This window comes from Anastrepha ludens, chromosome 6 (assembly GCF_028408465.1).
Source record: "Anastrepha ludens isolate Willacy chromosome 6, idAnaLude1.1, whole genome shotgun sequence".
Lineage (NCBI taxonomy): Eukaryota > Metazoa > Arthropoda > Insecta > Diptera > Tephritidae > Anastrepha > Anastrepha ludens.
In genome coordinates this window covers 52,160,035-52,232,123 of record NC_071502.1, presented here as the reverse complement: position 1 = coordinate 52,232,123, position 72,089 = coordinate 52,160,035, and the positions used below count along the sequence as shown (strand labels likewise).

General features: G+C 35.7%; 2 protein-coding genes across 2 annotated transcripts; one reads left to right on the top strand and one right to left on the bottom strand.

Moving 5' to 3' along the window:
• Positions 1-51,592: 51,592 nt before the first annotated feature.
• Positions 51,593-63,366, bottom strand: LOC128867070 (40S ribosomal protein S7-like). Its single transcript, XM_054108164.1, has 3 exons — positions 63,223-63,366; positions 61,976-62,055; positions 51,593-51,890 (listed from the first exon to the last, which is right to left on the bottom strand). The coding sequence occupies exons 1-3, from the start codon at positions 63,364-63,366 to the stop codon at positions 51,653-51,655; spliced, it is 462 nt and encodes a 153-aa protein (XP_053964139.1). The 3' UTR covers positions 51,593-51,652.
• Positions 63,367-63,812: 446 nt separating this feature from the next.
• On the top strand, positions 63,813-67,187 carry LOC128866380 (membrane-bound alkaline phosphatase). The gene is made up of 3 exons (XM_054107071.1): positions 63,813-63,958; positions 65,574-66,739; positions 66,812-67,187. Exons 1-3 carry the CDS (start codon positions 63,886-63,888, stop codon positions 67,139-67,141), a joined length of 1,569 nt encoding a protein of 522 aa, XP_053963046.1. The 5' UTR covers positions 63,813-63,885; the 3' UTR covers positions 67,142-67,187.
• Positions 67,188-72,089: the final 4,902 nt, after the last annotated feature.

The following is a 72,089-nucleotide window of genomic DNA, read 5'->3' as shown; positions in this document are numbered from 1 at the left end:
CCAATGGACGACAGGTGGTTTTTCATGAGAAGCATTTTGTAAGTAATATGAAAAGAGGTAGGCAACGAACACGAGATCAACCGAGTGGTGTTCACCATAAATATCTACCGATATCTCTTTAATCGCAGTTTATTATCCACACGTCTTAAAAAATACACTTTAGTCACACTTTTCCAGTGAATACACCTACATATATAAGTATATGTCTCCATTACTTGTATTTATATAAATATTTTTGTGACTTATCGCAATTCCAGCTAAACAATTAAATATTTTATTGTTTCTTATTTATAAAGCTACTCCGCAGACTCATTAGCACTCGCTATATTTTCTGATAAATATTTAATTAGAATTGGAATTTATGGTATTAAATCTTATTAACCCTGAATGGCTAATTGATTTCCGTCTTATATGTACTTGTAGAAAAGCGTCAGCAGAATGTGAGTTATCTTCACCAGCTGTTTTCTCTTTTTGAGGAAATATTCAGAGATAATAATTTTGTTTATGTTTTTGTATTATACATAGATGTAGCGGTATGCATGCATCAACTGAAATTCTCTAGCTTAGAAATTAGTAAAAATCTATTGGAAATCGCTTTGTGAGAATCAAAATAGAAACCTAACGATTTTGTGTTTAAACTCGAGCGCACGCTTAATTTGTTTCCGAACTGGTGGGGACAAAATTTCATTCAAGATCCACATTTATTATTAGGATTCGTTTGATATTCGCGCAACATTTCTACCAGTTAAGCAGAATCAAAACGAAATTCGCCTCAAAAGTGAAAAGATGAGTTCCTAAATTTTTCGATTAATTCAAACTATCAAATTTTTAAGCATACAATACAATACACTATAATATACAAGACATTTCTGAATGTGAGGCAACGTTTGCGAAGAAGATTTATTTACATTTTTAACTGAGAGCTGTTGTCTGTTCTGTTGCTTGGAAAATTATACCCTTCGATTGTTGTTGTTGTTGTAGCAGTTTATCAAGCCCTGCCAGTGCGATGTAGTCGCCGATCGCCATCGTCTAACTCATCTAACGGCAAGACCCAAAAAACATTATGCTTCGCCAGATTGGGTTCAAGGGGACAGGGCTGTTAAGGGGGCCTGGTTTATAAGGTCAAAAACATCAATATTTTTTTTCGTTTTAAGCGATTCCTAATATATTTCAGAAAATTCACACAAAGTTACAGAGCCTAATTCCCAGTATTTCCGTTGATACAAAGCCAAAGGTAGGCGAGCGTTAGGTAGTTACGCTGTGACCGGGCAGCTATAGTACAAACTTTATCTTCTTTTCTCGACTTTTCATTTTTACGATTTCTTTGAATTGGCGTACATGAATGAAAAAAACTAATGAACCTTTTGAAATGAATCATAGGTTGTTCCCTAGTATAAGTATAAGTATAAAGTATTAAATTCTCTTCTATTTGAACTAACAAAATAGATAAAAAAGAATTTTTCAAGATTTTTATACCAAGTTGAAGTGAATTTTTTTTTTATAGAAAGGCATTTTTTTCTTTAAAACCTCCAAAAAGTTGAAATTTTGGAATTTCTCTCAGTTTTCTTAGTTCATCTAGAATAAAAAATCATGATAATTAGAAATCCATTTGAATTTTTTGCTTTAGATAATAATTACGAGGTGTATCTTGTACGCCAGTTGTAAACTCCAGCGTTGCAGCGCTCTACTAATTTCTATGTTACACATTTTTTTCAACTTATTTTAACCAGTACAAAAATTTTTTATACTTTTTAAATGTTCATTAAAAGATAGAAAAAACTTTGCAGTGCTAAATTAATTTTTTCCTTAAAAAAAGTCGCAAAGAGATGCAAATTTTAGATCTCATAAACCAGGATACCCCCTTAAGTTAGTGGGTTTACCGCGGCATGCGAATAGGTTGTTAGTATCGTGCAGGGTACCTTCACCTGTCTATTCTGGTTAGGTTTTTGTTTCACCCGCTACAATATCCATAACGTAATTGTGCCCAAATAATGAGGGTCTCTCTCTCCCAGTAAACTAGCCCTGTCTAGTACGCTGAACCTCAATGGCGTTCGATCTTCGATTGCGGTCGAAAGAGCTGATTTAACGATATCTCATTTGGTATTAGGGTGTTGATTCGGCGAAGAGTAGCGCTATTGTGATCATAATATATTATTTCTGTCAGCTGAAATGACAAATTTAAATAAAAGAAAAAGCGATTGCACCAAAATAAGTATGTTTAATGGTAGGTAGGTAAATTGGCAAGAGTGCCACAGGCACACTTCAACTAGCACTTACGTTTTGATACCATAATGTGAACCATTACCTCCACAAAGAAAAGTTATGGGAAGAGAAAACCTTCTAAAGCCATCCAGTGCTGTTGATGGAGTGGAGGAGAGAAAAGGGATCTAGGCTGGAGAATTCCTTCAAGTCATCCCCAAAGGGCACGCTAAGGAATCTCAAGCGCCTAGCCGCCAGAGCCGGACATTTGCGGAGAAAATATTCAACAGTCTCTTTCTCGGTAGGATCCCCACAGCTTCTGCAATAGGGGTTGTCTATTGTCTATTTAATATTATTTAAATAAAATAATAACGAAAGCGGGTTGTTAAAGAATTGGTGAAAATGAGTACATCAGAGTTGCGGTTCGACGATGATGACGATGATGGATTAGTGGAACTGGCCAGAAGTATGAAACGGTTGAGGCACGCTTCCAAACCCATAGAAATTGTTTCTGACGAGTAAAAAATATTGACAAATTTAAAATATATTGACAAACAAAGCATTCTGGAAGCTTCCTTATAGATTTGCAAAACACTTTCGCCAAAGAAGCGTTAGTGGATCTGCTACTGGCTTTCGACTTCAAGTCAGTCCATACCTGAAACGATAAAAACTGGAATATATTTATACAGAAATTTAAAACCACTATAATTCATCTTAGCCTACTTTGCTGTCGTTCTTATAGGTGATCCTAAACAATTAAATTCCTGCGTAAATACGTCCCGTTTTTCTGACGACTCAACCTTGGAACAAGCTCTGAATTGCAAATTGAGGATTTTCCTATCTCAGCGGCCCGAGCCGTGCCTACTGTTGTTCGGAACTAACAAATTTAGACCTGTGTGAAATTAATAAAAATTGCTTAAAATTAGGGGATTTTTGAAACAAAATTTCCTTGACAGTGTCGTGAATTTTTATCATATAACGCATAGACGCAATTTTTTTATATGGGAGAAAACCCACAACACCGTCAGCAAACAAAGAAATACCAAAAATAAGCGAACATTTTGAGCCACTTCAAGCTTGCGCTTTATTGTAGTAAAATTTTATGGCCTATAAAGCTACAAACTCGAAATTGTTCTAGAAATTCTGAAGAAAAAGTTTAAAAGTTCGATGAAAAATTTGCTGATTTTTTTTTATTAATATAGAATAAAGTTTGAAACTTGTATTAATATAGTATGCGTTATAGAATGAGCCATGTACTTATAAAAAATAATTGAAAGTGAAGAAATAAGTAAATAAATAGTCAATACTTGTCATTTATTTTCACATACTTCGAAAACATCTTAATTAATTCTTCCTACCGCGGGTTGGAACGTTTTACGCACTCGAAAGCATCTTTGTTTGGAACATTGAATGAGTTTAATCAGATTTCAAGTTCTTTGTCTTTTGATTTATCGCTATCTATTTAAGTATATTATAATTTCCAATTAGCACTAAATGAATTTCTTAAATTGTTGTTATAGGTAGTCTGTAAGAAATCTTGTATTTCTAGATTTACTTATTGTAATATTGTAAATAAATGAATATACTATATATGTAGTAATGAATATATATTCATCCAATATCTTTCGCTTAGATTAAAACTAAAGGCAGCCAATATTTTATTTATTAATTATGAATAAATCATAATAAAATTCTTAATCAAAAGCCCCCTTTTTGTATTTTGTGAGATTTTTTAGATCTTTCAGAAAAAAACAAAAATTAATAACGAATGAAAGCATTGCTTCAAATAGCAGCGACAGATTTGTAGATAGGCTTCTTCTGGTTATAATTCGAGTGCCTTACTTCAAAAGTATCATATATAATGTATGGGAGGTTATTAGGAGCTTTGGAGAGAAAAATTCTTCGCAAGATCTAAGGTCTAATTGTGATGAATGATGCATACCGAATAAGATAGAACCACGAGCTATACACAGACATCGATGTAGTGAGGCGCATTAAAATTCAGCGACTGCGCTGGCTTGAGCGAATGGACAACGAAATGGGAGCAGAGATCGCGGTGCACCAAAAAACGCTTGGTTGCGCGAACTAGCAATGGCCGACATCACATGGGATTGACTGCACAGAAGCGTGTACCCTGGAAGAGTCTTGTTGAAGTCCTATGCCCCCGAGAGGAATGAACAAGGGAAAAAATACTTACATACACACATACACATGCATGTGCTTATTAATACCCGCATATATATTTATGGAATTTCTGCCTTATCGTTATATAAATGCAATGCGCCTAAAGATCGTTAATTTATCAAGAAAATTATTTTTTGGAAAAAAATAATAAATCTTTTTTTTCAAAATTATATTCCATCCTAAAAAATAACGAAAAACGGAACGTATTTACGCAGGAATTTAATTGTTTAGTATCACCTATAAGAACGACAGCAAAGTAGGCTAAGATGAATTATAGTGGTTTTAAATTTCTGTATAAATAAATTCCAGTTTTTATCGTTTCAGGTATGGACTGACTTGAAGTCGAAAGCCAGTAGCAGATCGACTAACGCTTCTTTGGCGAACGTGTTTTGCAAATCTATAAGGAAGCTTCCAGAATGCTTTGTTTGTCAATATATTTTAAAAAGCTACACTTACTCGTCAGAAACAATTTCTATGGGTTTGGAAGCGTGCCTCAACCGTTTCATACTTCTGGCCTGTTCCACTAATCCATCATCGTCATCATCGTCGAACCGCAACTCTGACGTACTCATTTTCACCAATTCTTTAACAACCCGCTTTCGTTATTATTTTATTTAAATACTATTAAATAGACAATAGACAACCCCTATTACAGAAGCTGTGGGGATCCTACCGAGAAAGAGACTGTTGAATATTTTCTCCGCAAATGTCCGGCTCTGGCGGCTAGGCGCTTGAGATTCCTTAGCGTGCCCTTTGGGGATGACTTGAAGGAATTCTCCAGCCTAGATCCCTTTTCTCTCCTCCACTCCATCAACAGCACTGGATGGCTTTAGAAGGTTTTCTCTTCCCATAACTTTTCTTTGTGGAGGTAATGGTTCACATTATGGTATCAAAACGTAAGTGCTAGTTGAAGTGTGCCTGTGGCACTCTTGCCAATTTACCTACCTACCATTAAACATACTTATTTTGGTGCAATCGCTTTTTCTTTTATTTAAATTTGTCATTTCAGCTGACAGAAATAATATATTATGATCACAATAGCGATATTCTTCGCCGAATCAACACCCTAATACCAAATGAGATATCGTTAAATCAGCTCTTTCGACCACAATCGAAGATCGAACGCCATTGAGGTTCAGCGTACTAGACAGGGCTAGTTTACTGGGAGAGAGAGAACCTCGTTATTTTGGCACAATTACGTTATGGATATTGTAGCGGGTGAAACAAAAACCTAACCAGAATCGACAGGTGAAGGTACCCTGCACGATACTAACAACCTATTCGCATGCCGCGGTAAACCCACTAATTTAACATCCCTCTCCCTTTGAACCGAACCTGGCGAAGCATAATGATTTTGGGCCTTGCCGTTAGATGAGTTAGACGATGACGATCGGCGACTACATCGTACTGGCAGGGCTTGATAAACTGCTACAACAACAACAACAATCGAAGGGTATAATTTTCCAAGCAACAGAACAGACAACAGCTCTCAGTTAAAAATGTAAATAAATCTTCTTCGCAAACGTTGCCTCACATTCAGAAATGCCTTGTATATTATAGTGTATTGTATGTTATGCTTAAAAATTTGATAGTTTGAATTAATCGAAAAATTTAGGAACTCATCTTTTCACTTTTGAGGCGAATTTCGTTTTGATTCTGCTTAACTGGTAGAAATGGAAAAAAATTTATTTTATTTTTTAGGAAAAAAATGTATTTTTCTTGTTTGTGCAGACATAGTGCAGCGAATAAAGATCCCGCGGCTCCGCTAGATCATATCGTACGAATGGACCAAACGCTCTACCGCTGAAAGTACTCAATGCGGTACCTGCTGCTGGTAGAAAAGGAAGGGCTCCTTTGTGTTGGACAGGTCAGCTGGAGAAGAACTTGGGCTGACTTGGTGTGTCAAACTGGCGCCTGTTAGCACGAGAAAGAAACTACTGGCACGCTTTGTTAAATCGGTAAAAGTTGATTAAGCGGTTATTACGGCAATCAAGATGAAGCCGAAGGTAGCGGACCATATTTTTATACATATATTACAAAATTTCTTTATACTTTTTTTTACTCGGCTTCAATCGCTTAAGCCGTTGGAGTAAAGTCACACATATTTTTAAGCCCTACGCTTGAAGGGCATAGAGTTGCCTCTCTTTATTTGAAGTAAATAAGTAATCGTACATTCTCTCTTTATGCCATAGCAGCACTACGTGTCGTATGACTGAAATGAACTTTGCATTCTAATTGCCGATTTCAAGGCGAAATCCGCACCGTTCGCGGCGCACAAACTTAATTATTGCTGTTTAAACGATTGTGATTGGCGTTTTGGCATTTGCTTATGGTTGCAGTCATGCAACATATAGATGTACACAATACCTATACATACATACATATAAATACTGTCATTACACTAGGGAGTAGCTTCAAATCGCGCTTATAAACGTCCACAACAACAATAGTAACATAATCATAAAATATCAATAATAGCAAATGCATGCTGCTAAAGGCGGTCATAAAATCCCAAGTGAGCGTAACAAGCAACAACAAACGACAGCTGGTCGGTTAACCTTGACTAAGTGAAGCTGGTAGCTAAAGCTTAATGTCTATGCAATTGCATGAGTATACTTATGCACATACATAGGTACATATGTATTGCTAGTGTGTGCAATTTTATCTTACTTTGCAAAGCCTTAGACAATTATTGATTTAAACGCTATTTTGAAGTTGTATGGAGCAATTATTGAGAAAAGCTCGGCATACTCAAATATTTGACAGATGCTAGTCCATGGACAGCAGGAGATGCTTAAATTAATGTTGTAAGGCATTAATTGCTGCTTGCAAGGTTGTTAGACAAAATTAATATGTTTGCCTTGTGTGCTAGATTAAGCGCATATGTATGTATGTGTGCCTCAAAAGTTAGCATCTGCAGAACACAAAAACAATCAGAATACAATCATTTGTCCATATGAGTAATACGCATGCGCGGCCTTGGCGCTAAAATCGGTGGTTGAATGCTTAATTTTACAGTTAGAATAGCCGAAATTAGAATGCCTTAATTCGATTGTTAAAAATTATTTAAATTATAAAAAATCTGCACTCAAATCAAACAGGAAACCGCATTAAACAGGAAATCACACTCTGTACGATTCTCCCAGAGCTGCGCCAGACAGCGACAGAACCGGTCATACTATAAATTGAACAAATTAGCATTGACAGACATTAATGTGTCTCAAGAAAAATTATTACGGGAACAAGACTGGAGTATTCTGTATATGAAAAACTAATTAATTTTGGTGTCGGAATACTAAATATAAATAACATTTGGCAGTCTCCTTAAAATTTTTGGGCAACTTTTGCGGGTTATACGCGTTTTACTTTCATAAAGACGAAATCAATAGCTTTGTCTGAATTTTAGTCTCTTTGGGGAAAATAAATTATTTTTACGTAAAATCTATATACAAATGGTTTAAAACTGCTTTACTTTCGATTTTTAGGTCCTGGGCGTTGCTACGCCTACTAACAAGCCGGTTAACTTCGATTAATTCTGTGGTTTTATCGATATTATTGACATTTTCATTAACACCAAAAGTGTCTGAACGGAATCGAGGAAACCAAAATTGCACGTATTTAGCTGTTACAGTATCGGCACCATGAAAACTATTCACAATTTCAGTGGCCGGCTTACAATTTCACTTGTATCAAAGAAAAACTGTGAAATGTACCGAATTTCCTCTTCGTTGACTTCTATTGTTATCACCCTGTAACATAAAACTGAATGGAATAAACAAAAAACAGGAAACAATTTTTCTTAGTGTGAAATATCACCTTGACAACGAGCATAAACTTTAAATTGCTTGATCGATACTTTACAAGATCGATCACTACAGCTATCAATCGAGAAAATAATGGATTTCTTTTTCCCCAAACTAATTTTATGTCTATAGTTGTTTTTGAAACGGTTCCGAATTGATTTCTACTACTCAAATTTATTATTTTTTATTTAGTAAAAAAGTTACTAAAAACCAAATTAGAATGAATCATTTTGCGCCATCTTGTATTTGCATTTAAATCAATTTTAATTTTTCTAAATACTCCTCCACCAACTTCAAAATGATGCCAAAAACGCTTAAAACCGCCAACATGGAAAAACTGAGCAATTATTTTTGTATATGCAATACAAACTTTCAGAAAAATAAATCTTACTATTAAAGAGATCTTACCACAGACATAATGAGAACAAAGTAGCCAAGAATAAGTAGCAACATTTTGAGTATTTTTCGCAAACACCAGTCGGGTATGTAGAGATATCGTTGTTAGGGCATATGAAATATTAGAATCATGTCTGTGGGCTCCCTGTATACGTTTTTACTTCCCGGTCCGGATTTTTGATTTTATTTAGTTCTTTAGCGATTTTGCTCTTCTGCTTACTGACTACTGATCACATTACCCAGCTCTTTTCCTACGGAGTCACTATGCCTTGTCATTTTGATCAGCATTACTTTTTTTGATGTAGCGGATATTTGGCTTATCCTCCTATTTCTGCGTGCGTCTTGATGTTGTTCCACAAATGGGGGAACCTACAGTTTTAAGCCGACTCCAAACGGCAGTTATTTTTTATGAAGAACATTTTCATAGCATAAATACACTCGGAGACTTGACTCGGAGATTGCCTGCTGAGGGACGACCGCTATTAGCAAACACTTTTTCTAACATTTTGAGAAAAAGACTCGGAGACTCGAACCTACGCACTTCCGAAAGGTAAGCGCGCACCAACCAATCAGATACGGTGGCCGCCATTGACAGCGATAGGGATTGAAAATTTGAGGCAGTTCAAGCGTCATGAACAATGCGATCCCTTACTATTGGAGTGTTACAGAAAATACTCAACGATATATAAGACATTTATTATCAAATTTTCTGACAAAAAGTGGAACGAGTCTTTTACCGATCATTAAAATAAAAAACAATATTAGCCAAAAAATACAATATTTAGCTTGCTGATTGACGTTGAAAAGGTCACCAATATGGGGACCCTATAATTAAAATTGCGCCCAACAAAGTTTATTACCACTTTACTATGCCTTTGACGCACATCTGTTCACAAATATTTGATCTCAGCCGCCTACTCTAAATATAAATTGAAAATAAAAAAAACGCTTCTAAGGGGCTTCATTTTCCATCAAACAATTTTGTATTCGAAACACATTCGTATTTTATGTAGCTCGCGGATCAGCCATCTATAATAATTATGCGGCCACATAATCCTTTACAACAACATACTTAATTTAGTGCCACATCTGTTCGCTAGCCAGTGCGCATCACACTGGGATCGTTGGGGTACAGCGCTTCGCGTTTGGCATTTAGAAGAGCAGTTCACCTTGAAGTTTTTACGCCGATTGCAAGTTATTTACACAAATATATATTACATACATACGAGTATAGTAGTGATTTGGACATTTCATTTTAATAAATTGTACATTTTGTGCAGGTAGCGTACATACACACATACATATACATATACACTTACTTGTGCAATGAAAAGAACATTTGTGTCGACGGCGACGAATGGAGTATCTAAGCCACTTCGATGAATACCCGCAACTCAAAGTCATAAGCTTGAAATTAGTAAGAATCAAATAAACCCGTTTTTACCTGCATGCAGGTATATATGTACAGTATACAATTGTATTTATATATATAGATAGATATTTTCGTAGTTATACAATCACTTATACGCAAAGGGTATACGTAACCAGTGTGAATTGCCGTTTGTCTCTTTTTTGGCTTTTGTTTCGGGTCTTTAGCGTTGAATCGAAATTTATGTGCAAAAACCACACAAAAAAAATATAATAAATTAAACTCCCACGTTATAAACTTGAAAATTAACATTTGAATTGTTGTGGCCTATGTGGCTCGAAATATCTACTAAAGTCGTATAACCAGTCAATATATTTTAAGCAGATATGAAAGCATTCGTGAACAAATTTGCTTGAGTTTAGAAGAACGGGTGTTTATTCTAGCTCGAGCATTCGTTCAAATAGCAATAGAACTTACACTCGCTGCTAATTTGAATCTCAAAGGCGTCATACCTATGCAGAAAGAGTACGAAGCTGTTGGCATATATATGTATATATGTATAAAATTGGCGCGTACACCTTTTTTGGGTGTTTAGCCGAGCTCCTACTCCTATTTGTGGTGTGCGTCTTGATGTTGTTTCACAAATGGAGGGACCTACAGTTTTAAGCAGATTCCGAACGGCAGATATTTTTTATGAGGAGCTTTTTAATGGCAGAAATATACTCGGAGGTTTGCCATTGCCTGTCGAGAGGCGACCGCTATTAGAAACAACTTTTTCTTAATTTTGGTGTTTCATCGAGATTCGAACCTACGCGTGGCATACAGAGATTGAACCTACGTGTTGGCATACAAAGATGATATTTACAGCGTTGACTTCAACAACAGGGCAATTAGCGTGGCTATATCCAGCTTAGAGAAAGGCGCAAAAGGGAAAGAAGCAGCTTTAGCTATATCCAAAAATTTCCTTCGTACTGAAACACATGATACTTATGACAGTTATAACTCCGCTAGAATTGGAAAGAACATCTCAGAGCCATTTGATATCTAACGAGGTTTCAGACACGGTGGCTCTCTGTCGTAACTTCTTTAACCCTTGGGAACGGATTTATTTGAGAAAACTGATTTAATTTTTGGCTGCATGGAGTAATTTGTGAAAGCGGTACCTTTTACGTAAGAATTCATTTATTTCTAAAATATTAGAGACTTATGTAGTAATAAAATGACTTTAGCTAATTAGAATTGCAAAACAAAAATAAATTATTGTAATAAAAACAAAACACGTCATCCGCTCCTATGATAAACAAATCCATGAAGTGTCTCAGACGTCAAATGTACCTAAAGGGTTAACTTAAGGCTGAAAAAAATTGTGTGAGCCGCAAAACTTAATTGCCCAGGCAACATTTTTTATAAGAGCGAACAATTGTTGGCGTATGCCGATGATATTGACTCTATTGGCCTTAACGACCGCGCTGTTAGTTCCGCCTTTTTCAAACTGGAAAAAGAAGCAAAGCAAATGTGTGGTTAACGAGGACAAAACGAAGTACCTCCTACTATCAGTCGACGCACTAGCATATCAGCCCTTCGATAATTTTGACAGTTATAATTTTAAGGTAATAAGAGAATACACCTATTTAGGAACACCCCTGAAAGTATTCGTGGCGATAGCTGCTGATGGTAGCGAAAAACTAAGAAGAAAGACTGGCGTGCTTTGCTAAAATTAGCGAAAACTGCTTAAGCCGTTATCGTCCTAATCAAGAATAAGAAATAAAAGCTACTGAAAAGCAGAACCGTTCCTACGACAGACGATTCTACGTTACCTAAATGATCCGGATTTAAATCGAGCCAAGGAATGCTCCTTTAGCGACATTCCTGGAAAATTGTTGGGAAATGTTTTATTCAATTACAATGTAACAATAGAGCTCTGCCTTGACGCGCAAAAATCACACTATACAAATCTCTCATGATGCCCCTTCTTACAAGAGCATATAGTATGTCGCAAAAACACGAATTATCTCGAAAAAACATTAGAAGAACACTAGTATGTATAGAATAGACGCAACATCTACGTCCCTGTCCACGTGACAGGTGTCCAAGAAGATGGAATATGAATTCTATCAGTTTCATAATGACATGGAAATTATAAAACGCTAAAATAAACAAAAATACAACGACAGTTTCGACTTGGCGCCGTGTCGTATTTATAGACGATGATGGTACAATGAAAACGGATCTGCTTCAATTTATCACCAATAGTCGCACAATTGATCAGGTCGGTTGTAAAAGAAACAAACTTGCCTTCATTTTTAGAAAACTATCAACATATTACAAGGGAAGTACGGCCCAAGTAGCGGCATCATACGCCCTATATGGAACAGAACAATTTTTTAGTAAAGTATTACCACCGCCTAAAGTATAAAGCAGAGGGCGTACGCGCCAATTACCGCTATTTCGGTAGGTGTCACTTTTGAAGATGTCATTTTTTTGATATTTGAGAAGTAGGAACTACGCCATTAATAAAAATGTAACGATACACGCTTAAACAACGCATTGAAATTATAAAAATTCACTATAAAAATGGTAAACATTTGGCAGAGACGGTTCGTAAAACTCGAACATTTTTGGGTCATCGTGAATCCCCTTGTCGGACCGCAATACAGAAATTGGTGGAAAAAATTCGAGCTATTGGGGCAAGTTAGTGATGTGAAGAACAAAACCCGTGCACGTCGGTCAAGAACAGCCGAAAATATTGCTGTTGTATCCGAAAGTGTTGAAGAAACCCCAGGTGTGTCCATTCCTCGTCGTTCTTTGGAATGACACCGTATTTTGCATAAAGATTTGGGTATTAAGGCTTATAAAGTCCAGTTAACACAAGAACTGAAGGCGGCCGAACGAAACACGAAATGATAACACCTCTTATTGGAAACCCCTTTACTTAGAACGTTTTTACTGCGTTATATATTCAAATTTTTTCTAGATTTTTTACGCTTTTATCCACAAAATCAGAGAATAAAAAATGAATAAAAAAGCACGGATCGATAGAGGAGCTGTGGACTTACTATATTCATACCTCTTTTCCGTTAGTGAAAAGCAGTAACATGGAGCTTTAACAATTATATTATGAGTTATATCAGAATAGACAAAACGAATCGACAAACCTATCATCAACGACTGTGAGATATTTGTGCTCAAATACCAACAATTCCAATACCTCCATTAATACATACATGCATGTTTGTTACTTTAGAAGCTTGCAAAAAAAAAACCGAAGCATACAAATGCAAATGCAAATATGTATATAGCACTTTCTGTATTAATACCATATTATATTGTACAATATAAAAATGGTTAAGTACTTTTTGTATGTTTGTACGTGTGTGGGTACTGCAATTATCAGACTGTAATTAAAGTTCACATTTTCTGCTCATCTAATGAAGTTTTGTTGCTATTTAATTTGCTCGCAATTGGAGAGTTTCTAATTAATTGAACATCACCACCACCGCTGCCACACTTTGTGTACACAGTCACTCGCCCACAAAATGGTGGAAAGAAATGCTTTTGAATTATGAGCACTATGATGTAAACACTATTCTAAAAGGGGAAATTTCCCTTGCATACTAAATTAGACGAATACCCAACTTCATAAAGTGTTTGTAACGTTTTCATATATAGATATATTTATTATTTTTATACTCAGTTTTTAAGGTGTTAAGTGTGTTATCAAATAGTTAGTTTGTTCATAAGTTTGCGAAAAACTTGCAACTAAGTCGCTTTCACTGAATACTTTTGTTACGATTGGTATTAATTTCAGTCTATAGTATTTATTTGCTACTTTAATTAAAATTGTTAGCGTTTTTTGATTTGCCAATGTGCAAAAACTTAGCGGTTTGAAATTAATGTATGTCAGTATCACTTTTTTTCTTTCCTGCCGTTGGAAAAAAAGCATACAGTATTGACCCATTGAGATTTGTCTTTGCCACTGAGTTACCACTTGTTTTGCTCCCTACACCTTCTTCTAAAGTTAACCCAGTGATTAAGATTGACGAAGTGTGGAAAGCCTTGTGGCAGGCAGCAGTGAAAATAATGCATTAATCCGAACTTATTTGATGGAAAACCGTTTATCTTACCCTCACTTCCAGAAAAAAACCTTTTCTGCTGGGAATGCTTCTAATTTTGGTTAAATATTTACTACAAACTATTATTTCAGCAGCACTACTAAATCTCTTTTGATTTTTGCTTTAAGTATACACCAGCTTTTATTGCTTTTTTTACAAAAGCCATAAATTAAATGTCATTATCATCAGGTTTGTATGTTTTCCTTACTTTGTCGAAGCTCAACTCGGAAACAAGGCAACTTTTCCTGCCCATTTTACAGAAAACTTAGTCCTGCAAGTATTTGAGTAACAACCGCAATTTAATTGGCATTTGAAGGAAAAGCTTAGCTGTATTTAAATATATGCACATATAAACATACATGTATGTGTGTATACATATATAATATAAGTATAACAAAAAAAACCTCGGTTCCTTCACCCATTTCAAAGGCAATTTAAGATATGTCAAATTTCATTGGAGCTTTCGATGCACAGACAGCTATAGGGACCGAAATTAACAAGTTAATTGTATAAAAAATGAAACAAATTTGCAAATTTGATTACCGTGATTTCGTATTTTTTGCGCTTTTGAAAATTACCGTTACATCAACGATTGGTGCTCGGTTTGCACCATTTTTAAAATCAACTTGGCTTGAGCAAAATACAACTTACATATATAAGTATACCAAGAATTATAGAAAATAAGATCCCAGGCGGTGTCGTCAGCACAGAAGATAACATAACGAAAATAAGAGGAAGAATGAGCGACACCATGATAAAAACTGCATTTGTAGACTTTATTATCGTTCCCGTTTTCACAATTTGCACGCACAACTTAGTTTTTATTAATCTTAGCTTGCGGCCCTTTTTTTTTGTGTAGCGCCTGTATTTGGATTTGTCATATATCTGGAGGTTTTTATCTAGAAAGGATTTGCATATAAACGTGAAGTTTCATTTGTATGTAGAAGTACAGTAGGTTCTGTTTTTATGCGGTAGATACGTTCCGCAAGAAACAGCATAAAAAAAACAGCATAAAAAAAGCTACTAGTTATATAATATAGTAAAACTATAGATACGTTTCAAATGCTAAAACCGCATAAATCTGAAATAATGTAATAAAATCGCATAAAAAAGGGCACTAGTCCCATATTATTACTATAGATACGTTCCATAGACCGCATGAATCTGAAATAATTAAATAAAATCGCATAAACAAAATATTGTATTTTTGAAAATTATATCTTTATTTAAGAAACGTCAGAATCGAAAAATGAATTTAAGTCAGAAATAGAATCAGACAATACCCACATGTTGCGCGTTCGTTTAGGATTTGGCGTAAAATCACTTTCGTCACTTTAGGAAATGTACACGTCTGATCTAGATAGTTATGCAGGCGGTTCCATACTTGTAGGGTTAGCATTTCTGATGTAATCTGTGATGAGTTTTTGCTTAGCTGGTTTATAATCTTGTTTATATGTACAATTCCCGATAGGTCGACATGCATTTTGTAATTTAAAAAAAAACCGCACTATTTCAAAACCGCATAAAAAAAAGCCGCATAAAAACAGAACCTACTGTATATAAATTTGACGCTGGCGCTTCTTTTTTATGTAAAACAATACTCTAATATTAGTTTGAGCAAAAATAAATTCATTGTTTTTGCGTAAAATTTTTGCGCAATTGGCTTAAAACTCTTTTATGGTCGATCTTAACTAATAGGCGATACTGCGATTACTAACATGCAGGTCAACTTCTATTATTTCTGTGATTTTATCGACATATTCGATATGGATATTTTCCTTAGCATAAAAAATGCCTGAACGGAATCGATGAAACCAAAATTTCACGAAATTAACTATTACAATATCAGCACTATAAACACCATTCACAATTTCAGCGCTCTGGTTTGCATTTTCGCTTTTATCACAGAAAAACCGTGAGATGTACCGGATTTTCACTTTGTTGACTTCCATTGTTAACACCCTGTATCTTATTTATACAACTGAATTGAGCAAACAAAAAACGGCAAACGAATTTTTTTAGAGTGAAATGTCACCTTGACAACGAGCATAAACTTTAAATTGTTGGATCGGTACTTTACAAGATATCGAGAAAAAAGCTCCTCATAAAAATATCTGCCGTTCGGAGTCGGCTTGAAACTGTAGGTCCCTCCATTTGTAGAACAACATCAAGACGCACACAACAAATAGGAGGAGGAGCTCGGCCAAACACCCAAAAACGGGTGTATGCGCCAATTATATATATATATAAATATGATACATAAGCCAAATATTTAGCCACAATAAGTGATGTAAAATTGACCTGGATACACCTGCATATACTTCAAAAGAGAAATGAAGTAAAAAAACAGATTCAGACAACCCTACTGGCTACCACGAAACGACTCGCGACTTTCACTTGATAATAAATTAATAATATGCAAAATTAATATAACTCCCATCTCTAACTATGGGGGCAACAAATAAATCAAACCTTAAAATAATGCAACGACTACAATTGAAAATCTTAAGGACTATCACAAACGCAGGCTAGTACATAACCAATGAAGATGTACACAGGGACCTTAAAATTAAATTCATTGAAGACATCATTCGAGAATGTAGCACAAATCATATTTAAGACTACTAACACACATAAACGAAGAACTGCTGAAAATTCCACATTTGGAACTGTAAACACGAAGACTAAAACGAAAAAACGAATAACTCCGACAGCCCTAGCAGATACTACATCATTAAAAAGATATCAGCTATAATACTTATGTGAATCTATTTTCCGTTTTAAGTCATATAATTCCTATGTATTGGGTTGGGGAATAAATTCGTAGCGTTTTTACAATAAATTTTCCTTTATTTTACAACGATTTGTTTGGTGTTTGACAAGAGGTAAGTATTCATTCGATAAAACTCTTTCTGCTCTACAAAACTATGTTAATTGTACTTTTGAGTTATATAATTTTTTATTAGATTTGAGGCTTAGAAATGGAATACCCAGGAGGCAAAAATCAACATTTTCAGCACGAAAATCTTTTGCAAGGTTCAAAAATGGCGACTTTGATATCGATGATTCGTTACGCAGCGGAACGATTTCTGAATTCAAATCACTTTTGAAGGAGAACGGTCGCCAAACCAGTCGTGAATTGGCTAAAAAATAAACAGCGATCGTAAAACGATTCTCAATCACGTTTATTCAATGGGATTTACCGAAAAATTAGGAGCCTGGATGCCTCACGAGCTCAACGAAAACGCCAGAGCTCGAATGGGAGGTTCTTCAGCATCTGCCATATTCTCCGGACCTTGCACAGACCGATTACCATCTTTTCTGCTCCTTGTGTAACTATATTAACGGCGTTACCTGGCTCAACAACTTCTTTAACACCAGACCAGGCGATTTTGGTGGAACGGCATTAAAAAATTGGTCTAAAGGTGGGAAGAGGTTGTAAACCGCAACGGCGAATACTCGTATATAGTTGAGTAACTTATTAATATAATTATTGTGTTTTGTTTAAATAAAATTCTTTTTATGTCATATAATTCTTCCGTAATGTCGTAAAAAGAAATGTGCTTTAAATAATGATTTATTGTTACGCTTATGTTTCCATAAATGTTATAAAAATTACTAAGTGCCGAATTTTGACAGAGCTAATAAATTGACACACAAGAATAAAGTTGTGTGATACTGCAGTTTGGTCCATTATTGAATGAGAAATTAGTGAATTGGTTTTCGTTAATGACTTATAAACGGCTTAATATGAATATTGCGACCAAAACGCGGTATTGACAATTTTTGTTAAATTTCGGCGCCCGGGCTGTACACAGATAATTACCGCTATAAATTAAAGCCGCTGAATCAAAATAAAATGTATGAAAAGTTATCATGACTATGAAATTTATAGAACCTGATCACTTCACAGACAGCCGATTTCCTTGCCGGCTACTTTGTAACCCCTTGTGCGTACCTACATATGAATGTATGTATGTACTTCATAATACTGATATGTTTCGTTAAAGTTTCGTACGTGAGCGGAATTTCTAACTACAATATAGTGTAATATCGTTTAAACTTGTATACCTTAACTGCAGAATAGTTTCGAAACGTAGTTAAAACTTTTGTTATTGCTTTCCTTTCAGTGCATGATATTGCAGATATGCTCATATGAAGGCAAAAAACATACATACTGACGTAAAACGAACTTAGTCTAATACTGCAGAAAACTGAAAAATGTATGTATGTAAGAAACTCTTATGCATGTATGTGCCGTGTGGTTCAAATATATGCAGTTTTTTGAAAAAAAAAAAAAAATGAAAAGCAAAAAACTAAATTACTTTTGGTATACCAGGGTTTTACATATAAAATAACAAATAAAACAATAAAAAGAAAAAAAAAAAACAATTATTTAATTTATAGAATAGAATTTCATTTTAGTGACTACCTTAGAGTTTTCTAAGATTGTAACCATTTCCAGCTCTATCTCATGAATGACGCGCACAATCTTCGCCCTGAAGGTTCAGACAACTCACATAATATCCAACAAAAAAGGGATTTAGATGGAATTGGAGGCCAATTTACATCGCCAAGATGACTGGTAACACAATTACCAATTAGTGTGCCATCTGGCTGATAATAGCCATCTGGCTAAAATTCATATCATCAGTATCAGTCTACAAAAAGCCGGTAATCATGGCTCTCAAAACAATAGCATAGTAATTTACAGTAGTAAATATTTTCAAAAAAAAAAAAAGCAACTAATTAAAATTAGCCTGTAAAAACATCGGTGAATTGGTTTCTTAACTATCATGTGAGGATTTTCGATTCCCACAAAAAAACAAGATAAAATTAATTCATTAAAAAATTATGAGTTTGTATTTGGATCGCTCGGCTTTCCAAAATGGTAAGACGTAGGCTGTGTTAGGTGAGATTGTCCACTATGGGACACACTCAGATGCATATCCCATTTTGATGCCGCATTAGGGCACTTTTGCCCTTAAAAAATCAAGTAAATTTGTGATTAGAAGGCGAACATTTAAATTTACGCTGCTGAGAAAACCACAGGAATTGAAGTGGTTGCTTCTAAGAATCATAGACCCATGACGCCATAAGCGTATAACACTCCTTTTCTTTGTCATATAAAACACTATAACAATAAAACACAAATTTTCACGTCGTTGTTCTAGGAAATATGTCTTCATTGTCTGCAGCCCAATTTTTTCGGCAGTTCCGAACCACATTTTGGCAAATTTTTCAATTTTGACAAATTATACCTATGGGAAGCAGCTGTAATTTATCTGGGAAAACTTGGCATCACATAACGTCTGATTCTTCGAGCAGATAAACCACTATCAGTTTTTTTTTTATTTTGTTTTATTTCTTGTTTCTTAAATGGTGATACTTAAATTAGTAAAAATTAAAATATTTAAATTCATTAATATTCAAATGACGCACATTTGCACTATAGCAAGGGGCTGGCAAGTTTTGACAATTTCTGCGATTCTTATTTAATAATTTTCCAAGCAAAATATAGTTCATGCTATCATAAAAACCATATATGTAAATCCAAGTTTCTAACTTTGTGCAAATATCCGGTGATTTTTTAAGAGCTTAAGAAAAATTAAAATGATAATACAAAACAGAAATATTGTTGGAATGATTTTTTTTATTATAATCTGGTAGATACTTTCATGGCATTGTTTTTTTTCAATATGATATTCGGCATATGTCCACCGTGGCTGCGAGTTACATGGTTCATTCGATCAGTCCAATTTTTGACTACTTTTTCCCAAGCATCTGGTCGTATGGCGGGAATGGAGGATTGAATATTGCAATATATCGATCGTTAAGCGCGCTGATTAATTTTTGGAAGCTAGAATTCAGTCAGTATAGCTTGTTAGTGCTCGCCATTCACCATAACAGTAGATCCTTCCTCATTTCGAAAGAAATAAGGACCGATGATGCCGCCGGTGCTCAATGAACTTCACAAACATTTTTTTTTCAAAGTAGATAAATTTCTATAATTTTGAAGCGTTGTTCTGGCTTTAAACAACTCATGATGACTTGCCAACTTTACTAAACAGAAATGTCAACACAGTTTCCTATTCTCATCTGTCATATTTATGGATACCAATAGTTCCAATGTAGCTAAAAATCCACCCGATATAAAAAACTGAAGCCTTTTTGATCAGAATTTTATAGAAAAATTTCGAGTATGCACTTTTATAGCCCATCGAATTTCGATAGAATAAAGCACATGTTTCAAGTTAGGTGTTTTCTTCCATATAAAAATAATAACGAGCAAACGTTACATGGAGAAAATGCACAAGACCCCCAATCAAAATATCGGCAAAAATCAAAGCTATTTTTGAGCCGATGATGAAATTTTACGAAAATTGGTTGAGTTGTTTTGCATTTGCACAAAGTTTGAAACTTGGATTTATGATGATGACTGGGTGATTTTTGTAAGAGAACGAATTATATTTTACTAGAAAAATGCACTAAAAGTGTTAGAACTAAATAAAAATTAAATAAATTGTAAAAACTTTCCAATCAGTCATTGTGCTTATTGAACGTTTTGCGGTTCGTTGCTACTAGCCTAAATTTTTTTGTTATGTTGGTGCATCTTCATTTGAACGTATGTCTAGTTTCATTTCAATCTGTCAATTTACTCTTGATTATAAGCCATTTGGTAGAGACGTGTCACAGTACTTTCTACAATGGAAAAAATCAATTATCGTGCGGTGATTGAATTTTAATTTTTGGAAGGTTTAAAAGCAAAGCAATTTTATGAACGAATATTGAAAGTGTATACGGATTTTTCGCCATCAATTAAGTAGTACATTAGAAAGATGGGTTACTGAATTTAAACGTAGTCGTACAAGCTTTGAAGACGTCAAGAACGTATAAAAAAAGCAACAACACCAGAAATCATAGAAAAAATACAGGATATTATATTGGAAAATCGTCGAGTGACTGAAAAAGATTTGGTCGAAGCACTAGACATTTTATGGGGCAGTGTAAGCAAAATTTTTTCTGAAGTATTGAGTTTCAGAAACTGTGTGCACAATGGAACAAAAACACATTCAAATGCGACTTTCTTAGCAACATTTAGAGCGTTTTCGAAAGAATAAAATGGATTTTGTGCGTCAGTTCATCACTTTGGATGAGACTTGGGTCTATCACCATGATCTTAAATCAAAACAACAGGATAAAGAGTGGTGTAAACCTGGTTCTCCAGCTTCGAAACGAGTTCGTGTCCAGAAATCGGCCAAGAAGGTGTTAGCATCAGTTTTTTGGGCCATGAAAGGAATTTTGTTTATAAATTAAAGTGGTAAAATAATAAATTCCGAATATTATTGTAAGACCAGGCTTTAAGACCAGCTGGAGGAAAAAAATCGTGAAAAAAAACCAGTTTGCAAAAGAAGATAACTCTTTTTCATTAGGAGAATGCATCGTGTCACAAGAGCATTTTGGCAATGGGTAAAATCCATGAAAGTTCGAATTGCTGGAGTATCCACTGTATTCACCAGATTTGGCCCTTAGCGACTTCCATCTGCTTCCAGACCTAAAAAATGCACGCATGGAAAGCGTTTATCATCAAATGATGAGGAAGCTGAGCTATAGAGGCGTATTTTGCAGCCCTTCCAGATTCTCACTTCAGGGATGGACTTCATAAATTGGAATCTCGTCAAAACAAGTCTATTGATGTTCAGGGAGACTATACTGAATAATGAAATAATACCTTTTTTCTAACCATAAAATTGTGTTTTTCTTATCGAACGGCAAAACTTGTTGAACAACCTAGTAATTGTCTAACGCAGTATACATTTCAAGCTGACTCGAAGTAGAAACTTAACCCATCAGAAGTCGTAGCACCCACATGGTATCGCGAATGTAATGTCCGAGTACCAGAAATCTATGGGCTTACCTTTCGGCTTTGTTTCTAACGACAGCTTCCGTTAGTCACACCATGAGTAGGAGGAGTCACATCATGATTCGACGCAGTAGTACTAAGTAAGTAATTGTGAAGCAGATACTACTTATTTCACTAGTCCAGACTTTCGTTGTAAGGGCAACTTTATATGCAGGTACTAATTTCAAATGTGTCAAGCATTACTACTGTGGGCGACTCCTCTTCGCCACAAGTAATCATAAAGCGCGTTTCGTGAGTATTAAAAGACATTTGAAAATATTAAGCAATATAAATGTTGCCCACGAAAAGAAAAAGGCGACATCAACACGTTTTATGGTAGTTTTCCGCAAGCAAATGTGCAAGTATTCATGCAAGTATATAAATTCATGTTTGCCAAAGTTATTTCGAACAACGTAATGCCATATTACAGTGTGTGAAACTACATACGCATGTATGTACATAAGTACATACGTATTTGTGCATGTACGTATGTACAAATGTATTCCTAAGTGTATTTACACAAGGAGTGGAATTGAAATCGGAATGAAAAAATCTCCATTGCGACTACGTGCCGCAGAACCGTTTCGATAACGACGACTGCAATGCTCGTATTGTAATAATAAATGGTAAGCAAGAGCAACAGCAACAGAAAGCACAAGCTACAACAATAAGTAGTATACACAAACATATACATGTATATTATATATTGGAGGAGCAGTTAGCACGTTACTGTTAATATGGCTTACAACTGGCTAACCACGCGACGTTGAGAATTACAAAATTGACAGACAGTATGACAATCGGTGATCTGTCAAAAAGCACAAGGCCCAAAAGGCAGCGAATGAAGTGAACATTTGTTGTCGCAAAGAAGCGGAGCAAGAACAGGCAAGAAAGTAATGTGCAGTGATGATATCAAATGTTTGACATGCCAAAAGCAGCTTTATCGATGGGACAAACTGAGAGTGCAAAACGTGTTTACTCACAAATGGTAAGGAGAACAAGAATTTAAAGAGCGGGCAGGGCATTCAAACAATGTGGAAAGTTGCGAACCGACAGAGTCATGACATTTTTAACGAGTTCACGGTACCTGACTTTTTTCACTTTGCTGCGTGTTTGATATTCAGTTGCGTGCGTGGCTAGTTTTCCATAGTGCGTATGCGTGAGGGTGTTTTAACAGTTATGTAGTGAGTTTATTGATTCTAACTTTCGCACACGTTGCTACTATTGTAGTGAACACTATGCCATTTGAGTCATATGACACACACCGTAAACATTAGAAAAAATAAACTATGAGGCCACTGACATGAGAATTGCTTACATACGAGTACTTCAATGAGCCGAAATTCACTCCGCACTTGAAAAGGAATATTACAAGGGGTTTTCCAATAAGAGATATTATTTTGATATTCAAAGAATGGTGTCGTAGCTTGTGTGGCACGTAGCGCCGTCTTGTTGAAAATAAACGTTGATCAATACCATCTAATTCCGGCCATAAAAAATCGTAAATCATCTCTCTATATCGCAATCCATTCGGGTAACTGTTGCTCCAGGTTCATTTTCGAAAAAGTAAAGTCCAATGACTCCGTCGGACCACAAACCGCACCAAACAGTCAAACGTTGGGGATAGAGAGGCTTTTCAACAATAACTCTTGGATTTTCTGAGCCCCGGTTCCGGCAATTTTGGGCTTCAGCACTCAAGATGATTTTTCGATGCAATTCCGTATAATTTTCATGCATTTCAACGACCCAATCAGCAAAGACACGACGTTGTTGATGATCGGCCGGCTTGAGTTCTTGTGTTAACTGGACTTTATAAGCCTTAAGACCCAAATCCGTATGCAAAAATCACTAACTTGTCCCAACAGCTCGAATTTGTTCACCAATTTCTGTATTGCGGTCCTACAAGGTGCTTCACGATGGCCCAAAAATGTTCAAATTTTACGAACCATCTCTGCCAAATTTTCACCATTTTTATAGTGAATTTTAATAATATCAATGCGTTGTTTAAGTGCGTATCGTTCCATTTTTATTAATGGCGTAGTTTATACTTGTCAAATATCAAAAAAATGACAACTTCAAAAGAGGCATCTACCGAAATAGCGGGCTATTCAAAATAACACCTGTTATTGGAAAACCCTTTATTATTTGTGTTTTTATTATTATTTTTTTATTCATCAACATTCCATCATACTTTTTGTTTCCGAAATAGAATAAAAATGGAATAATAAATAATTGTATAAGTAGTTCGGTTTTTTCGCGAAAAAATTAACATCGACTGGACAATAGGCTTTTGTACGCTTTTAAGTGGCGCTTGCTTTCTTCTTTGACATCTGACATGCGAACCGATTGTGTAATTTCTAATAATTGCTGCCATTTAAACAAAACAAAAGGAACATGCATACATACGAGGGGTATTCAAAAAATAAGGTGAATTTTCATTTTTCTCCAAAAATATTTATTTATTCCTCAACTTCTATTTTATCTCCCTCAAAGTAGTCTCCCTCAGATATAATACACTTGTGCCAGCGTTTTTTCCAATCCTCGAAACAGTTCTGATATGCACTTTTTGGTATGTCCTTACGCTCTCTCAGCCATTCGGTTTTTATCTCCCGGTTTTTATCTGGTGAATACGGTGGCTAAGGCATGATAACGGTGCAGTTTTTGGCTAAATCATCTCTCACAAGCAAAGATGAATGAGCAGGTGCATTTTCGTTATGCAAAAGTCATGCATTTTTTTCCACAATTTCCACAATTGCTTCACGCAAATAGCGCATAACTTTAAGGTAATACTTCTTATTATAATATACTCCTTATATAAGAACTCCTGATGCACTCCTGATGCACTACGCCATGTTAATCGAAGAAAACAGTGAGCTAAACCTTGGCATTTGATCGAACTTAGCGTGCTTTTTTTGATCTTGGCTCTCCTGGACTCTTCTAGTGAGACGACTAGGCTTTGGTTTCGATGTCATATCCACATACCCATCAGTCGTCTCCTGTTATGACCCTTTCAAGCAAATCTAGATCACCGTTGGCGTCGTTCAACAATTCCTGAGCGATGCTCATGCGACGATGGTTTTGGTCAAAATTTAGAAAATTTTGGAACGAACTTCGCTGCCCCACGCTACATACCCAAAATTTCCAAAAAAATTGCATGGCATGAGCCAACCGATATGTCGGCATCCTCAGCAAATTCTCTAATTGTGATTCGACGATTCCCCATAACATTTACATCTTTACTTTCTCAACTTCTTCATCGGTTGTTTATTTGCTGGGGCGTCCAGAGCGAGCGTCGTCATTCTCATATTCTCGGCCTTCTGTTAAAAGCTGGTACCACTTTTTTTTGACTCCGAGTACTCTCACCGTATGCCACTGTCAACATTTCAAGAATTTTTGAGCACTTAAATCTATTTTTACACAAAATTTGATGCAACTTCTTTGATAATTTTTTTTCGATAGCAGAAAACGCCGAACACGCAAAACACTTGTTTTATTTATGTCTCTCACAAACAATCTAAACATGCCCTATTGCTAAAACCGTAAACATATCTTTGAGACGAGTGTACCAACATAAAAAAATAATAATCGATAGTCGAATGTACGTGGGCCGCGAAATTTAACAATTCACTTTATTTTTTGAGCACACCTCGTATGTATGTATATTTATATTTATATACATACCTATATTTATGTATGTATGTCACTACTAGCTACTTACTACACGGCATGCGTTGCCATGCCTCAATAAATAAAGAAGAGGAAACCAATTAGAAAAATATTAAACAACATTTTTTTTATTAATTTCTATATTTACGCATACCGGGACCACAGTGGATACAGCGAGCCAAGTAGCCAAAACAAAAAATGTAAGCATGCTTATTTGACATTTCGCTCGAATATATTGATTGAAATATTTCATTAAGTTTCATTAGTTTCAACCCGAATAAAATTACCTTTTAAAATATTTTTTCGAACACTACAGCGAGTGCCATAAGACGCTGTTATTCCACTGGCCATCGTTTTCACAGCGCATGCAATTGTGTCGATTTCATACAATTGGTTCGATACCCTAACTTAATAATTCGAAAATATTACTTACGCCGTATTCAGGAAACTATTTGACTTTAGTTAAGACTAAACGAAATGACTTCAGTTATGTCAAACCCGATTATTCCAATGAAAACCAGTTTAGAACCATTTCACAGAGGAATAATTGTCACGAATATGTCATACAGGTATATAAATTTATACTACTATGTGCAGCAAAAAATTGGAAATTCTAGAATTAAAAAAAAAATGATTTTTTTAAATTTCGAAAGTATAGGCTTTTAAGAATATACTGACAAATTCTTGGAAGGATATTCCCAGTATTTTCGTTTAGAGTCAGATTCGTCCGTTTAAATGGTTAAAACTTTAAACTCAATTATCTCAAAAGTACTTTTTTCGGCCTGGTGTTGTCAAAAAAACAAAAACACTATTTGACCGAATCGTCTGAAATTTGAATATGTTGTTCACATAAAAATCATATTATTTTTTCAATTATTTCGTATTTTCTTGATTAAAAACAGATTTTTAGAGTGTCAAATTCAAAACCGCGCCATTTTCTAATTTTTTTTTTATTCTAGTACGGGACATAGCTACAGTTATACTTATTAATAATTTGTTTGGGTTTTGTGTTTCAGATAAATAGAAGAGAAATAAAATTATTAAAGTTATTAAAGGGGATCTCAATGACCACCTTAACCCACTCCAATTTAAGTACCGTTTGCGGAAATATCTGTTTGGTAAAAAATTTAAGAATTTTATTTATTTACGTACATCGTAAGATGTTATGATTATTTGTTTCTTTAACAAAGAATGAGTAAAACGCTTAATTTTCAAGTCAGTAAAACCAAGTGACTTGGCATTGAGATCCCTCTGTAGAATTTAGTGAGCTATAGGAAATAGTCACGCATTTGAGCAATAACAAAATTCAAGACGATTTAAGGTCGATGAATTTTATGAAGACGCATTGGAGTACATCTCAGGTTATATTATTAAGATACTTAATTTATATATATAATTGGCACGTACACCCTTTTTGGGTGTTTGGCCGAGCTCCTCCTCCTATTTGTGGTGTGCGTCTTGATGTTGTTCCACAAATGGAGGGACCTACAGTTTCAAGCCGACTCCGAACGGCAGATATTTTTATGAGGAGCTTTTTCATGGCAGAAATACACTTGGAGGTTTGCCATTGCCTGCCGAGGGGCGACCGCTATTAGAAAAATGTTTTTATTAATTTTAGGGTTTCACCGATATTTGAACCGACGTTCTCTCTGTGAATTGCGAATGGTAGTCACGCACCAACCCATTCGGTTACGGCGGCCGCCACTTAATTTAATAACCCAAATTTCGGACGACATTGAATGGGATAGATAGACCAAAAGGAAGGAAATTGCATCAAACCAAAGGCAAAATGTTTAAATGATATACAACTTTTGGAAAATGTATTTCGAGAAAGTAATGGAGACACAATTAACAGTAAGAAAATGTATCTTATGTACTATTGGAAAACCCAGCATTGTGACAATTCACATAGATGTAAGAAGGTTATTTTTCAAAAGTAGAATTCATTTTCGAATCAAACATTTGAACAAGGTTTTGAAACAAAAGCAATACAAATAAACAGATTGCTATAAATAAAAAACTTTATAAAGTAGCTACGTAAGTTAGTGATTTTTATTTGAAATGTATTTTTTATATTATTTTATATTACAAAATTTTAATTGAATTATCATGTGATATTCTTAGGCTCTATCACGTAAGAGTGTTTGGAGTTTAGAGTCAAACACCCCAGAGTAGGAAAAAAACTCAATAAAATAGGACAAATACTAAAATTTGTGGAGGAAGCTGGGCTCAGACAAATATTTTGAACCCATGAAAAGTTCACAATACATCTACCAGGTCACAGTGCTAAATACCCTCATAACAATAAATAATAGAAATAATCTTTGGGCACGCGGATAATCAACATTTTTGGTATTCCTGTTTCGAAAATTGTGTTCACAATATTAATAGCGCTACATGCTGCGAAGTGTTGTCTATGTATTTATTTATATTTATTTTTTATTTGATTTCTGTTTTTTTTAAACATAGTTTATAGGAGGCTGATCCTGCAATCTGTGCCAATTACTGCAGGGCTAGTCTTCTAAATATCGCCTATAAGGTCTTAGCGAGTGTATTGTGTGAAAGACTGGAGCCCATCACCAACCAACTGATGGGGCCTTATCAGTGTGGTTTTAAATCTGGAAAGTCTACCATCGACCAAATATTCACAATACGCCAAATCTGGGAAAATACCCATGAAAGGAGAATCGACACACACCATCATTTCGTCGACTTCAAAGCTGCATTCGACAGTACGGAAAGGAGTTACTTGTATGCCGCGATGTCTGAATCTGGTATCCCCGAGAAACTAAAACGGCTATGCAAAATGACGTTGCTCAATAACAGAAGCGTCGTCAGAACTGGGAAGGACCTGTTCGAGCCGTTTGATACCAATCGAAGATTCAGACAGGGTGACTCTCTGTCGTGTGTCTTATTTAACCCGATGCTGGAAAAGATCGTTAAAGCTGCAAAACTTAATCGCTTAAACCTTTGGCGTAAGCCAGGTCACTGTTGATAGTAACGACTTCGAGGTTGTAACAGACTTCTTTTATTTAGGAACCGACATTGACACCGATAATTCCAATGGAGAGAGAGAGATTCTCTTGCGAACAAGTGCGCCGCTTGCCAGTCTCTCTGGACAAATTCACTTTTGTTCGAAAGCTATTTCTTTCCATTTCCCAACTTGTGTTTGTTGAAAGTATTATGGTATATTAGCAGGAGTCTATGTAATTGGATGAAGAGGGTATGGTAGAATACATAAAAGTGCATATAGGTACTATGATACATGTCTGCATGTTTAATTCTTTTTTAAACTATTTTATATTTAATTTAAAGCTACTCACAAAATAGTATTTGTCCCCAATGACATCAACTCACGTATTGGCTTTTATTGCACCATAATTGGCTCCATCGCATTTGTTACATTACAAATAAATATATAGCTTACATGACGGACATAATTTTGTTAGCTCATACAAACAACACCAAAAACACGAACACAAAAAAACGAAAGCGAAAATCAATGCAATACAATGGCGTGTGTCCTGCTGATCTCACCGTTGATTACATGCAATTTTACTTAACTAAGGTACCAAACCAGGGTCCCACAAAAAACCATGCGCATATTCAATAGGTACGGGTAATATGCGTGCGGCATACAACAAAAGTTTAACGGTACGAAATTTCCTGTCATTAAGTTATGTTCTCGTACATACAGCCGCGAGTGTATGTGTGCCGGAAAGTTAAACCCTGCTGTTGGTGAGTTGGCTCACGCTTTGCGTGAAAAATTCTGCAGGTGAACAAACGAAAAACAAAACAAATCACCATGACACACCCAAATTACGAATGCCAAATGTTCACATAAAAACGAAAAGAAAGCAACGATAAAAGAGAAATAGAGAAGGCGAGCTATCAACAAAGTTTTCGCACTGTGCTTATACATTTTTTAATTCTTTTTTTATTTTATTTATACGGCATTCTTGATAATGAGCTCACCACCACCCACTGACCTAAAAGGCCTCACACACACACACACGTACCATAATCCCTACTAAACCTGCACCTGCCACGAGCTCACGGCATATTAGCACTGCCCTTTGTTAACGCCGCATGCACACACATACATTCGTGTAAATTTCTTTATGTATTTGTGCAAAAATTCGTGTTTCATTTTTCGTTATTCAAGCACAGCCAACTTTTCACTGCAGTATCATTTTGTCCTTGTTTAGGTGGCGCTTTTATTTGTGTTTTACTTTTCACCTTCCTTTCTTAACATTTTTTAGGCATCACTTTGCATGCTTTTGTAAGTGTGTGCGTTTAAGCTAAAATGAGCAGCTCAATGTAATTTCCGTGAAATGCGATTCGCACCTTGCAAAAAACAACACAGCTACGCCGCTGCTCTTCCCTTAATTACTAAGTAGTAGTCGTCATCTTTAGGTTTCTGGAACACGAAGTATCGTTTAAGGAGTGGGGCGCACAGTTCTAGTTACCATTTTATTAGTGGGAGCTAGTACGTGTAGTACATTAGTCGGCGTTCCACGACGACACTGACATACTAATGCGCCGCCATGTCTCCAGCGTAATGGAAATAGGATCAGCACTAGGGTACCCGACATCCGATACCCGTCAAACGATATCGGGCACCAACTGCTAGCTACCAAGCACCATGCACCATTCAGCATAAACGACATAGGAACATAACAGTATAAATGTATATATACGCTTAGGTATCACAGTATTCAGTGGGGCACTTGCCTGTTGGTGCACAAAATTCAGGCCACATGATAATGAATGCTTCTGTCCTACTTACCTAAGCGCAGAATGGCCTGGTAAGGCTGGTTATCTGTTGTCACTCGCAACAACAAGCAGTGATACTCGTATGATGTGTGTATATATGCGTGAAGTTGGTAGCGAACTTTGTGGCGCCACGCATACATACTAACATCTGTCGTTATGGGAAAATGTGGCAAATGATGTGTCCCACATAGCCATACACACATGCACATTCATGTTTGCATATATTTGTGTCATGCGCTTTTGGTACCATATATGAAACAGGTTTGTATTACGAGTACCAGCTGTCATTAGGCAAATGAACATTTCACACGCTTCGGTCAGGGCGTTGGTGGCTTATAGGTATCATAGTTTTCGTTGCTTTTGTCATGTTGAAGAGGCCTATTGTGCCCAAGACATTGATGTTGCAATACACAAGGCTGTAATGAAAATATAAATCCTTGCAGGGTTTCGCAATCCAGTCAACAAAGGAGGCTTAACTTTTAACACAGTAAATAAAGGGTGATCAAATTGGAGATACTTTTTCCAATAGGGGTTTTTTGAACAGATCACATATGACTACTGTCAAATTAAATAAATTTTTTTCAGTATTCATTAACATTTCATCATGGAAAGACTTACTCCTCAACAACGTTTACAAATCGTACAATTGTATTACGAAAATCGACACTCCGTGAAAACTGTTCTGACAACTTATGGTGTACGATTAACGGCTAAGTCAGTAAGCAAAATTGCCTTATTTAAGCTAAAAAGCAAAGGTATTGAAAGCCAACATTACTAAAGTTATTCACAATATATCGGCCGAAGTTCTCCAACGAGTCATTCAAAATTGGTGCCTACGGATGGTGAATTACGACGCAGTTGTCGCCAACATTTGAAAGGGATTATCTTCAAAAACAAAATGTCATGAAAGGTTCTACACAAAAATAATAAAGACTCCCCAATCAATTTGAATTTTCGTTGTTTTATTTCAATTTAAAATCCGATACCACTAAATTAAGCACCCTTCACAAAATGAGTATAGCTTTAGGACGTATTTTTGAGGTCCCAGAAATTTCGGGATTAGCTAATATTAATCGTGGGCCCCCTAGAACTTTTAAATATCGAATTGTGAGATGTAAAAATAAGAGTTTTTCTATTTCCAAGAAACTTAATTTAATTTATTTGCACAATACCATGAATTGAATTGAATTGAAAACTGCATAAATAATATTTAAAAATAAACCAACTCATTCAGACGAACTGCGTAAGTTTTTGTTATTTACAAATTTTTGGAAATCAAACCAAAAAGCGCATTTACCTATATAGGGTTACCGGGAAAGTGTTTAATATAAAAGAATAGTTTCCATACATTTTTTTAAAGATATTAAGTTGGAAACATTTAGGAAAAAATTCTAAATTGAAACAACAAAAAGATTCTAAATTAACAAGCAGCATTTTCAATTGGCATACAACTAAAAACAGAAAAAGGGTAGGATATTTGAACTAACAAATAGAAAACAGTGAACTTACAAGCAAGAAAAAATATTTTTTTAAATAATCCCTAGAAACGAATATCTCAGAAACTGCTAAGTTTTGAACATTATGCCGTGTAACCAAACTGATAAGAAATTATCTTATGTCATAATGTCTTTAAGCATCTGAGATGACTCTACCGGTAACTTGCTCAAAAACTATGCGAACGTAGTTTTGCCAAATTAAAAAGCACGATTGCTCAGGCCAAAGGCCAGAAAATTCGTACTAAAAAGTAAGGAGAATTACTATATTAAAATGTATAAACATGTTTTATTTTAAATTTTCCAATATTAGTATTTAAAGTATTTAATATTTTCAAACAAAAAATATATACGAGACCGGCATCAAAATCTTCTACTAATTTGACATCCCTAGTTTGTCCACATATAATATTTAGCCATACACTGCGTATGAGTAACTTTGTAAATACCATCAAGTTCTCTCTATAACGAAAGTCTCTCCTATGAAGTTCTCTCTATAACGACACACAGGAACATACTAAAATTTTCCTGTCTATTATAGCAACCGCCTCTAAAAATATGGTCCCTATTTTGGTGACAGATAAACCAAATATTAACGATTGTCAAGTCTGCGATCAAGGAAGAAAAAATCATATGTCTGTCTCAAAACCCCACATGTCTCGAGCTTTGAATTTCTCAAAATTAAGGGCACGCCAAAACCATTCAATGTTGCTGTGCTAGTGCACTCCACCCAACAAATTAGTTTTACTTAAAAACGTTTAAAAATTGTTAGCTACTAATATATATAAGCGCAGAAGTTTTGAAAATTTCTGACAAAAATACAATATGGAACTCATAAATCTTAAATAGTACTTACACAAATTATTTTGTAAAACGGGCATTATTTTTCAAAGCGTCCACCCTTCTAAGGACAAAATTCCAAGGGCCTCAGCCAGGTCTACCCCTGCTTAATACTGAACTTATTATACTAAAAAGAAAAAAAGGCCAAACATGTCACGCCGGAAGGTATGAGGATATTGGAGAAAAATTATCTGTACATCTTTCTAACTGTGTTGAATTAAAGAAGGTGAAGGTGAAATAAACAGATCCGCTAGATGTCTCTAATCTTGGGGTAATTTTTAAAGTTGTTATTACGGCGTTTTAAAGTTGTCGCTATGCTTAAAATTTTTTGTTTTGGGTTTCGTAAAGTCAATAGTGTTCAATAGTATTTAAATATTAAGTATTAAAGTATCAAATTATTTCCTTTAGTACCGCTATAATCAAGGTGAACCATTTGCATAAAACTCGATGGTGCCACATGATTTGATGCAAAATAACGTATTGGGCCGAATTGACGCCTGCGATTCTTTGCTTAAACGTAACGAAGCCGACCCAGCGCATTATAACGGAGGATGAAAAATGGGTGTTATACTAGAACAACTGCCGCAAAAGATAATATGGAGCTAAGTTGGCCCAGATGCTTCCAAACAAGCAGGCGATTGGCTAGAAACAGCCAAAATTAGCGAATAAAAAAAGTTGTGTTTCACGAAGACAATACCAGGTTGCACACATGTTAAACGAAGGCCAGGAGTCCCCAGAGTTTTAAACAGAGGTTTCCTCATAGCTGACGATTTGTCCGAACTTGGCACTATGCGACTGTCAGATTTTCAAGCATTTGCAAAATTTAAAAGATCTGCTCTAGCGTACAACCTGTTAATTTATTATATGTCAATTTCGACGTTGAAATAGAGGACCAAATTTTAAACTTTTCATGCGGAATATTTTGTGGAATCCATTTGTGGAACAACATCAAGACGCACGCCACAAATAGGAGGAAGAGCTCGATCAAACACCTAACAAAAGTGTACGCGCCAATTTTTTTTTTTTTTTTAATTCGAAGCCTTATTTTATTTTAAATACAGCCCTTTCAACTGTAGCGCAAAAAAAATAAGCTTGAAGTCATTCAAAGATCACTTATATGTTTGACCATTTTTCTTTCAAACGATGTTGAGACTTTTCCACTATATAAAGCCAATGTTTGAAGTCTTTTATATGGAAGATTGAGTGTAAAAAGATAAAATCAGCCTCCAGCTCCGTCGTTTCATGCTTATTAATGTCGACGATTACTTGAGGTTGTAGGTAGACCACAACGTTCTGCTAATTTTACATTTCGTCTGGTCTTTCCATCTACAATCTGCGATTCGAAGGTATTTTAGAGAAATTGCATTCTTGACAGCACCTAATGGTGTGAATACCGGTACTGCAAGAACGTTATTCATGGCAGATCCCCCTCTGACCAGTTCATCAGCTTTTTCGTTACATTCTATGTTCCGGTGTCCCGGCACCCAAATTAAGGTTACTTTATGGTTTTCACTCAAGGTGGAAAGGCTATTCCTACTTAGTTCCACTACCATAGAGGTTGTTGTAGCCAAACCCAGTGCCTGGATTGCAGCTTGGCTATCCGAAAGAATAGCGATATTGCCCTTAAAAGAAAAATCTGCGATTAGTAACCTACAAGCTTTCCCAATTGCCAGTACTTTCGCTTGGAAGACACTGCTGCATTAGGGAGACGCACAGACTTCTCAATTTTAAGTCAGTGAGAAGATATACCAGCTCCAACACCACAGTCCATTTTACTGCCATCTGTATAGACTGCAGTGTCGAAGCTATTTAGAGAGAATCCCTTATTCCATTCTTCCTTAGATGGAAAGAGAGTGGCAAAATTCTTATTGAATGTTACCGTCGAGACGACGTAGTCAGTCCTGACCGATGTTAACTGAGTTTGTCGCAATAATAGACTGGCATGACCATACGTTTTTTTTTTCAGCGATCCGCTTCTTTTAATCTAAATGCACTCAGGGTTGCCGTCTTCTTAATATGTAGAGTATTGGAATAACGTGAGTGAGTGCATTGAGAGCATCTCTAGGACATTATCTGATTGCACCGACCGTTATTGCACAGGCGGATCTCTGTATTCTGCCGAGTAATTTGGCATTGTACTCTCTCTCTAGAGCTTTCCACCAAACTATAGAACTATAGTATAAAAAAGGTCGTATAAGCGCTTTATACATCCATAATGTAAGCTGAGGTTGAAGATTCCATCCTCTTCCAAGCATACGTTTACAGACATATAAAGCAATTTCTGCCTTCCTTAACCGTTCTTCGACGTTTAATATCCAGCTAAGTTCGGAGCCTAGAATTACCCCTAAGTACTTTGCACTGGGTGAAAGTGAAAGAGTTTGTCCCTTAACACTTGGTAGGGTAAAAGTTGGTACCTTATATCTAGTGGTGAAAACCACAAGTTCTGTTTTACGCCACAGCCTGTGGCCCAAGAGTTAAGCTCGCCTAACGTCCTTTGGATGATCCCACTGATCGCATTGTGTGAGTGGGTACTTCAAAATTTTACTTCTCGTATGACAGCCTGTAGAGGTGCTAATGATGGGCATTTAAATGATGTTAGTTTTCACATATAATTGTAAAGAGCGGTATTTTGTATAAAAATAGTGAAACTTGAAAGAATCAATATGTTTACATATGTATTTTATTTTAGAACAAAATCTGGGCACGTATTTTGAAAGACTGTTTTTATAAACGAATATAGTTGCCACAATCTGCATCACTTCTAGCTATTCCTTTTTATTTTATAAAGCAATGCATTTCCTAGCCTTGAAGATCATTAATTTAAAAATTTAAAAATTTTATTTTCTGCTTAATGGCTTTTAAAGTGCATAGACTCAAGTGTCAATTAGTAGCATTTTATATGATAAAACCACTACATATCACCTAAATAAGTATACACACATATGTATGTAGTATATATGTATGTAAGTGTAAGTGTGAATATCTATTCACATCTTCGGACGAGAGTTCCTTTTTTTAATTTTTGATGAAATATGGCAAATTTTCATATTCGCCATATCGCACTCGCACTCGCCCACGTCCTATTTCAATTTCGACTCGCATGCGGGTGAATCACTTACACCACCAACGCGCGTGTCAGTGAGTAAGTGGCTGCCACCCCCCACAAAGCACTACAAAAATAGAGTTAATTATGCTTTTGTCAGACGGATTGTCATCGAGATCATCATTCGCATATTGTTCGCACATAAAATAGAAACTAATGAAAATTAATAGGAGCAAAATATTGCCTTCTAAAATTGTTTTTTCATTTGTCCGCTAACGGCACACCAACCTTAAGTGGCACAATCCAACAAATTTGTAACATCAAAGGCGACTGTCCGAATGTCGACCACGCAAAAATCGACGCCAGCAATCATATGTACAAGCATATGGGTTTATATAGTTTACTTGTTCATACATATATACTTACATATATGTGAATTTGCCACACAGGGCAAACGACAACATGCAACGTACAAGTGCAATTGGAAGTGACTGCGCGTGGAGCAGCGTCCATACGTTGGACAGCCTGAAGCCAAACTGAAAAACGCTTTTGCATGGCACTACACATCCATACATATCTATATATTTGTTATATATATGCACATACATGTATAATAAATATGACTAGGTACATATACGAGTGTGCATACGTGCAGTGCGAAAACTGGTAACGCTTGGCAAATTGACAAGAATTAGAATATGTGTGTCAACGACAATTTGCAAATGTCAGATAAGATTGTGATAAGTTTGCTACCAGATTAGGCACGCACACTTAAAGTGTGCTTATATGCGTTTGCATGTGTGTGAATACGTGTGTCCAAAAAAAATGTGCATACATACATACATATTCAAGTATTAACGGAATATTGACAATTTATGTAAAGGCACTTCGGTGTAAAGCGAACGGATGGTAGCCTCGCAATTTTATTATTCGTTCCACTTGCGTTGATGTGCACCGATTTCATGCCACACATACGGTCTATTTGGGTTATATGCTATGAAAATTACATATGTGGGTCTTGAATTGCACATGCCATCATCCAAATTCTGAATGTTCTACTCTAATTGTGGATTGTGTGTATGAGTGTAAGTGTCCACTGGCTGACACACCTATTGGCAACATCAATTAGAAGAAAAACAGAACAACGTATAGACTAGTTTCAATTTATGCAGTTGATGATGGCGACAGCGGCGCTGAAGGTAAGATACATACGTACATATGTATGTGATGATGATCATCTAGTGAATATTGGCGACCGATGTGAGTTAATTTTTGCTGACGCAACTCACTAATAATCAATTGACGTCAATCTTTTAGTTTTAAGATGACTTTAGATTTGATTTTCTGATACTTTTGCTTTAGCAAAATTGGCTAAGCTGCCAAAGAGGTAGTAAATATCAGTTCTACGGACCAACTCGCATTTACATATATTCGGCAAAGGTTTGTCAATCCAGCAACTTTCCCCCATACATGTATGGGGTATATTTGCGCTGTTACAACAATAGGAACAATATAGCAAATAGTGACATAGAGCTCATCTCACCGCTACTTAATGCTCTTAAACGTAGAACAGCTCTCGTATACTCATTATCAAGAATGGCTACGTATTTTAAATAACGAAATCGACGTTGCTTTTGAAGAAGTATGCATGCGCTGCCGCTAACTGTTCAGCGTGAAGTCTTGTCTTCTCTCTTGCTTTTGCTTATAGCACAGAAGAAACCTCTCTACACAAATCAGCACAGCTATAACTCTCATTGGCATCATATTTGTTTGAAGTCAGATGAATTCCGAGATGATTTGTTTTTTTTTCTTATTGTCTTTGCTTTTAAGTAATAGTGTAGGAACTGTAAATTTATTCGAAGGCAGTTCACATCAATCCCGATTACAAAATGTTCAAGTTTTAGAGTGAAAAGAACCAGTATTAGTGCGCTGCATGGCCAGTTCAACAACATATGCAACACTTCAACAACAACACAAAAGTGGGGTTTTCATAAGCAATATTTTTGCAAGGCAAGAATACTCAACTTTAACTTTCGAACTAAAAGAGAAGTGAAAAAAATTTTAAATATTGAAGATTAAAAAAATTTAAAAGAAATTTCGTTTGTTGAGAAAGTTAATGTTTTATGCTTTTTGAAATATTAGTTTGGAGAAAAAGAAATTTTTTCGTAAAATTTTTGCGTAAATGGTTTAAAACTGTCCCCAAAATAAAATAATATATTTTGTATAAATAAATTCAAAATTTTTGCGTAAATGGTTCAAAACTGTCCCCAAAATAAAATAATATATTTTGTATAAATAATATCAAAAATATAAATTCAAAGAAGTTATTCCTATTTACTATAGAGCATGAAATGAACTTAAAAACAAAAAAAGGAACATTTTTAAATGACGCTGATACATAGATCCACGTTAGGTGGGAAGTTTAAAATTGGTTTGGGGTGTAAACGGGGCTTTAGAAAAGCTAAGGTTGTTGCTATCAGCAAATTAATTCCCCACTCACACTCTCACCTCCCTGTGTTACACCCTGGAAGCCTAAGCGAGCTTACCGAAGATAAGGTAACCAAACCCCGTGGAAGGTACGGTCAGGGCTAACGAGAAAGGGGCCCTCGAGAGCCTACTTCATCATATGTGATTTAAAAATCTCACGAAGTTTTGCATCGTCTGTTTCGGAGCGAACAGCTTCAAAAAGCGTCTGTTCCTTAGAGGCGGCCTCTTGTTAGAGATTAGCTGGTTATCTTACAGGTGGAGCTTACCAGATTTCCCTTAAGCTTGTAACTTATCGAAGTACTCCGCACTTCTCGAGCTAATTAAAATTTTAGAAAAACAACAAAATAAAATTCAGCGTAAGCCCAAATGGAAACCAGTCTCCAAGTAGTACCCACATTTTTGTCGAAAATACACCTGCTGCTACTACATCCACATCGGATTTCATGTTGAAACGGAAATGGAATTGGTTCTTCAACTAAAACTTCTAAACGATTTATGTCCCACCAGGGGTGATAGAAATTGAGAGAGACATTAGGTAGACTTTCCAAGACTCTTTTTTATGGTGGGCGTGATTGGCACCGACATTTTTTACATGATACAAATAAATTATATCGAAATAAAAGTGAAACGGTGACACGATTTTAGGTCTGAATGTCAAATTTGAGTTTGTTTTAAGTTATTAATAGAAATTTTAAGAAAAATTATTGGCTTTCTCAAATTTTATTATAAATTACAAGCAGGGAAATTTTTTGGTGAGCATCCGAGTCTCAGGAATAATGAGCCAAAGCGAATATTTGTTTATTACATTTTATATTTTTTATTATTTTTTTTTAAATCTCGAATATAATACATTTCAAGAGAAAAAAAGCGTAAATATTCTTAGTAATTTTCATATGTTTGTAAAAACTTTCGCGTACTAAGCTCATTCTAATCGTAAAGCAGAAAAAGGCAAACTCAAGAATCTAAGACACGATAGTTGGTGCTTTTTGATGCCTAGCATCAGAATTTATGTACTTAGTCCTGCCAAACTTCTGTTACAGTTAATCCATTATAGATATGAAATTATAATACTGTTTTTAAAGAAGTTTAATATGTAAATATTAAAAGAAAAAATTTTTAATTTTCATTCGAAATGCTTTTACACAAGCTTTCAACCGATCAATTTCCAAATTTCTGTGAGGCCTTACACAGGCCATGTTCTGCAATTCTGACCACAAACTGTAGTCCAATGGATTCAGATCTGGACTTCCAGGCAGCTATGAACCCAGGAATATTGTTTTTTAGCCACTGCTGGGTGATTTTTGCCTTATGGGCTGGAGTGAAATCTTGCTGAACGATCCAGCGCTCTCCATTGAAGAGAATACTGTTCAACTGCTTCACCACGCCTTCTAAGACATCCTCCTGGTACACTTTTGCCCCGGTCTTGACTCATTTTTCACAGAAATGTTGAGATGTAACGGTTTTATAAGACCCTTGCTGGCCACGCTGAACCCACAACACTTTTTGCGTTATTAGAAGTTTTAGAATAGATTTTGTCGTTTTGCTTATTAAAAACTTCTTCAAAAGTGAACATTTGCTCATCTGTGAAAAGAATATTTTCATGGCCATTGATCGCGTGCTACCGAAGAAGTTGGTTGCATCTGTCGAGTCTAATTTTCTTCAAGCGCATTGTCAAACTATGACCAGTTGAGCGACTTTCATGTTGAGGAAGGCTTTCATGTGGATATCATCTCGATTAGTCTTGACATGGATCTGATCGATACATTTATTTCCCTGGACATGATTTTCTGTTTTCTAAGGGGGGTTCTGTGAATTCTTTCTCGAACGGCTTTTATGGCACTGGTTTGACCCATGCGAGGGCGATGACTTCTTTTTCTGTCTGTTACTTCAGACAAACACTATCGAAATATCTACTAGAAAAAAAGTTCCAAAACGATTTTTGTAGGAAAAGGAACTATATTTTCATAAAAAAATATTATATATATATATATAATTGGCGCGTACACCCTTTTTTGGGTGTTTGGCCAAGCTTCTCCTCCTATTTGTGGTGTGCGTCTTGATGTTGTTCCACAAATGGAGGGATCTACGGTTTTAGGCCGATTCCGAACGGCAGATATTTTTATGAGGAGCTTTTTCATGGCAGAAATATATATAATAAGTCGTAGTGCTATAGCCCTTTCGGTACGGAAAGCCGCTAACGGAAATACAAATTATTTTATATGTTTAATAGTTGCAATGGGTCAAATAAAAGTCTTTTGTCCCATCAAAATTGTAGGTATCTTCAAACATTGCCGGGACATATAAGTCCCGTTCGGACCGAAAGGGTTAAACTGAATTTTTCTTACCTTCTGTCCACTATTTTATATATCTAAATTTGTTTTCCACTTGCGGAGTGTATCAAGTCTTATGTGGATAATTTAAGTTTTTAATAAAAATGTATAGCATTAATTCCCGAATCGAAGACCCATAAGAACAGCAAGAAGCAAAAGATACCATTACAGGTAAAAAACAGTCAATTAACAGTCAATTGTAAAAAAACCATAAAAAACATCTTTTATTTTCCTTCCTTCTTTAGTTTCAATTTATTTGAATTTAATTCATGCTTCACCATTCACAATCACGCTGCTGGCAATTGGCTGTCAGCCCACTTGTGGTAATTGTGTAAATTTTCTTTTAGCTCCTTAGAGTCCTGACGCAGCCGTTATTCGAGCTATTGCTCCCTGTGATATTTGTATGTATGGACATATTTTTACACAAAGGAAGTTGAAATAATTCGTTTTGTGAACGAGAATACACAACTTTCATTCATAATTCACTGACAATGTAAGCGTAAGCGTGGGGTTTGAATATGTGATCATTGCATGGTTACTGGGAATTTAATCAATATTTACTTCCTCATTAGCCATGGTTGGTGGGCTACATCACATGTTTTTAAGCTGTGTAGTGAGTATGTTGTCCATTGGAAAGGAAACACTTTAATGCGAATATTTATAAGGTCACCAATTTAGGTCACAGGGCGTATGATGAACGTGGTTTATGAAAACGGGCGACATGTCGCAAATGAATATATCGGTTTGTATGCATATTTAGGTATGTAAAGTATATACGCTGTAGCCAGGTTGAGCGAGGTTGGCGAGCAGCAAGTTCCGAGCCTAATTCCTACTGAGGACACGAAGCATCGTGAGCGGACAACACTAAAATTTATATGGCAGACAAATTTATCAAATATACATACATATATAGGGTATTCTGAAAGGCTCTTACAATGTGTTTTACTTATTTATTTACCTTCTGCACGCGCTCTGTCCTATCAATGTGGAACTGGTGGAAAAGGCGTCAGATTATAGCAGCATAGTCCATATGTGAGCAATCGGTAAGTTCAGTGCTATTAAGCCGACAAAATTAATATGACTGATGAATGATAATTTAATATTAAAGATAATTCCAAGATCCTTAAACTCTTGAAGGGATTGGAAGATTCCTTTACAGCAGGTGTACTGGGATTTAATAAACTGCGTGATTTTGAAAAAGAAACATGGATGTATTTTTTGATATTTAAAAAAGGATATGATCTCAAGCACCAAGAATATAATTCATCTAGTTCGGAAGGGAGTTTCATCATATCTGCAGTATTCTTAACAACTAAATAAATTTTCAGATCGTCGGCGTATAATAGAAAGATGGCGAATGAAAAGCAAGAGCCAGTGTCATTTATAAACAGAATAGAAGCAATCCTTAAGTTATGTGAGTTCTGGGACACTGCTGTGTTCAGGACAACGAACCGGTTGAATTCAATTGGAGACTCCATCAGTAGGATAAGAAGCAATTTCGGTTAAGTCTTCGCAGTTGGATCCAGATCTCATATATAAAAGACACAGAGACCATGAAGATAACCTCAATATCCAAAGGAAAGCACCTACAAATGCTTGTTGGGTGATAACAATCCATGAACCAAACATACTATGGCTACAATAGGCATCATTGAGCTAAATCATACAGAACAATTTCTCTGAGCAATTTCTGTTCAGTATGGATCAGCTGCAGTCGTTATCCCTGACGGACTTATCAGATTTGTTAAAAAGCCAGGAGCACTTAAATTTCTAATATTCCTCTCTCTCGGTTTGTCGCCATGGAGGAATGGAATGGATGGCTAGAAATTTTCAAACTGTTCAGGCAATATTGATCATGCCCCTCTCAAGAGAATTTAAAGAACTGGCGCGTAAATCACGCCTTCTTTGCCTGAGAAGGAATTTTACAAGAAAAATTTGATTGTTTTCCAGGTGTCAGTACTATATCGACTGCTTCCGCAATGTTTGACTTTCAAATCGCCCACAAACCAATTGGACGCTCCAAAGAACCGCATTTCGAATTTGCCACCATACTTTACAATGATTGACAAGTACAATGATTTATGTCTGCGTGCGTGGGCTTTCAATTATGATCCATTATCATCATCTTTTAGCACTAGAGCTTTTTGTGAGCTTAGGCATGCTGCACATGGGACCTTCCAACATCTCGGCCCTTTATGACTTTTTTCCAATTCTTTATCCCAAGTTTGTTGATGTCTTCCTCTAGTTCGTTGGACCATCTTCTTCTCGGTCTTCCTTTTGATTTACTGTTAAACGCTCTGGCTTTTCATCTGTGCCCTCTTACCGTCCAATTTTGTTATATGACCCCGACATCTTAAGCGCTGAGTTTTGATGAAAGCTCGTTGTTCCTTCTTATATGGCACTCGCCGTGATCTTTGATTGCTGAGTATTTTTCGTTCGCAGGTTTGCATTTTTGTTTTATCTGTTTCTCGAGCCAATTTATAATATATTGTCCGAGCTTCGATTTGAACATTTTCGCTCGTTAGTGACGCAAATGACTTGTTAACTGCTTGAATTGTCTCATCGATGGTGAAAATTATTGAGTTGCCTCTACTTAGTTTGAAGCCTAAGCAGGTAAAAGATTCCACGATTTCATAAGAATGTTAGTCAATTTTCAGTATGTTGGATGTGTCTTATTTTGTCTGAACATAGTCAACCGAGGTGTGTTGAAAAAGTATCGCGAATTTTGTATTTTTTCAAAAATTATTTATTTATCCAGTAATATCTATTTTTTCAACTTCGAAGTAATTCCCATGAGATATTATGCATTTGTGCCAACGTTTTTTCCGATTTTCGAAGCACTTCAACAAATAATTTTTTTTTTCATCTTCTTCAGCTCCTCCTTCGATGCAGTCTTTATCTCGCCTCTTCAGTTTCGGGAACAAGAAAAAGTCAGAGGGGGCCAGATCTGGGGAATACGGTGGCTGTGGCATCATTAGTGTGTTGTTTTTGGCCAAAAAGACGCTCTCAAGCAACGATGTTGATGATGCAAGAGCCAATTATTGTTCTCCCACAAATCCGGGCGTTTCTGGCGAATTGCTTAGCGCAAATTGCGCATAACTTGCAGGTAATAATTCCTTATTGACCGTTTTGCCCTGTGGCAAGAACTCTTGATGCACAACGCTCCCGCAATCGAAGAAAACGGTAAGCAAAACTTTTACATTCGTCCGAGCTTGGAGCGCTTTTTTCGGTCTTGGTAAGTGCGGCAGGTTCCATTGAGATGATTAAGCTTTGGTTTCCACGTCATAACCATAAGCCCACGATTCGTCACCAGTTATGACAAATTTCTGTCGTCACGGACAGAATCCAACATCTCATTAGCAATGTTCATGCAAAATTGGTCGAAATTGTCAGTTTTGGTACGAATTTTGGGGCGACCCATCTCATGCCCAAGTCATTGAAAAAAATCGATGGCACGAGCCAATCGATATGTCTAGGCCCTCAGCAACTTCTCTAAGGGTGATTCGACGATTGGCCAATACCATTTTCTTCACTTCATCAATTTTTCCCCATCTTCTCGGCCTTCTGAGAACATTTTGTACCACCGATAAACGTTGCTTTGGTCCAAGTAGCTTCTCTGTATGACACAGTCAGCATTCGAAATGCATCCGCGCATATACGCGCTACAGATTCTTTGATTCATCTGTTTGAATAGGTAAAAATCGAAGACGAGCCGAAACACGTGCAAACAAAGCAGCTGTCAACAATTAACTGAACATTCAAAATGACCGAACTCGTCAGCATGAGTGGGAGACATGAGTACCAACATATCGCCACAAAAAAATCGAAATTGGAACATACGTAACCTGCGAAAATTCAAACTTCGCGATACTTTTTGAACACACCTCGTATATTTCGTTGGTTTTAAGAGCGTTGGAGATGAGAGCGTATTACTTTTGGTGCAGTTTCTGGCAAAAAGACATCATTACTGTTCTGGTTAATTTGCCAAGAATTTTACATTTCTGAAATATTGTGGGACTGGCCATTTTGCTGCTGCTATCGAAAGCTTGCTTAAAACCAATAAACAGCTTGTGCAAAACATTGTTGTGTTCAAAACATTTCTCTATGGTTTGCTTGAGATAAAAATTTGGGTGTGCTGTTGAAATTCACGTTGGTAGAAGAACTGGTAGAACTCTTTCTGCAAGGCTTATAAGTCTTTTGTTTGCAATCCTTGCGAAGAATTTTATACGTCATATTAATAAAGGATTACCGCATTACTTGAGAATGGGGAGTATTATTGCTGTGTTCCTGTCGTCTGGCAGTGCTTCATTGTTCCAAGTCAAACGTTGTAAATTGATGAATCCTTCCAATGAACACGGTACTTGCATTTTTTATGACCCATAGCGTTACCTACACCTACACCTACCAATCCAACCAACTCTGCAAGTTTCTTAGCCCACTTACATGGATCTTCACCTAATAATGCTTCCGGAGAATTCGCCTGACCGTGAAAATAATTATTTTTGGAGCATCTAAACGAAAAGCTGTAAAAGGTTACTGACAAAACAAGGCTGCTCTATTTCCAAGACTATCTGGCGCATCGAAACCTAATTAAATGTTCATTGCAAGAATAGAACAACAAAATGCAATCACAAAACTGGGAATAATTTTCACCCGAAAAACCAATAAAACCAAATACAAAGAATGATAGAATCAATCAGACACAATTGTAATTGAATCGTTGAAAACATACAGTGGAACAGATTATTTACAAAACTATTTCCAGTTACAAATAAAGCTAACCGTAATAAACGTAAAAAGTCTATATATACAATAGTATGTATGTACAGAGAGGCAACTCCAACGCCTCTATACGCCCACTTAAATGCTGACCATTGGGTTTTGCTTTTAATGTTTGCAAGTTTGCAAGTAGGTATGTCTGCGTGCCGATTGCAGGAAAATGAAATCAGGCATCACATAAAGTCTCCAAATCCAACACAAATCGGCTTAAAACATAACAAACAAACGAAACGAATACCCGAATGAAAAACAACCGTACAAATGAAATCGTAGGCCGAAAGAATGAATAAATAAAAAGCGAGCCAATTTTTGTGGGCAATTGAGCGGCTTCGACCGGATGGACGTTCAATTTCGATTACTTTGTTGCACGACCCATGAAATAAGCAGCCATTTGTCACAGCTATGCACAAGATTTGTCAATAGGTAGATAGTTAGGTAGACTCACATTCACACATATGCATATACATATACATATGAGGATATATACATACATAGAAAACAATGCAACAGATACGATTTCTAAAATAGATTGACCGGTAAGTACTTGTATGTGTAAGCACGTATGTAACGGTAACGGCAATTAGGATTAAGTTAAAATAAACCACCATGAAAATGTACACATACATAGGCGTATAACATATGATTACATACATACACTCACTCATACCTTATTTGATACTTGATAACTGTCACCTAACACAATTCCTGACAAGTCACGGTTGCTACCAGAAGTACCTACATTGCCTTAGGATACAAGACTCGCCTTTATATCCAGTATGCCGTGAAGAGGAAGATGCAAGGCATGTGATTTTTGTATGCCAACGCTTTGCGATTATCAGAGATAATTTAGCTGCACTATCAGAAGATCCGCCATAGCCGAATGGTTGGTGCGTGACTATCATTCGCAATTCAGAGAAAACGTATGGTCAAATCTTGGTGAAACATTAAAATGAAGAATAAGTTTTTTCTGAAACTGTAGGTCCCTCCAAGATGTACGCCACAAATAGGAGGAGGACCTCGGCCAAGCACCCTGAAAGGATGTACGCGCCAATTATATATATACATATACATATATATATATATATATATATCAAAAGATCCGATTGAACCAGGAAACATAGTGATGTCTTCGAAGTATGCTTGGGAAAAAATCTCGTCGGGAATCAACGATATGCTACATGCATTAAAGCACGCAGACGGATACGAGGTCAGCGGCAGCTAAACAAAAAAAACGGACTCTTAAGTCGAAGTGTGACAAGTATGGTGGGAAGGGGTGGGCATGCCCAACTGGGGTGGTTTCCTTAGGATATAAACAAAACTGGGAGAGGGTTAAAGTACATGCAACTTTTGACGTACTACATGTGAAGAGTAACTGACGTAGAGCCTAGTACTCAACCGCCCCCCGACGATTTACTTAACGGTAGTCCCGGGAGGGGATCGGTACATTGACGGTAGAAGTTTTAGTTTGGGTTAAGGTTCTACACTGACGGGGTAAAAAAACCTTATTTGATACAAATACAATTTTTTTGTTAAGTGTTCTAAATTTCACAATATTTTGCAAAAATAGAAAAAACAGAGCATGCAGATATTTTATTTACTTTGCTTTATTTCACTTCACAACATAAAATACAAGAAAGGGTCCACTTATTTCAGTGTTATGCAAAAAAAACAAAAACGTACAGAGAATTCACGTCGCCACTTAAATGATAAAATTCCGCTATTCCCGGAGCAAATTTCGACAAATATAAAATTGTATTTTTAGAGAGAGCTTGTAGAGTGAGTTTGACATAAAGCAATATTACATTTTATGTACGATTTTTTTTTAACCAAAGGATCGCATACTTCGATAGAAAATCGTGACTTAGTTTTGGGGCATTTCAAAAAGTAATGTCGCCTCGTAAAGTAGCTCAAATTCTACATTTAAGCTCGTCAACAGCTCAACACATTACAACACATGCTTTATGCATGAAAATCGTGTGGTAAATATGGGACGACAAGCTCCAAATAAAATTTTCACGGAGACAGAGTGTCAGAGCTTGGGGCACAGGGAAGAAAATTCAGCTGCAAATGCTTGGTAACTGAAAAAGGATTTAGGTAAGACTTACCATCCATAAATTGTTCTAAAAATATTGAAGGAAGCAAATTTAAATGGTAGAATAGCCGGTAACAAATCTTTCGAAAGTGCAAGGAATAGAAGTAAGAGATTGCAATTTGCACGGAACCACCTAAATATAACCCCAGCAATTTGTACGAACGCGCGTTTTGTAGACGAAGTAAAAATAAACTTATTTGGACTGAACGGTAGACGTTTTATATGGCGCGGGGCCGAGCACAAAAGACCATGAGGTCGAAGTCCAAACCTCACAAAAAATCGATCTATGGCGCGGCCGTAGCCGAATGGGTTGGTGCGCGACTACCATTCGGAGTTCACAGAGAGAACGTAGGTTCGAATCTCGGTGAAACACCAAATTCAGAAAAAAAAATTTCTAATAGCGGTCGCCCCTCGGTAGGCAATGGCAAACCTCCGAGTGTATTTCTCCCATGAAAAACTGTAGGTCCCTCCAATTGTGGAACAACAGCTACAAATTAGACCTTTATCGAAGAAACAATGAACAAATATATTTATTTCAAACTTCTGGAAGAAAATTTGGTTCAAAGAGCTAGAAAATTACAAAATGAAAATGACTACCGCTTTTACCAAGATAACGACCCTAAGCATAAGTCACAAATAATACAAACATGGTTAATATATAAATGCCCCCACATTATTGAAACTCCTGCACAATCACCGGATTTAAACGTCATCGAAAATTTGTGGTCGGTTTTGAAGACAAATATAAGAAAATATGACGTCCATAACAAATCTGATCTTAAAAAGGCGATACTTGAAGAGTGGAACCAATTTAGTCCATGTCACGTTAACTTCAAGCTGAAATTGATAATAAAGGATACCCAACAACGTACTAAATACCTTCAAACTTTAAAATATACAAATAAATAGTTGCTCTTTCTTAAATGTATCATTTAAGCTGCTGCGTTACTTTTCTATGTTTTTTTTGCATTACAATGAATTGAGTAGACACTTTTTTGTATTCTATATTGAAAAGATAAAAAATTAATATAATATCTGGATACTCTATTTTTCCATTTTCGCAAAATATTATGAAATATAGAACACTTTACAAAAACATCGTATCTGTACGAAATAAGGTGTGAGTGACTGTATATACAAATATTTACAAATAAAAGGTATGCGTTCGTGTTGTTTCCCCTTAATTGTTTATTTGTCGTCATGTTGGTGATATGTATGATTATACTCGTATTGCGTAAGCGCACTCTTGTAAAACGAATTGGCAGGCGTCATATTGGAAAAACGTGACTTAACAGCGAAATTGAGGTAAACTTTGTTTCTATTTGAAGCGTACGCCTCCTTTCTCATTTTTTCAGTTTTACCTAGTATTGTGTCTCTGTCGGCATTATCACTTTCGGCGTTATCCTTATGCCAGCAGATGCGCATACATTCATATGAACACACATAGTATAATGTACGTATGTATACATGTACTCGTATGTATGTATATGCCTATGAAATATAAACTCGCACTATATTTTATATAAATATCTGACCAATTCATTTATTTGGTACACAATTAAGTCGAAATAAGTCACGAAAGCGAAAAGAGTGCACAAGTAATTAATTTTCTGTAGCATACTTACATAGATGCACATTTATACTACGCATACATGCATATGTACATTATGTATGTGTGTTATGTCAAAATGGTGGGCTCTGACGCGGGCTGAATTTAGCGGGTGTTTATTTTCAAGGGTCTTTAAAATAATTCTGGATATATCAGTTTAAAATGGCTTAAAAATCGCGTTGATTTTGGGCAATTTTGTTTTTTTACTGAGTGGTTTCTTCTATTTAAAAAATGTCATTCGTTATTTGGAGACAATGCACAAGGCCAATAAAACCTGTTCCTGTAGAAAATCTAGAACCAACGATCGTTGCTTGGAAATGAAGTTATAAATGCGGCATAACTTTTGGGTCCTAGATTAAGACTTTGAGTTTCTTTGAAGGAAATCGGAAACCCTCTCCACGATCTCGTTCGTCGCATGGATAATTTAAAAAAGGTTGTTTTTAGATGTTGTGTTGTTCAAAAATGTTATTTTAAATATTCTTTTCAATTCCAGTTCCATCTATTGTAGAAACGCGGTTCATCTTCTCAAGGCAATCAACGCTTAAATAAAATTGGAAATACGAGTTGTATCACAGAAAATTAGAATTGCCTTTTTTCGAAATGAGCGAATAAGAGCGCATAATTTCGTTCCATTTAATTTGTTTCAGTTGTATTTTAGAAAATTCGGATTGTCTTTTTCGAAATGAGGGAATGGGAACGAATAATTTCGTTCCATTTGATTTTCAAATTGCAGATAACTTTGAGTTGGGTTAAATGAATTTCATTTGTCACCTACGCATCTCAGATATCGAGCTTTTCAATATATCCCAAATGTTTGAAATGACACCCAATAATTAGTCTCGAATGGCCTTGTCTAAAACAAACATTTTTTTGCATCAATTCCACATTATCTTTATTTATTTTGTAGTAAAATATGGATGGAATAAACACTTTTGTTCTCATGTAAAATTTGAAGTTTGAATTTGAAAGAAATTTTACAAAAACATAAAAATTCAAAGCTGATCATAGTCAAAATTATGTAATTGTAATATAGATAGAAGATATTCAAAAAAATATTTGACGGACTTTAATTAAGAATCAGTATTTACTTTGTTACCATCTTGGGAGTCAAACCGCAGATCGCCATTATCTCAGTAGTTGCTGCAAGTTCTCAATATCACAACCATATCGGTATTCATACCCATGATCATACCATATCATAAAAGTCAAGACGAATCGTTTGATACCACACTCAATTTAATTGAACTAAAGATTTTTTTTTGTTATTTCGCCAAGCTTTTATTATAATAGCCATAACCGGTTGGATCACTGATTTTTAGAATTATTTGCGTTATTATGTTTTGGGAAATAATATAGAAATCCATTATTTTCTGAGTAGATGGCTGTTATGATCGATATCTCATAAATTATCGATCTAACAATTTAAATTTTATACTCCAGCTGCCATTTCACACTAAAAAGAATCGTTTGCTGTTTTTTGGTTTGTTCCATTCAGTTGTGAGTTACAGGGTGTTAATAACGGAATTCAACAAACTGAAAATGCGGTATATTTCACATTTTTTCTTTGATATAGGCGAAAATGCAAGCCGACCGCTGAAATTGTGAATGGTGTTTATGGCGTCGATACTGTAATAGCTAATTACGTGCAATTTTGGTTTCATCGATCCCGTTCAGGCATTTTTTATGTTAAAGAAAATGTCGATATTGTAGATTTTGTTTGGATTGTGTCGCAGTAGCAGTTATGAGATGGCGTTTTTCTCAGACCGTCCATAATATAAATATACTTTTATTTTATTTTTATTTCAGCCTTTGCTAAATATTTTCAGTTTCAAGCTCTGGCTCTTTTGCATTTAGTGTGACATATAATCCTTTTCTTTTTCTGAGGATTTTTACTAAAATTTTTTTTCCGGTAATCAATAAAAAAATCGTCTTACTGTAATTTTTTCCAGTAATCAGTAAAAAAATACTTTTACTAACATTTTTTCCTGTAATCAGCAAAAAAATATTTTTAATAATAAATAATATTAATATTTCAGGTAATCCGAAAAAAATACTTTTACTAAAAGTTTTTCCAGTAACCAGTAAAAAAATATTTTTCATAATAAATAATATTAATATTTCCAGTAATCAGTAAAAAAGTATGTTTACTGAATTTTTACTGCTACTGCAAAGTCCCCATCTATGCCGTGCGGGAGCTCCATGCTCAATATGAGAGCCAGGCTTATAAGAAGTAGAACCTGCATCTGAGTCTCACAAATATCATATATATATTTACTCGTACAATATGAGAGAGAGGTATGCGTTTCGAACTTAAAGTCTATTGGGCCCTAATTTCCACATAGTTAAATGTGACATCCCCAGAACAGTCAGAGTTGTTTATTAAAGTCACAATTGTTCGTACATGGCAGTGCAATGAATTATCAAAAACTTACAAACTTTGAAGTTAATAGTTTTATTCTCTGTTTAGTAATTGAAAGAGAATAAATTCACTTAGTTTTCAAATATGTTGCGAATAGCATATCTGCTTCCAGATCTATTTAATATTCCCCCTTTTTTAGATCGACTAAAAAATTAATCGTTCAAGAAGTTGTCTGGGAATTCGAAAGTTACATCCCGACCGGTGAGTTTTTTGTACTCTGATGTGAAGGTGTCAACTTTGTGGTCAATGATTGTTTGTTGATTCTTATCCAAATGCACTTTTATCAATTGGGCGCCGTCCAAATTAACGCGAATACGTTTCCCAACAATTTCCGCTGGGAAGACCAAATCTTCCAGAATAGCATCGTATACAGAGATCAGAGTACGTGAACTATTTCAATATTTCATATTTTGATATAATGAAAATGCAGAGCAGCAATATTTTAAATTAGTTCAATTGCGTCGCAAGAAAAACCTTTTTTTTTTTAAATTCATTCGTTCATGGTCGTCGCTACAGCTGGTGAAAGGTCCTAAAAATTCACAGGCAAAATATGAATAAGTGCATACATACATAAGAAACACGCTTGCTATTCTTTACAACTGTCTTCATGTGCCTACAGAGTGGCAATTCAACAATTTGAATATTTAATTGCAAATACCAAACGCAACATTCATACACCTGTTTATTTACGAATAGTAAAAGCTTTTATAACAATTGCCCACACACGACTACTCAAGCACATACACACATAGCTATCGTAATTTTCCAATTCATGGAAAATTCATATGAAATGGTGGGAGCACCAAAATAGGACTGTATTTTCACCCACTCTTAAGGTGATGCCAGACATCCAACAAAATAATTATTCAACCACTTCAGCTGTCAAGTGCTTCTGAGGGATATTTTTTCGCTGAACATGAATGTAGACTTTTTTGGAATTTTTGATAAATCATGGTACTAAGATTGAAATTTTTATCAATAAAATGAACTTACGCCTTCTTACATTGTAGCACCGTTTTTTTTTTTCTATTATTTAAAAAACAAAACAAGAAAAGGCAACGGTTCAATCGGATACATCCTATTGCTTATGGCATTTTCTCGTGTTGTAAATGTTACTTCACTCTATACTCGCAAGGCAATAGAAATAGGTAAAAGACCAGCCGTTCATGTTATATAAGGGAACAGTGAACTTTATTGCCTCTCAACATGTAGGTGGACGCCTTCACTCTGAGGAAATGAATGCCAACATTTCATTCCGGCTACCGGATCACTGTAGTATATTTCAAGCTAAAGTTCTGGCTGTCAGGGAAGGCCTGTTAGCCCTAAATAAAAATGTTCTCACCACAAGAGAGATAAATATATGAAAGCTTTGCAATCGCCTAATATTAACTCGAAGACAGTAAAAGAATGTATAGACGTTTTGACGGAACTATCACAGTACTTTGTAACAAACCTGCTCTGGGTGCCAGGTCACAGAGACATAGTAGGCAACTGCAAAGCAGATGAAATAGCGAGATTCGGTACCACATTACCGATCCAACCAGACAAAACGAACATAACTATACCTTTAGCAACTTATAAGATGCTTATAGACAAACACACTATCAGAGCTGCCAACAGGCTGTGGGCTCAGTCTCTGACCTGTGCAACAAGTAGAATCTTGTGGCAAGAATGGAACATGGGCCGCACAAACCGACTATTGAAACTGAACAGGAAGAATATGAGAAATCTTCTTAGAGTCCTAATAGGGCATTGTCTGATTGGCAGGCATGCCAGTAGATTGGGAGCACCCTATAACGACTATTGCAGTAGCTGTAACGGCATTGAAGAAGAAGAAACTAAAGAACACTTTCTATGCGGGGACATGGCTCTGGATAGAAGACGGTTCAATATTTTAGGAAAAAATTCCCTGAATAACTTGGCAGAAGTCGCCACACTATAAAAATAACAAGCCATGTTAGATACATTAAAGCCACAGGTTCGTTCAACGAGGACAATGTAGAGTGAGGAATAGGTCTAAAAATGTATTTGGCTTTTGCTTAAGCGGATAAAAAATTAAATTGTTCCTGAGAAACTGGTACAAAACTTTAGAAATATTGATCGCCTTTTGCTCAAACATCTGTTGAGCCTATGCTCCCAAAATTTCTCACACAAACTAACCTGGGCACGTGCAATTAATTTTTTTCTAAATTTCGTATCGTTAAGGTAATCTTTGCCTTTATCAAGTTCTTTTTTAATAATAACCATGTATTTGTACACAATTTCACAGCCTTAAATCACCTTAATAGCGGCTGGCTGTCGTAGGCGTGACTGCCATTCGATGCGTCCAGGTTTTACACCCATTGGAGACAGGAAACATCAAATTATATTGTAGAAAAAGAGTTTTATAATGGTGTTCGCTCCTCAGCAGGCAATAAGAAATCTACAAGTGTATTTCTGCTGTAAAAGAGTTTTTCACAAAAGCTATCTGCCGTTCGGACTAAGTGAACAGTAAAACTGTAGGTTCGTCAAATTGATTGGATGGTTCGAAGAGAAGTTTGGCCAAACACCTAATAAAGGTTCAACGGGGCAATTATATACTTACATAATGAAGAATAACAAAGCCTTAGGCATAAATTGATTTAGAAAAGAACTGCGAAAAATGTTGACTATCGCAGTTAAAGTAGTAATTTTCAGAACGCTTGCCTGAAAGCCATTTTTTTATAAATAAAACCCCAATTTCTGAAAGTACTTCGCATACCCAGCGTGATTTCTCTTGAAACTGCTGTTCGAAATTTTATATTTCAACAGGTTTCCTAAAACACTTTTCTTGTCTCATACGGCATCACCTATAATGAATCAGCAATAATGAAAAGATTTTCTTATTGATTTTTCTAATTTCAAAACTGGTGTAGGCTTTTCTTCCACGTAAAAGCACACGCCTCACGATTTCTTCTCATATACAGCCCGTTGCAAAATTATATACACCCCACTATTTTTTTTTTTTAATATACCACATAAAAAATATACCACAAAAAACACTATTTATGCCAAAGCTTAAAACTTAAAAAAAAAAGTTTTAACACATTCTTTATAATTTTTATATGCAGTATGCGTTTTAGCGTCCATTGATTTAGTATGACAAATTGAGAGTTTCGAGTGAAATACCGCTCGATTTTTTTATATGGAAGAAAAAGTCTAGCCCCGTCTTCTTGTAGTCACTTGAAACTTGCACTTTGTTATATTAAAAATCAAATTGTTATAACACTGCACACCTAGAAAAGTGCAAAAGACTAAAAAATTATGTTGATTGTTCACAGTTTTTTTCCTGAAGTGTTACGCCTTTTCTTTTCTACGGTTCTTCTTCCGTATTTCCATCGAAACTTTTAATTTGTCCTACTAAAACAATGGGCTCTAAAACTGCATACTGCATAGAAAAATTATAAAAAATTTGGTTAAAAAGTTGAAAGTGTTGATGAAATTTTTAAATATTTTTTTTTTAAGTTTTAAACTTTGGGATAAATATATATATTTTTTTGTGGTATGATCTATATTTTTATGAACAAACAAAATAGTGGTGTGTATATAATTTTGCAACGGGCTGTATATGAAAAGAAATCGTAAGGTAAGTATAGGTCATGGTGAAAAGATTTATAGAGGTGTGGCCAAGATTAGACCGTTAACCGTCGCTCAGCAATTTTCAAGGAATCATCTGATTGGCTGGCGTCACACGAGTCATGACGACGATTTGTTTACGAAAACGCTGAGATTGTGTTGGTGACATACGAAAAAAGTCAACACAACTATTGATCGTATCACTCCATTGTCGTCTGAACAACGACTGATTGAACGAGTGTGTGAATATGTATGAAATGATCGGGAAGAATTCTGCTACCGAGTACCTTGTGACGTGCGGCCGAAGTTACTCGCTCAATTTCTTTTTTCATCATAGCTGGAGGACAAATCTTGTAATCTTTCAGTTGTCTAATGCAAAAATGATAGATTACCAATATAAACAAACCGCTACCACCGCGCCAATTACGTCAGCCAATCAACGGACTCTTTGAAATTCGCTGAGAGCTTCTGAATTTTTTTCACCATGTGTCTAATAATTTTTGGTTTATTAACACGCTGTTTGACTTTTAAATACCCTCAGCGTGGTTAAATCTGGTGAATGAGGCAGCCAGTGGAAATCTGAATTTTTTGATGTCAAATGTTCGCCAAATATTTCACGCAACTGGCCTAGAGTAGTTTGCCTAGCATTGTGTGCACGCAATCCATCTTAGAATAGGGAAACCATTATAAACTTCCAAAAATTGAAATATAACCTAAAAAAATATATATTATATTAGAAATTCAAAAAAGCATTCGTAAATTTGCGAATGAATTTATGCGTTTTTTCTATTAACGTTTAGCAATTTTTAAATTTTAATTTATAGCTTCTCTGTAACAATCGCCCTAAACTCTACATCTATACCGTCTGTAGATTACGTTAAAAAACCTATGTTGGAACAGAAATGTCAGGTTAAGACCGTGAATTTCACTGTTAAAACCTATCTGCCTTTCCGAATTTCTTGCCACAGTGATGGCAACTGTCGAATACAGAGATCCGATTAGCTTGATGCTATTTTGAGAATGAAATGTTAACGCAGGAAAGTGCCCACATGAGTAAACAGGAGAAAGTCAGAACAGAAATTCGACAGATATTCAGACACATTTAGCAAAAGGTGTAGTTGTGGGGCTAATAAATCTAATCAGCAATTATTCGCGTATAGTATAAAAATAGAATTTTGAACATGGAATCCACAAAATAGAAATCCACAACAAAATTAAAAACCTATAAACAAAACATTGCGCGTAACAATAAAAACATATAAAATACGAGAATATATTTGCGAATTTTATGCTAATTGCCTCGATGCGAATTTTGGAAATTTATGCTTGCATTCGTAATTTAGTTTAAACTGTGTTTATTATTGTAATAATAGTACTCGACTTTGTTGCGCTCATATTCAAATGAGCGTGCGGGCAATGATAACAATAACAATGATTGAAAATGTAAATAAATAAATTCACCATGCTAATAGTAAACAAATCAGTTAAATTAAATTTGCAATACCACACAAAACACTTATAACGGTAAAGGTAGAGAAAGAAGTAATTGTAAAATGATTTATTTGAAATGAGTGCACTCAATGGACGCACAAACGTAGGATAGTGGGTAAATATGTATGCATATTTTTAATTCGCCTAAGTAAAGTAAGTACCGATTGGTTTTAGCTGTGAATTAATTAAACGAATCAATTTATTATTATTTATTTTATATTTGTTTAACAAATTATTTAACTTTTGAGCACACAAAAACTTATCAATAAAAACCAATTCGGGGGAAATATTTTTGAGCAGCAAGTACTGTTTGGATTGAAGGCTGAATTTCGAATTTTAATCATTTTAATTCTTTTCAGAAGTAAATAACACATGCATAGATGTGTACTTTATATATTTTTTGTATGTATGTATATTAAATATATAAAAATTTAGGTTTTTTCGGCGAAACTGAAGAATAGCCAGCCGAATGGCTTACTAGCTTAGAAAATTCTTAGCGTTTCAATTCTTTAAATTTACATAAATGTTAAAAGCTTGATTAAAGTTTTTGTTGAAATGGTACAATTGAGAAGTCATAATTTTATAACGTCATAATCTTATAACGGCGGGAGTACGTTGTTATGCCATTGCTTACGCACTCAAATAAAACAATGCCTCAGCTAAAAACAAAGAAGGCCAAAGAAAACAAAATAACAGGGTTATGAAAGTCTTATGGTGCTCACACTCACCAAAGTATCGTAGCCCTTTTCCGCTGCCCGTAGGATACACAAAATTGAGCAAAACTTATCCCGTAGAAAATATCTACGTTCTTTTAGTTACATATTTACACAATACTCGTACATCGGTTTGTGTGTGTTTTTGTTTGGTTGTACCAACCCAATGTTGCCATTGATATTTTTGCGTACACACCTTTACACACATCCGCGTTATTAGTTACAATTTTTCATTATATAATATGCCAAAGTCAAAAACCACCAATTGCAAATAGTTAATTTATCTATAATTAACATTATTCAACATTGTTTTTAAGTTATTTTAATAAAAATTAAAATTTGTCTAAGTTCATTTTGTAAATGATTTCGAAATGTACTGTTTGACAACACTGTGTGGTGAGAGAGCAATCAACTGACACGATTCTGCGGAAACTATCCAAACCCTACATTAAAATCTACGATACTATCGAGCGGAAGGGGGGTGAGAGTTCATTTACATGGAGCTCTCATTAGTTTCTTCGTGTCAGCTGACACGGGCTTGGGATTACTTTGGTTGCTGTGAGCATTACTAGCATACATACATAGGTATACATACATATATATACGGAGTACATTCTTATTACATTGGAGTACTTCCTATTATGTCATACATGCATACATTTTTCTATGACACATAGATATGTGCATACATATATGTATATATTTACCCTTTTGTTGGATGTTTGGCCAAGCTCTTCCTCCAATTTTCGGTATGATGCTTTTCTACAAATGCAGCGACCTACAATTTTACGCCGTCTCTGAACGGCAAACGGTTTTTTATGAGGAATTTTTCGCGATAGAATAGAATTGGAGTTTTGCATTTGACTGCCAAATCGCCTTGATCGTTTTCAGAAAACAATTTTCTATCATTTTTTTTTTGTTTCGTACCCACAGTAGGATTCGAACCCCAGCACCAAATGGTATTCACGCGTAAGCCTAAAATTTAGATATGTGCCAATTTGCATTTTCAATTTACATATTTTAGCCATTAACTCGTAACACGCGCGGCCTTTAAGCCCTTCCGACCTAACCTTTACCCGCATCTCTAACTGGCTTAGTTTGTTTTTGCCAAATTCTAACCATTTCGCTTTGCCCTATTTAGGCATTTATTATATTATTATTTTTTTTTTTGTTGTTTCCACACTAACACAACAATTCAACTCCATTTTACGACCGTGAAAGCTATTAAAGCGCCGGGATCAATTAACAATGCCCGAATTTCATTTTCTATTTGAATGATACACCAACAAAAAAGTGCTACGCTAGCATTTACATGGTCGACATTCCCTGTAGAAAAATTCATTGGTATGAAGTGTATGCACTTCTGGGCTTTTATGAAGGGTTAACATAAACCCTTGTAGAGAAATAGTTGTTTTCAAACAGAAATTATTTGAATATTATAGAAACTTAGCTATAGGATAAGAATTTACTGTAACTTTTATATAAACTAGGCGTAAATCCATAATAAATAAATAAACAAATAAATTTATGACTTGTTCCCGTTCCTTCTCTATATTTGGTACAGACAGATTCACAATTGACCTTTGTCACACACCATTTTCGATGATTCGGAATTAGTGCTGAATTCGGCAAATTGCAAGAAACAAAAAACCCTAAACTAGCTTTTCTATCAATATTGGGTAGAAAACCACCTTGATGAAAAAGTACCTGGTATATATATTCAAAAAATTCAAAATACAAGTTTGCATCAGTTGCAACGCACTTATGCCAACGTTTGATGCAGCTCTCGAAATATTTCTGGAACTCTATTTTCGGTATAGCCATCAGAGACGTCTTCGATTTTTCCATTACTTCCTTTTGGCTATCTTCGACTCCAAACACATAGCACTGATAACACAATTTCAGATCTTTGTACAGATCAGCCAGCACTACCTAATCTAACCGTTCGGTTGTTTAAACACGTACCCCATTCTCTGTAGTGATTTTTTGACTCGAACAAACAGAAAAAAATTACAAATCGATTCGGTATTCGTTTCGTTCTTAATCAAAAATTCACTGATAATGATGGCACTGCTACCGTTCGTTATCATGGTGTAAAATCCACGAGTTGTGTTCCCGCAAATTCTATACTTTTTGGCGAATTGCTTCACGTAAACGGGGCATATCTCCCATATAATAGTCCTTATTAACTGTCTGACCTCTGACGTCTGATGCCTGGATTACGTGTTGTACTCATACACCCACTTCTCGATTCTAGTAAGGATGCGTTTGATGAACGTTGGGTCGGATTCAGGCGTGGAAATCATACAAACAAAAAAGCAATGGAGCGCGTAAAGGTCAAAATAAAGATTACCATCACTCAAAATAATTGTTTTCTATCTAGTATAAGTTATTTAAAAACAAAATTGGATAATTAATTTTGCGCCACCGTGTAAATTAGCCATAATACGTAGAGAAGCACTTTTTAATCGATCCTAACATTGAGATAGCCATGCAATAGGCAAATTTTTCCAAGATACTAAGTTCTGATTATTTGAATTGCGTACATACATACAACTGTATGTGTGAGTACAAAAAGTTTTAGCTCCTACAAATTTATAAAAGCAGAAAAGTAAAGCTTTGACAAGTAAAGAGTACTTCTGCAAATATAATACTTCTTTTCATACACAAGCACGAAAAAGCTTTGATAGAACTCTCTGCTCGTGATGGCCACTATACAACAATTCAATAACCCTTGGTGCACATCGCTTGCCTTGCTGTTAATTTTTTCATCTACGTAAATAGTTGTGATAGCCGCTTAATCTTCGGAAAACACAAATTGGAGCATAAATCCTCAATTTCTCCTTGAATGCCAAGTGAATATGCAAATGTGCATATGATTTTGCGTTATCGACGAATGTTGTTATATCCTGCCTTTCTTTACTATACATATATACATATGCACATATGTTTGTATAAGTGTATATTTACAAATCGCGCTTTTTACTAGTCCTGAAATACGGCAACACCCTTGTAAACTTTTCATGTGCTTGACAGCTGCGCCGCACACATGCCATTTACATATGTATATTTCAGCGACATAAACAAACAAAACTACCGGATCATGGCAAAAGCAGGTCAGAAGCACTTCTTTGCAGCGGATGTGTGCAATGTTTGCCCATGAACGCCATTTTTAGTGTCACCTTCTCCGCTGGTAGTATGTATGATTCGGAAAAATTGCCCAAAGTGCATGTTAAAGTGACACATGTATATAAACCACTGTGCAACAACTAATGCATTATTCAAATACGCATAAATATATGCTTATGCATATATACTAGTAGTTAAAGTTGTGGAAATATTTCTGATATGCGTTTTTCAATATGGCATTGGGCTCTTCCAATGACGAACCGTGGTAAATCTACATTTTTTCATGGGAATTTTCACAACAGCTCCTGAAATTTCAATATCTTCACCTTAAGTTAACCGAATTTTAAGTTCTTTTAGTTTTGTTCTAGAAAAGTAAAGAGCGTTTCCAACATAATTAGAAAAAATATTTAAATATTCGAAATTCATAATTAGCAGAGTTATGGTAGAGAAAGATTCATTCTTTTGCAAATAAGCTCAAAAGATATTCAGTTAACTCAAATAATTTTTTGCAAATGTCTAAAGCACTTTCTTTTTTTTAATGAAATATTAATCGTTTTCGATTCACCATGAGTTAACGAGTGGCGGGTAGATAAAGCTTTTGGCATAAATAAACATACGTTGGCAGCACAGGAAAAGAGCTGCCCTTCAGGACGTCGGTACAACCCTTTTGGATGGCCTCTACGGACGCAAAACGTTTTCCTTTCATGGCCAAATGCAATTTTCCAAATAGGTAGAAGTCACAGAGAGCCACATCAGTCAAATACGGTGAGTGATTGATGGTTAAAATGCGATTTCTACTCAAAAAATCAGTCACAAGAGTGGATCGATTGCATTATCATGCAATACGCGCCAGCTTCCTCCTTCGCGGTATTAAGGGCGAATTCGAGGAATGCGATGCAACAAACGCTTCAAAACGCCAAGATAGAAAATTGCATTGACGATTTGGCCGGTTCGCACGAACTCCTTGTGGACGATTCTCTTGGAATCGTGCAAACAAATGAGCATCGACTTAATTTTTGACTCCTCCATTTTTTATGACGGCAGTCTTGTTTATTTTGGACTTCACCTCGTATATATATATTTGGATTTATATAAGTGGTTATAAGAATTCTTGAAAGTTTTTGTCATTGTGTTATTGAGATTAAAGAAATTCAAATCCACATTTAACCGTACTTTCAACTTGTACAACTCGTAAAACTTTGTTTTTGCTCAAAGTAGACTCGCCAAATACCACAGTTACCATTTGAAGTAAGTTGAAGCTTTTGGTTCTATTTTCCCAAAAGAAAAAAAAAAACAATAAAAATTCTTTCGAAACACGTCTCCTTTTATATTTGTCAAAAGCATTCTAAAAATGCAAAATGCCTAATAATGTCAACATATTTCAGGGGATATGTATGTACTTAACTAACCTAAACAAACAAAAGAAAAAAAAAAACAATTCGAAAGTCGAAAGTTCATCACATTTTCTTAATAAACTCCTAAATATATGGTATAAAAGGTTGCCAAAGGGTTAACATTAATCGCGTAATGATTTTGAACAACGCTCACATGCGGTGGTCATTCTCTAATGCACCAGCCCGAGCGCTGATCGCAGGTTTTATGGTTGTTTTGGGGGTTCTATGATGCATCTAGAGTTTACAGAGAAACTCATAGATGAATAAATAGAGAGTTTCCATTCGCAGAATTTATATTCTATAGATGGAGTCCCTAGCAAAACTCCTGGCCCAATGCGATTGGTCGAACATCACTTTTTGGCATCAATTGCTGAAACGGAAAGTAAAACTAGGCCAACAAAACGATGTGCGGTCTGTTGTTCCAAGCAAGACAATTCCAGAAATCGCTTCTGAAGGGGGAGTCGTTTTTTGGTGCCAAAATTGTGAAGTTGGTCTATGTTCGGAGCTATGTTTTGATACATGATATACAAAATTGACTTACTAATATTTATTAGTTATTTTATTTATATTTTGTATATACAATATTGAAATATCAAAACAATTATTTTAATTAATTTTTAGTTATTTTAAATTTTAGATAATATAGGGTGGTAAAGTTTCAAGGGCCGGTGTTGATTTTGAATAAAATACATTTTTTAAGAAATTATTATCACTTCTCTTTATTATGATAATATTAATATGGCTCAACTACGTATGGAACTTAATATTGGCCAAATAGCCGCCGCGGCCTCGGCGGCACACTTCCATCCGATGGTCCAAATTTTCGATGACGCTGAGGCATAATTGAGGTTCTATGCCGTTAATGTGCCAAAATATATCATCCATCAGCTCTTGAATTGTTGCTGGCTTATCGACGTACATCTTTTCTTTCAAATAATCCCAAAGAAAGAAGTCCAACGGTGTCGTTGATGCTTAGGTATGGTTCACATTCAACATCGGCCCTTGAAATTTAACAACCCTTTATAAACTTTTTAAATACAAACTAAAACCCTGATGTTTTTGGTTACATTTTTGTGATAAAAACCGAGATTCAAGTAGTTAAGTTTATTTTACAAAATATTTTTTCTGGAGAGACCTTGTAGAGATAACTAAGAACTCATTTATTTAGGCAACTTTTAGAGTTTATTTTATGGTCCTTACCGATCGTGAAAAATATTGTAAATATACACAGTCCTGTCACAAAAATAATCACTATCATTCACACTTTCGACAAATGTCCAATGTACATACATACGTACATACATAGCGTCTACCAAAACCAATATATGTATGTATAAATTCATATTTAGTATGATTATTGGGAAATGCAAACTTCATTAGGTGTTTGGCCGACGTTCTTACCCAATTTGTGGTGGGCGTCTTGATACCCTCCAACGACTGAAAGCCTCCGAACGGCACAGTCGAAAGTGCTATCGAAGTTAAACCATTGCCTCGTGAGGGACTACCGCTATTAGGAAACCATTTTTCAATGATTTGAAGTTCCATGTCACTAGTCGGCGTGTTGTTGTTGTAGCAGCATAAGCATTCCCTGAAATGACAGTCCGTGGTCGGATATAAATCCGGGTCGTTCCGGTAACGTAGAACCGACTGTCGTGGGAACTAGTCGGCATCGAGCCCGGAGCTAACCGAAAGCTACTAATAAGCACCCTCCGCTACACCGGCCGACTGTATTATTACGACCAATATTAGCCATATTAAAAATGCTCATACTGAAACCAAGCCAACAGTTATCAAAATAATATTCTACCTTTATTTTTAGTGTATCATAAATTCCCTCATCACTTAATTCATAAGTAAATTTATGATGGCTAATATAGATTTAAGAACTGCATGTTCTTCACGTGTTCGATAAGATTAACCTTAGCAGTGGTGGAATGAATTTACCACCACTCTATTATTGGCTATAATTGCTTTTAGACCGTTCAGTTCAATTCAAGAAGTTGATCTCAAACCACACAAGAGCCGCAATCTTAACGCGAAAGTTTGCAAAATAATAACGCAGAAATGCTTATAAGATTCCTGTACGCCTTGACTTTGACGGGCTTATTCGTGGGCTCGGCGTTAGCACGTGACAGAGGTGAGTGGCCGGTTTGAGATTTTGAGTGTGAATAACAGCAGTAAGAGTTAAAACTACTGAAGAGAATTGTTAAACATTTCCAAAAAAATAAAATTTTAGAGAACGAGAACTTTGAGTTTAAAATACAAAAGTTACAACAGCAGCCTATGTCGACAAATAATTTTCAAATGCGCTGTTTAAGAAGAAATATCTTTAAAAAGTCGTAGAATAATTTGCAACACAGGACCCAAAAGTAGCAAAACAAGTTGTAAAAAATCAACGTGACTTTATTGTATCAAAATTCAATGGGCTGTAAAGCTGGGTACTTGAAAATTTTCATAAAATACTCTTTAAAAAGTTTGAAATCTTATAGAAAATTATTTAATTATTTTTTAAATTTGCACACATTTTGAAATTTGCATTTATGTGATTTTTGTAGGAGGATAAACTATATATTCATAAAAAAAATTTTTTTTTAATTAAATAAGAAACAAATAAATAATCAGAACATGAGTTACAGTTATTTAACGCAGTGTACATGACTGAATCATTTCTTCAGTACAACAACAAAGAGAAGAAAGTAATATTGGTACATATTTAACTAGAATCACTCCTAGCAATTTTAATATACTTACCAACATTTCACCGCTTAACACGTTCCCTGTCCCAATACAAAAATGCAAAATTGACCGACAAGTCCAATATTTCACAACGTAAACATGTCATATAATCGGTTCTCGTCAATATTATTGTACGTTGCTGGAACTTTGTTGATAATGAAGCTCCGAGGGATCAAAACGAACGTCTATATAAAATAAAACCACTTTTGGACCTTGTTATCAATAACTGGAAGGGCTTACTAACACCCGGTGAATGTGTCGTCAATGACGAGTCGATGGTGCCGTTTAGAGGCAGGATATCTTTCCGTCAATACAACCCATCAAAAGCTCATAAATACGGCTTGAAAATCTATAAACTGTGAACAGAAGAGGGTTTTGTGTGGAATTATGATATTTACATAGGGCGTGACCCCGAGATTGCTTATTTGGATAAACCTGGGAGTGTCGTAATAAGAAACAATTAAAAATAATTTGTGATTTCTGCGTAAAGTAAAAATGTTTTTTCGTATGTCCCGGCGTTTTTCTTTACTTTATTATCGTACCAGCACGTCCACTGCAAAAACTGTACAGTTCCGTTACATCCAGGTGAATCATTTGCTTTAGAAGTTTCATATACCCCCTGACGCACATATGGTTCAGGAACGTGCCAGTGCTTATCAGGCGCACGTTTCCTGAACCATTTGTGGCTCAGCGGACAGGGAACGTGTTAAGTATGAAGGCGAAGTCTAGTACTCAATTCGTCTATGTATGTATGTATGTGAGTCCAAAGAACTCAGACAGGTGTTGTGTAATTATCAGCAATGTTTTATGTACGTCAATAAATAGCATTTAATGTAATCTTTCTAAGCAAACTTTCTAGCAAACTTGAAAGTGTATCTTATCAAAACACTGACAGATTGCTTCATAGCGCTAGATTTTATTAACCGCTTACCATATAACGTTGTTAATGAACTTTTAAGAGTCCAAATATCAAAATCTTTTACATATGTTTTGTACATATTTTTTCTTCCCTCCAGCACATCCCCGTAGCAGCATCTCAACTCGATTGGGCTCCGCATCTCACCTCACAAACGAAGCCGAACGCAATGCAAGCTATTGGATCGAGAAGGCACAGAATACACTCAGTAACAAAATCCTACAGACATCGCAGCTGAGTTCGGAACGTGTGGCTAAGAATGTCATCTTCTTCCTGGGCGATGGCATGTCCGTGCACACAATCACGGCCGCACGCAATTTAATGGGTGATAGCGCCAATCAGGTGTCTTTTGAGAAATTCCCCTATCTCGGCTTATCAAAGACATACTGCGTAGACCGGCAAGTAGCTGATTCAGCGTGTACGGCTACCGCCTATTTGGGTGGTGTGAAAGCCAACTACGGCACTATAGGTGTGAATGCCAAAGTCAAGCGTTACGATTGCACCACTGGACAAAATCCCGATAACTTTGTCGAAAGCATTGCCAAGTGGGTGCAAGATGCTGGCAAAGATGCTGGTCTGGTGACAACAGCACGCGTGACACATGCTTCACCGGCTGGCGTGTACGCACATACCGCCAATCGTGATTGGGAAAATGATGCAATGATAATCCAGAATGGATGCAGTGCCAAGGATAACGTGGATATAGCACGCCAACTGGTGGAATGGGATGTTGGTAAGAATTTGAAGGTGGTGATGGGCGGTGGTCGGCGCCACTTTATTAACACCACTGTCAACGATGAAGAAGGTCTGGCGGGCCATCGTACTGATGGACGCAATCTGATCCAGGATTGGTTGAAGGAAAAGCAAGCAAATAATAAACAGGCGGCATACGTTTGGAGCAAGAAGGGTTTGAGTTTGGTGGATTTGGATAAAACAGAATATCTTTTGGGCTTATTTGCAAATTCACACTGTCCCTACAATGGAGATTTGGAACGCTCCAACTACAAACTTGTGAAACCATCGCTAACAGAGATGACCGAGGCTGCAATTAAGGTGTTGCGAAAGAACAATAACGGTTATTTCCTCTTTGTGGAAGGGGCACGCATCGATATGGCACATCACGAAACCTGGGCACGTAAATCCCTGGAGGATACACTGGAGTTTTCACGCGCTATTGAGCTTGCTCGAAATATGACTTCGGAAGAGGACACACTCATCGTAGTGACTTCGGATCACTCGCACACCATGACCATCAATGGTTATCCAGTGAGTAAAAAATTACTTCTTTCATTTTAAACTAAGCCCATTAATGTTACTTACTTGCTTTGTTCCATTTAGTATCGCGATCAACCAATTACTGGCTTGTCTAACACTTTAGCCGAAGATGGTTTGCCTTTCACCATTTTGTCTTACGCCAATGGACCAGGCTACTACACTGCGTACAATGATAAAACTGGTCGCAGTGAGATCACCGACGATCAGACAAAAGATGTAAATTTTGCATATCCCGCCACTGTGCCTTTAACCTCGGAGACTCATGGTGGTGATGATGTGGGCGTGTTCGCTTCCGGGCCATTTGCTCAATACTTCAGCGGCAATTACGAGCAATCAAATATACCAGCTATGATGGCGCGCGCACTTAATATTGGACCATTCGCTAATATTTAATTTATCTTTTAATAAAAAAATAGTATTTTGTTGACATTTTTTTCAACCCTCTAAACTTTTTATGAATATTATTTTAAATTTTCGAAAGTTTTAAATGAATTGCGGTTATCATATAAAACAATGCTTATACATGAGGCAGTACTGTGCCTCGACGAAAGATTATCTTAAGAACAAGTTGAAAGTGGATTATGACTACAATTTACGGCGGTCGCCGTAGTCTAATATTGATTACCATTCTGAAGTGCACGGATTCGAAACACCAAATGATAGTAAACGATTTTTCTAAAAGCGGTCACACCTCGGTAGTTAAAGGCAAACCTCTTGGAGTATTTCAGCATGGAAAATAACCTCATCTGCCATTCGGAGTCGGTTTAAAACTGTAGGTACCTCCATTTGTGGAAAAACGATATGTATAATTATGAGTAGAAAAGAGCGCTACCTCTAAACAAAAAAGTAAAATTTGACGCAGCACTAAAAGATGGGAATGCTTACCATTAAGATAAACTATCGAATCAAATTTGTATTACCTTAATTAGATTACAGCTTCAATTCTTCTATGCGAAACACTTAGACGCATTTGGAATGGAGGATGGGTTCAAATAGCAACAAACAGGTTTGGTTTTATTTACTGTAAGGGATACAGTAAAGTAAAGTAAAATTAAAGTTAAGCCGAACAGTAACTTTTTGAATCTTGATCAAATTTAAATGCTTATTAGACCGTTTGGGGGTTTTTTTTTTATTTAGATGCGATAACTCACGCGAGGCGATCTTTTTGTTGTAGACAAGATAAGCCGACTGTGTATGCGAAAGCAGTAGGAAGAGAGTTCGAGTGGGTCTACAATTTTTGACATATTTCCCACCGCTACTTTCAGTTTCATCTTCTGCTATATCAAGATCTCTATGGCCATTTTAAGAGTTGTATGGATGTTGTTGTTTTTGACATGCCATGATGCTGCCGACCTTGTTCTTAGTACCTTGGATGTTAGTAGTATCGTTTGGACACTAGGTAATGTCCATACATCCAAATTGGCTTTATAATAGCATTGTATTACATCACTTGCTAGTGTCGTTATGCCATGCAGGTTTGAAGATCTCAAATTTATTTGTACCTTTTTGGCAAGAATGTGCCTTTTCTAGGTAAGACGTATTTAAATGTGTATACAACGTTGCTATCTTGGGGAATGACTTAGTTATTCACAACAGCTGATCATGTGACATTCTTCATTGACTTTAATTTGCCAGATACGAATCAAAATTGTTAATTTTTTTTATGCATCCTAAAATGCGTTCGTGTCCTCAGCATTGGAAATTGAAGTATGTAACTTATGACTCTTAATTTACAAGAAAAATTATAAAAAACAAAATCGTTGCAAGTCGAAAATAACAGCAGCACAAGTTTATTCGTAAATGTAAGGTGGACCGTCGAAAAGTGGAGCACTCAGTTGGAAGAATGGCGGGCTCACCTTACAGTCCTATATCGCGCTGGAAGAGTTCGAATAATAGTAAAAATGTGAAATAATTATTTTAAAATATGAAAATAATGAAGCGAAAAGATATAATTTTCTTCGATTTTCATTTGTTTGCAATCAATTGAACCTATTAAACGTGGTGTAGTAAATCAGCTGATTTATTTTTTTTTTCTTTCGCCGTGTCTGAGCTATCAGCTCAGAATGAAACAAGACGAATTCATTATTTGTTTTCTAGTTTCCCTATGCTTTGCTTTGACAATCAAACGTACAGAACATTGTTGTCGGTCTAGTGCCACCACGTTTAATGAATGCGCCTTATTTGTAAAAGATATTTTCGTGAAGTTTGTCAATTAGTCAGCTGTGACATCAATTACATCATTTGTTGAATGCAGGGTTGCCTTTTATATTTTTTGCCCAATAATGAAAACACAGTAATATAATATTGTAAACGGTTTTATTGTTTTTCAAAATATTCTACTTCGAAGTCATTATACTTCGGCATTCGCTTGAACCAATTTTCAAAGCACCTTTGCCACTCAGAAGTGGCAGAAACGCCAAAACGAACTGTTTAAAGGCTTCAATAGCTTCTTTGAGCGGGTAAAAATGTTTAAATAACAGTTCACTACAAAAATGCAGACTGAGCAATATATAATATTTAAACTGCACAATTTTTTTGCTTATGGTGATGAATTTTTGCTCCGTATAAATTTTTTTCTTTAAATGTAAGAAAAGAAAAAGAATTTTATATGAAAGAAAATGCACAAAATGACAAAACCATCGATAAAAAACTATTAAAAATCAATGCGATTTTTGAGATTCTCCAAACCTTCGTTTTATTATCCTAAAATTTAATGGGCTGTAAATTGCATAAACCGTTAATTGAATTGTCATCTGACCAATCCCCAATAATAATGATATATCAGAGCTCCTATATGAAGGAATCCTCGAATAGAAACATATATAGCAAAAAAGCTTGCTGGGGTACATTCAGAGAAATAGTCATCCGTAAACTTGACAATAAAATAAGCTTAAAGACCTTTGACGAAATCAACAGTGCTATAGCCTATTTTAATGGCACAATAGAGAATGCCACTACGAAATCCACTCCACAAGAAACTACCTATTCCTCGACTACAACTTTCCTGCATACATCCAAGAAAAAATCAAGGCTGCCATTTGACAAAAACAAGCTGAACGCAACTACAAAAGAAATCAAACAAATGTTATTCGACCATAAAAATAAGAAACTTAAGAGACGCATCGAAAATCTTGGACCCGGTTTAACTACAAACTATTCACTATGGAAAGCTACAAACAAAATCGAAAATACAATTTTATACAAACCATCTATCAGAAAACTTGATGGTAGCTGGACTAGAACAAATCTTGACAAGGCCGAAGTTCTCGCAAAACACTTCAAAAGTACTTTCACCAAGAATACGCTTAATGTATACCTTTCCCAGACCCACGCAAAAAAAGATCCATTCAAACCAAAAAATTTTACTTTAGAAGAAATAAAACAATGGATATGTAAGAGAACTGATCCTAAGAAGTCGCCAGGATACGACCTAATGACTGGAAAAATTTTAAGAGAACTCCCAGAGAAGAGGCTTATCTATATAAGGAACTTGATCAATCAAATCTTAAACGAGAAATATTTCCCAAAAGTATGGAAAATTGCTCAAACTATTGCAATACCAAAACTATGCAAAGATACTACGCAAGTAACTTTATACAGACCTATAAGCAGTAGACCTGTATTATGAAAAATTCGTGAAAAGTTACTTTTTGACAGAATCGAGTCCACATACAAAAAGATAAAATAATACCTTGCTACCAATTCGAATTCAGGCAAAAAACATTCCACCATCCATCACAGAGTTTCAAACAAAATTCTTGAAGACATCGATAAAAAACGAACATGTGAAGCAGTATATCTCGACTTACTAACTAACTTATTTACCAACAAGCTACTTCAAATTAATGAAAAGCTATATAATTAGAAGACAATTTTATGTAAGATTCGAAGAAAAGTATTCTGAAATACTAACAATGGAAGCAGGTGGAGCGCAAGGTACTGTCCTTGGACCGATTCTTTACATTCTTTATACAGCTGATATCCCTACGCCGGCAAGGAAGAACTCTTTAATAGCAACATTTGCAGACGACACTGTCTTGCACGCATCCGACAAAGATCCAAGATTGCCTGCTTATATACTTCAGGAATTACTTAACAATAGCATTCAATGATTCGAGAAATGGGGAATTAAAATAAACGAAGATAAAGCCGCCGACGTCACATACACTAATAAGAGATAAAAACAATACAATCCAATATTCATAAAGAATAAACAAATCCACCACGGCACAAAGGCAAAATACTTAGGTATGATTATAGACAATAAACTTAAGTTACACATTAGACAAAAACCACGCGAAATCAAGACTAGGTTTAAAGAGCTTCATTAACTTTTGGGAAAAAATTCAACGCTCTCACTAGAAAATAAGATACTAATATACAAAGTAATTATAACACCATTATGGAAATATGGCTCAGAGCTTTGGGAAACTGCAAGCAGTACAAATATAAAAATTATACAACAAACGCAACATAAGATACTTCGCATAATATCAAAAGCAGAATGGTATATACTAAATGATAATATCCATGGAGACCTAAAAGTAAAAACTGTCCATGAAGAAATACGTAACAACAGCTTAAGACACACAAGTCGACTAATAGAACATTGAAACAGGGAAATTCGCAACTTCCATTAAAAGAGGAAACCGAGACGAGGAGACTTAAGCGAAAACGACCAACTGACCTGCAAATTTGAATGGTGTCACACTTTTATGAACAACAATGAATAAATATATAATTAAATAACGAATTAATTTCTTAAACCAATGTATATACTGGTATTGGCTTCTAAATATTATTGAAACCCAAAGGGAAAGAAAAATTGTAAGTATTTTAAATTTAAATAGAACCAATAATAAAAGCTTAAAAAAATTCCATACTCAAAAGCTTTCTAGAACTTCTAATTAAGAAATTAGTAATTTTGATGAAAGTCTCTAAATTTCGTACACATTTTTGTTCTTTAATTCATAAGGATTTTGTTGAAGAATGAACTAATTTTTATTGAGTACAAGGGGTACGTGATTTTTGCTTGACGTGTGTGTATATAAGTTCATTTACCGAGAAAATGCACAAATTAGGGGAAGATGCCAACTTTTTCACATGCCAATGTGATAGAAACTTTGCTCTGAGTATTGTCGTATATTCCTATCAACAGTGGCTATCATATGATCGGTCAAATTCATGACACTGTTCTTGCACGGTGCACGCCGCATTTGCCGCAAATCTTGATAATGAAAATGTAAACTGTATCTCCTGATTTCGCATAGGTGCAGCCTGCAGACACTACAATAACCGGGAAAGTAGAAGAAAACTTTCAGACAAAGTCATTCAGATACTC

Excerpts from the sequence above, each read along its gene's own strand:
- LOC128866380 (XM_054107071.1), top strand. The coding sequence starts at position 63,886 with ATGCTTATAAGATTCCTGTACGCCTTGACTTTGACGGGCTTATTCGTG. Across the intron at positions 63,959-65,573 it reads GGCGTTAGCACGTGACAGAG|CACATCCCCGTAGCAGCATC; the intron begins GTGAGTGGCCGG and ends TCTTCCCTCCAG. Across the intron at positions 66,740-66,811 it reads TGACCATCAATGGTTATCCA|TATCGCGATCAACCAATTAC; the intron begins GTGAGTAAAAAA and ends TGTTCCATTTAG.
- LOC128867070 (XM_054108164.1), bottom strand. The coding sequence starts at position 63,366 with ATGGAACTTCAAATCATTGAAAAATGGTTTCCTAATAGCGGTAGTCCC. Across the intron at positions 62,056-63,222 it reads AGACGCCCACCACAAATTGG|ATGCATCATAGAACCCCCAA; the intron begins GTAAGAACGTCG and ends TGTAAACTCTAG. Across the intron at positions 51,891-61,975 it reads TTAGAGAATGACCACCGCAT|TTCACGTACTCTGATCTCTG; the intron begins GTGAGCGTTGTT and ends ATATTGAAATAG.